Here is a 64,833-nt window from a genome sequence, read left to right as displayed (position 1 = left end):
CACATGCTTGTAAATCCGTACTGAGGGAGGATTTTCCTCTTTCTGGGAGTGTTGGCATGTGTCACGTGCCAACTCCCTGCCTGGGAGTGACTGGGCTCTTTGGGGTGATGGAGAGCCAGACCTGGCCCCAGGGCCTTGGTCCTAAGTGGACATTTAGCATTTTTTCTTTTATTCCCAGAGAGCCACGGGCTTGTGAGCACATGAGGGTGGTGACCCAGGCAACTGTCCAGCCTGGCATCAGACTTTGGAGCTTGCTCTTTCACCCCTAGGAAATGTTAATTAGCTGTGGCCTTGCAAAATTCTTAATAGAAGTTGGAGAGTGAAAACTTGGAGAGCAGCACAGACTTGCTCTCATCCTTCTTTTTGGCTTGATTCTGTCATGCTCTTAAAGGTTTGAGAGCCACAAATCTCCTACCATGAACAATGTGAATTTTGTATCCACTTCAACTTTTCTCCTGTTCCTCACCTGTAGGTCAAGTGAAAAATATTATTATTTTGTTTAATGCAAACAAATGTATGTTCAGGATGGAGCTGGACCAAAATGTCACTTTATATATAAATATATATCTATGTGATTTATTTAACACAGTGTAGTGTAAAATGTGTATTAGAAAAAGCATAATTTTAGAGAAATACCTTAAAGACTTGCCCTCAAAAATACTTCAGCACTTGGTGTGTTTCATGTGGAAATGGCTGAGCTGTTCCTGCTCTGTGGAGCACTGAGCTGATGGTCGTGATCTCCATCTTGGGCTCTCTATTTACCAGTGCTCCTTTATTTTTATTTATTTGCCATTTCTTGGGAATATTTATTTGCTGATTTTTGTTAGGGTGGGAGAAAACACGTGAGTAACTGGTAGGAACTGCTGGAATGACTTTGTTTAAAGTTGTAGACAACCATAAAGATAAATTTCACACGCAAAGGAAAGATCAAGTAGGGACAGCAACATTTTTATGTCTGTTTTCCTTGCCCACCAATAAATGTTTTAACTGATGCTCATGACCTCATTAATTTTTGTAAAGTCAGGAAAAAAGAGAATGAGATACTGAGGGAATTTCCTCCAGAGCTTTATTGTTTGGTCTTCAAGCAATTAAACAGGTGCAGAGATGTTTCCAAATCACGGCAATCTCCTGGTTTGGCCGTTAGCAGACTTTGCTTCCTTGATTGTGATTTAATTTATGGATTCAGTTAAAGCATCAGCATTTTTATTGAAAAGGAAAAGCTTTGAAGGAGGCTGTTGGTTGCAGAGATTTGTGCTCCACGTTGCTCCCCTCACCCCTTTCCTGCTCAGCTCTAGGAGCAGAGCTGGCTCTTTAGGAAAAGGTCCTCCCAGTTTTCTCCACTTGCCTTCAGGTCCAGCATCAGCTTGGATTTCAAAGTTTAGAAAATGGAGAAATGCTCCAATTCAAGTCAGAGCAAAGAAATTCACTTTACTCTCTCTAATTGAATCCAAATGCAGAGCCAAATTATTTCCACCCGAAGGAAGGAATGTGGTGCAGAGCTGAGGAAGGATGAGGGAACATTCCCTCCTGCTGCCCTGTGGACAGCCCTAACCCCCCAGCACTGATTTAAGAGCTGGAGTGTGCTAGAGCCTGGTACCAAACAAACTCCTCACAGAAATTTGATTTTGGGGAGGAATCTCCCGTGAGGGTGGGCAGGCCCTGGCACAGGTGCCCAGAGCAGCTGTGGCTGTCTCTGGATCCCTGGCAGTGCCCAAGGCCAGGTTGGACAGGGCTTGGAGCAGCCTGGGATGGTGGAGCACGCTGGATTGTATTCCTGCAATACAGCAGGAAGCTGTCTTGTATTTACGTGTGAGAATATGAGCCTAAAGCCTGACCAGTGATAAACCAGCACCAGGAATTAGTCATAGACTTGTTTGAGAAATTACAGCCAACTAGGAAATAGCAACAACCAAAAAAAAAAGTTTATTTCTAGGTAAGTGAATCATATTGATCCTCTCTGCCTGCGTGTAAGAACTTTATCACCTGCAAAATTTCCCAAAAGTATGGATTTATCCCGCAGGGATCAGGAAGGAGCCTGCAGCCCCCCTGCCAGGGAGTGGGTGAGATGTCTCAGTTCAGATCCATCCAGAGCTGTTGAGATGTGTGCAGAGCAGTCTGAAGTGCAGGACAGCACGAGGCACTGCCTTGCTCAAATCCGGGCATCTACACCCGACACTGAGTTTGTTCTTTTAAAGTTGGGGCCATTTTAATGTGTGGATCCTCTTGCTGATTAAAATGAGAATCCATGAGTAATGGTGATGGCAGGGAGAAAACCAAATTATTTCTGCAGGTTGGTTTAGGTGGCCCTGCTTGTGTCGTGCTCCAATCTATCTCCTCCTTCCCAGACCCAGCCCGAGCATCCCTGGAATCTGTTCATCCATTCTGAGGATAAAAATTGGGGGTTCCTATTGTGCTCTTGAAAAACAAAATCTTCAGTGAGCAGCTCCTGTTCCTCTTGGCTTTGCAAAAGGAGAGTGGCCCCTGATTTGGGGTGATTCCTTTTTTTTCCAGAGGGAGGTCAAAGGAATTCAACAGGAAGTCTCCTTCAGTGGAAGAGGTTTTCCTCAGGTAACAGTTGCTATGTTTGGACTCATTTAGAATCAAACATAAATGAAAGAACAGTTCCTTCCACATTGCTCTTCTCCCCCCAGGCTTTTGAGTGAAGATTGGGCCTGATTTTCCCTGGTTTCTGAAGGGGCCAAAGTACACGAGTTGCTGTCTTTGCTCTGAAATACAAGTGAACTTTTAGCCACAGCTCCTGGTGCTGGTGGAATCCCCCGGAGAGATAAGGCTTTGCATACTCTGCTCCTCGATGGCCGTGGGGAATGAGGAAAGGGAAAGAGTGGGATGAGCATCTCTGACTAATCTGGAGGGAACACAGCGGTCTTGTCTCCGATCAATTTACTATATTTAGCATGATGTAAGAACAGATTTTCCCCAAGTGAAAACACTATTTCTCCATGTTCGCTGGTGCTTGCTGCGCTTGCTGTTGGCTGTGCCGGTGTTGCTGGGATTTTCTCCCACCAGATTTCGGAATGTGTAGGGCAGGCTGAGCACTGCAGAGCCTCAAACCCCCTTGGAAACTCCACCCTGCTTTTCCTCTGCCTTCACATCTCATCCCTGGGTCACAGCACGTCCGCGAAGCGCTGGCCTCATGCCATGCACTCATCAAACACCACTTATTCCTCAGAAAATCACTCAGGGAACCTCCTTGAAGCAGCTCAAGTTACATTCTCACCCTTGCTGGAAGATTCCTTCTTGAATCACGCTTTTGTATTTTGCATAACCTTAGAAAAACATGTCACTTTATGAAAGAACTATGAAATTATTTCAACAAGCATTTGGTAAACAAGAGCCCGTCCGCTGTGCGTGCCCCGGGCGGCGAGCAAAGCTCCTGAGATGAGCAGAGCTCTCCCTGGGCTGAGGCCATCCCAAGGGCTTTGCAAAGGAAGCGACGCCTTGGCAGTGAGGTTTGAGGGAGTTTGATGCGATGCTGTGATTTTGCATCCTGAAATAAAGCTGCCTGTGAGGAGTGAGTGAAGAGGGATGTGCAGCTTGGGAAGCTCCTGTGATGGAGTGGGAAAGGGCTGAGCTGCTCCCTGGGCTCAAAGGGTTCCTGAATTGGGTCTGCCACAGAGAAATGCTTTAGTGCCTGCAGCAGCTGCTGGAATTGGGATGAAATGAAATACTTTCTTCTGGATTAGTTACTGCAAAATCTCTCATCCCAGCCTGTGTGAAAGTTCAACTGCTCCCTTTGTTCATGAGGTGAAGGAGACTTTTGTCAACTCCAGTGTCTGGGTTTTCATTATTCTTTTTAAATAAAGGTCTGTTTCTCTATTTATTAAAAGTCTAAAACCTCTTTGTACTTTTAAAATCGGCTTTTAGCATCTGGGCTTTTCATTAAAGGTGCTGATAGGTCGTGTGTCATCACAGGTGACCTTCAAGAACAGTAAAGGGCAGGTTTTGATCCTGAAGGTGAGCAAGGGAAAGATGAAGCTTTTCCCCCAGCTTTGTTCCAGGCCCCCTTGGCTGTGCCCACAGCTCCTCTCTGTATCTCTTTCCCGCAGCTGCAGTGTCCTGAGGGTGGTTTGAGGACTTTTCCTCTCTTTGCCTTTCCTGTGCTGGCCATAGAAGGAGAAATCCCTGATGCAGAGTTAGCCACAAGGGGCACAGGTCCCTCAGCAGTTCAGACACGACCTGTGTGTGTGGGAAAGATGTTCAGACCACAGCTGCTCCCCTCCAAGCACTTGGGACCAGGCTGTTTCTTGCTGGACCTGGAAAATGGCTCAGGAGGAGCTGGAGAGGAGCTGCCTTTGGCTGGCCCCGAGCATCTGTGCACTCAGATTCTGCTTCTCCTGAAGTTACTCCTCATCCACACTGGAAAAGCAGAGCATCAGTGTTTATTTGTCATGGAAGGGAGGCTGATCTTGGGATGGAAATACTCAGTGGGACAGCCCTGGTGACTGTGGAGCCTTCCTGCAGCCTCTGGGCGACTTTTGTCTTCCTAGCCGTGGGCAGTCTGGGGCAGGCAGCCTGGTGTTACTCCCTGTGACAGTGCCTTAGTCACCTGCTGTGACACAAATGTGTTTCTGTCTGCAGAGGAGCTGTTTGTGGCAGGAGTGATGCTCCCTGAGTAGCAGAGCTGCACCTTGGTGGGGTGCAGGAGGCTCTCTTGGAGCACACTGCAAAATTATGGCAGTCATTGGGCAAAATCCGTGTTTCCTGCATCTTGGCAAAGCTGGCCAGGGCAATCCCACATATTGCCTGTTAATTTATGATCTCTTTGGTACCTTGTAAAACAACTAAAGGAAAATTAACCTGTGCCCTCAGAGCTGTGTAAATAAATACCGATGATGAAACAGCAGTGTTCAGTAATTCTTGCTGAGTAGCTCTTTTTCTGGGCAGACCCCTCCTCCCCTGCCATTAATTATTACCCATGAGGCGGCCCTGATTTATGACAGGAGGACATGGAAACTGTAGAAGACACAAAATAAACTTGACAATGCTGGAAAAACAATGTTTGTCTTGTTTTTTATAGGCGAGTCCAAATGCATCCAGCAGAGAAGCGGAGTCATGGCCTCTGCTGGTGGGTAACCCATCCTTGCCGACAGGAATGGCCCCGGCGTGGCCAGGAATTGTGGAGAGCTTCGAGGAGCACCGTGCCCATCCAAGGGCCATCTGGCCCGGCCTCCTTCCAGTTTCATAGGCGGTGTCACCGCAGACGTGACGTGGCTCCTGAGGTCATTCTGGAGCAGACAGTTTCGTGACATCACACTTGACACCGCCAGGGCACCGATACTGCTGTGACACTGCAGAGCTGGAGCTGAGCCCTCCAGGTGACTCCAGAGGTGCTGGTGTCTCGGAGGAGGGCCAGGCTTTTCCCCTCCCTCCCTGCACCTCAATTCTGTGTCACAGAGCCCTTCACTTCCACAAAACATTTTTTCAATAACCAGTTATTGAGTTTTGAGCACTTTTGCTCATATTTGGTTTTATATAACACCACCATCACTAGCAATCTCCCAGTCAGTCCAATCTTTTCCAGAAGATCAGCTCTCCAAGCTGCAGGGCTGCTCCTTCTGCCTCGGGTGACTTGGAAACCCCTGTGTAGCTTCAGCTTCCTGTTGTAACATTCCATTAGATGTGTTCCACACCCCGCTTTCTGCTTGAATTCCCTGAGAATGATGAAACACAGCAAAACCAAGGCTGTTTCCTCCTCTTCTGGTTTTTCTGGCATCCTCAGATCAAGGTGCTCTCTGAGTCCCCCCGGCTGTCTCCTCATCCTGCAGCTCCTCCAAGGCCTTCCTTGTCCTTGGCTTTTCCCAGTCAGGATAAAAATGTTTAAACCTTTACGTTCTTGGAAATACATTGTGGTTTGTGTTTGCTCTGAGACAGGAAACCAAGCCAAGGTGCTTCACTGGGAGTCTTGCTCCCAGATATTTCCAAGAGCCATTTAACAGAGCCATGTGAGGCTGAGCTTGGCCCGGGCTTGGCTGCCAAGGAGAAGCCAAGGAGTGCAGGTTTGAGGACATGGAGTCAGCAAAGGGTTTTGACACCTTAGAGACTGGAACTTTCTAAATAAATCTGCTGGATGAAGTGATTTCCTCTCACTCCATAAAATCCTCACTCTTTGATCTGGGGAGATTTACCAGCACATGGTTTGGCTGGAGGATTTTTAACAGAGGATGGAGGGTCTGATTCCAGGGCTGTGGAGGGCAGGGAGCTGCTCAACATCCCTTTTCCACAGGCCAGCTCCTGTGCAGCTTCCTGAGCCAGGAAATGCCTTGGAGATGCTGTGGGAGAGAGTTTCTCTCCAAAATCCACACTAAACCAAAGAGCTCTTTGGATAACTTTTCCTTTTTAATGCAGGACAGCTATCCAGCAGCAATAAATCCAGCTGCAATAAACCTGCTTTCTTTGTCTCCAGAAACTGCTGCCCTGCTGTGTGGGAGCAGCCTCCCTTGCTCCTGGATCACAAACCAAGACCCTCCTGACTGTGTTTTCCAGAAGGAATCTGGTTTGGCTCCCTGTTCCAGTTCTGGGGTTTTTTTTTTGGTAGATGAAAAATCACCTGCAGTCATTGCTGAGGGTTTGAGGCACCAGGCGTAGCTGGGAAATGAAAGGGAGGCACGGCTGCCTCTCTCAGTTTGGGTTCCAATAATGATAATGATAATTACAGTGATAATGGTTCAATTGAGGCTTTATCAAAGAAGAGGTGCTTTGATCACACGGTGCCCATCAGCCCTGAGGTTCAGGGAGAGGACAGGCTGGCCAAGGCTGGAATTATCTCTCGTGCTGTGCCTCTGGGCAGTGGAGCTGCTGCTTAGGAAGAGCTGCTGGCTGCCCTGGGGTGGTGTGGACACCTGGCTGGACGCAGGGCAGAGCACTCAGAGCTGAGTTTCTATCACCTGTTTACACCTGAGGAGCTTTCAGTCCTTTAGTTTCATCCTGGGGATGTGTCTGTTCATTACATCAGTATCTCAATGGAGATATTGATAAAACTGTCAGAAATCTATTTAAAGTAACTCGGCAAGTAGGACAAAGCAGGGAAAAAATATTTGCAACAAATATTACTCACGTTTAATGGTGCCTGATCTGTGTTTTACAGCCCATGGTCTAAATTAGTCTTTGGGGCTGGAGTGAGCTCAGCCCGAGCTGCAGATCCGTGTGACCAGCCATAAAAACCTCACCTGTGTCCCGGAAACACCTCGGGGCAGGTGCTGCAGCCCCTGTGACCTACTCTAACCCAGCGCTGGCAAACAGCCCCGCTCCCTTCCCTTCCTTCCCGGCACTGCTTAGTGAGGATGTGATAAAAGAGTGTGTTTTCCCTCCTCGGCTACCTGAACTATGTCCCGCCTGCACCGGCAGCATTTGCATGTTAAAAGCGAGGGGAAAGGTGAGAGGCACGCGGCAGTTTGGCAAATCCCGGAATTTTTGCCCGGGCGCTGGGCGGAGGAGGAAGCTCGGGAACACCTCTGCCCTGCCTCCTGCTCCAGGATATTTAAACTCGGCGGTCGGGCTGGAGCTGCATCTCTGCTCCCTGCAGCTCCCATCCCTCCAGCTCACATTCCTCCAGCTCTCATCCCTCCAGATCTCATCCCTCCCTCTCACATCCCTCCAGATCTCATCCCTCCCTCTCACATCCCTCCAGCTCCCATCCCTCCAACTCCCATCCCTCCAGCTCCCATCCCTCTGGCTCCCTGCGAAGGAGGAGCAGCAGCCGTGGGGAAGATGAGCTGCATCAGGTATCCCGTGGATGTGAAGGCTGTCGGCTTCATGCAGTGCAGAAAACAGAAGGTATTTTACTTTTTTTTTTTTTTGCTTTGTTTTCTTCCTTAAATATAATTTACAAATTGGGAGACTAGAGGATTTTGAGTTACTCTTCCAGGGATATGTTTGCTTATTCCCCATAATATTGGGATTGGAGGTCTAGGATAAGGGGACTTGTTTTTTAATGAGCTTAATATCTTGGGGTTTGCCCTCTTTTTGTCACAGCACCATAAAATGCTCCTGGTTTCAGCAATGATTACCCATTTGGGACTAGGAAATTAAAAACATATTTTTGTAGGTTTAATGTTTTATTTAATTTTTTAATGTGACATTAAAAGCCTTAACTAAACCACGGCCAATGCTGATTGTCTGGAAGCATCCAAAACTGAACATTGTGATTAAACTGCTTTTCTTTTCCCTTTTCTTTTCCCAGAACTACATGATGTTTGTGTCCTGGTCAGATCAGAACAACATTCTCATTTACAGGACATTTGAAGACTTTAAGAAATTCCATGTAAGTGAATTTTCCGTTCCTGAAATGTCAAGGTTCCTGTCCTGGGGAGGGGAAGGAGCCCGGCCATGCGTCAGCTGTGAGGAATCACTGTTCTCTCCTTCTCCTTGCTTTTAGAAAGAGCTGAAGAGAAAATTCCCCACTGAGAGTGGGTCACTGAGGAGTTTACCCAGGTTTAAAGGTAAGGACAAATCTCTGATGGACCAACAAACCCGAGAGTGACCAGGGACAGCCATAACCTGTGAGAGACTGCAGTCTCTGGGCCTGACCTTCCTCTGGAACAGATCAGGGGCTCACTCCTGCTCCTGCCGTGGCACCGCTGGGTCACATCAGCTTGTTTGGGTCTGGTCCAGCCTTTAAATGACCCAGAAAGGCTTTTTTAGTAGATAGCTGCACTTGGCAAATTAATGCTACACCTCAAATATTGACCCAGAGCTTCTTGAAACTTTACATGTGAAAAAAGGAGAAATTTTAGATGTTAAAAATCCTATCAGGAACTGTTAGAAATGACAGAGAGGCAGGGACAGTGACTTTGTACAGTTTGGGCTTGGGCAGGAAGGGTGGTGGTTGAGGGCACCCCGGTGTCCAGGGAAAAGGTGCTGCTCCCAGGGATCCAGATCCACTGCTCTCCTATCCCAACTGTGCCCTTGTTATTTTGAAGGAATAACTATGCAGCAGAGGAAAGGTGGGAAGCTGAACAGGTGCCTGGAGATCCTGAAACTGCTGGAAACATATTCCCAGGAGCTGCTGAAAACAGATGTGAAGATTGCCCGGGGTGAAGAGGTGAACCAGTTTTTCAAGGCACAGACTCAAGACCTCGATCCCTCCTTCCCTGAAAACAGGTATGAAATATGAGTTGTGGTTTTTTTTGTTTGTTTATGGAACAGAAATGTTATGGGATATGGATAGAAGGGAAACACCAGTTACACTCCAGGGCAGTTCAGCTGGGTGCCTTTAATTCTGTTTCTTATGCCTGAAGCTTTTCTCAGCCTACTGCAGAAACGATTTTACCAAAATCAATACTAAACTCAACCTTCCACGCGAGTTTTTGACACGCACCTTCACTTTCCAGTGTTGTGATCATGCCATCAGTATTCAGAAGGGAGAAGAGCCCCCAGCCCCTCTCCATCACCCTCCCCCAGGCGTCGCAGAGCCACCGCTGCATCGAGGCCTTTGAAACCAAAGACACGAAGAACAAACCCTTCACGGTGGCTCAGAAGGAGATTGTGGAAGTGCTCATCAAGGACATGACTGGTAGGTTTGGGAGGATTCAGTGTTGGGGTGGATGGGCAGATGGATTCATAGCCAGGCAAATGCTGAGCTGGTGTCAGGGGTTCGGCTGTTTGCAGTTGTGTGCTTACCTGGGGGGACAGTGAATGTCCCTCCTGTCTCTTGTGTCCCCTACCTATGGATTATTGTCATGTCTTGACTTGCAGGCTGTTAAAATCTGGCTATCTTTGCTCTTTGTAGGCTGGTGGCTGGTGGAAAATGCAGACAAGCAGATAGCCTGGTTCCCAGCCTCGTACCTGGAAGAGCTTGATGCCTGTGAGGACACCCAGAATGCCTTCAGCTCAGACGAGGAGGGTAAGTGTTCCTCCTTCACAACATGAGTTCCACGAACCCCACTACTTCACCCAGTGCCTGGAGTCCCTGCCTGGACCTCTGACTCTTCTGTGGGTCATGGAACCATGGAGGGGTTTGGATTGCAAGAGAGCTTAAAGCCCATCCGCTTCCAACCCCAACACCTCCCGCTGTCCCAGGCTGCCCAAGCCCTGTCCAACCTGGCCTGGGACACTGCCAGGAATCCAGGGGCAGCCACGGCTTCTCTGGGCAACCTCTTCCAGGGCCTCCACGCCCTTTTTGTAAAAAAACTTCTTTATATTCAACTTAAATGGATCAGACTGTGGTCCCTGAGCAAACCAGTCACTCTCAGGGACAGTTGCCCTGCAGCTGGGCTGGTCTCTCACAGGGATCAGAGCATTTTCTCCACAAGGCAAATCCAACCTCTCCCTCTCTCTGCAGGCAGCCTGTACTTTGTGGTGCAGGCCTACGAGGCTCAGAAGGCAGACGAGCTCTCCCTGAACCAGGGGGTGGTCGTGGAGGTGCTCAGGACATCCCACAACGGCTGGTGGCTGATCCGGTGAGGAGGCTTTCCCAAAGCCCTGGCTCCCCGAGGGAGCTGCTTGCTGTTCCCCCCGTGTGGGATGCACAGAGCCCCCTGGGCCGGATGTCCTCGGCTGGGGATGCTTTCCCTGTCCTCACACCCCGTGTACAGCACGCACCTGCTCCCCAAGTGCTCCCTCCCCTTGGCCCGAGGTGCTGGGAGGGTTTTCTCAGTGTTCTTTCCATCCCTGCCCTCAGGTACAACGGCCGCACCGGCTACATGCCCTCGCTGTGCCTCCGGCCCTACCAGAACCCTCACCACAAGCTGCAGACCATCCTGAGCTGCGGCCTGTACGCCTGCACCCCGAGCCTCGGCTCCCGGCCGGGGCACGGCAGCTCTCCCAGCAGCAGAGCCCCCTCTCTGCCCCGGGCCAGCTCCACCCCGGAGCTGGATTTGGGCTCGGACAGCTCCTCGCTGAGCTCGGGCAGCAGCAGCAGCGCCGGGGACGCCCGGCTGTCCTGGAAACCCGACTTGTCGCGGTCCCTGCCCGAGGTGGAGCCGGCCAGGAGCTCCGCTGGCCCGAGCCGCGGGCTGGCCACGCAGGGCAGCAAATCCCCGCAGCTCGGTGCCAGCGACAGGAACGACTCCGGCTTCGTGGAGTCCTCCGCGGCCGAGCTGCCCCTCGCCGAGCCCGAGCTGGCCGCGGGTGTCCCCAAGGTGCCAGCCCGTCCCTCAGCCCAGGAGATCCTGCAGCGCTGCAGCACCGTCACCAAGCGCGCCCTGCAGCAGCCGGCTCCCCGGCCGGCCCTCCCGGGCCCCAGCCAGCACTAGTGGCCCTGGGCAGGGGACACGAGGACAGCCCTGACACCCCGCTCGCTGGAGTCCCCTGGGAGCCGTGGGCAGTGGCTCTGGAGTGTCATGGCTTGGGACTGTCCCTTCCCGAGGGACACACACACATCCATCACCTCTGGAGTGTCATGGCTTGGGACTGTCCCTTCCCGAGGGACACACACACATCCATCACCTCTGGAGTGTCACAGCTTGGGACTGTCCCTTCCCGAGGGTCACACACACACATCCATCACCTCTGGAGTGTCATGGCTTGGGACTGTCCCTTCCCGAGGGACACACACACATCCATCACCTCTGGAGTGTCATGGCTTGGGACTGTCCCTTCCCGAGGGACACACACACACATCCATCACCTCCCTGGGCTGCTGCAGCTTCCCCAGGGGCCAGGGAGTTACTGGGCCAGCGCCGAGTGGGGTCACAGGCAGCAGCTCCAGAGCTGGAGGTCACTCGCAGCTCCCCGAGGCAGTACAGCCGGGATGAGCTGGCACAGCCAGGGCCACCAGGGAGGGCACAGGAGTGGCACCAGAGTGCCTCAGTGCCCCCTGGCACCCTGAGCTAGCCACGGGCCTGGGGAGGGACAGGATGGGGCACCTGTGTGGTGGCACTTACTGAACCCCTCCATTTATAGATTTTTTTTAAACTTTTTGACTTTTGGTGTCGGTTTGGGGGTTTTTTTATGGATAAGTGGAGAGGCCATGAAATACAGGGATGGGCTGGATCTGCTGAATGGTTGTGAGAATAAAAAAAACCTGCTGGGGAGGAACCCCATCTCTGCTCCCTCCAGCCATGGCCGTGCAGGCACAGGAACACAAGCAGGGGAGCCACAGCTTGTGTCCCACCTGGGGATGGGAACAGAGGTCACCTTTGTGGACAAAGCATTCCTCGCTCCAGGGGACTGGCTAGTTACTGAAACTCACAGTTCTAATCCTCAACTCATTTGCTAGAAATGAGTTAGAAAAAGAGTTAGAGGAAAATTAAAACTTTTCTCTACACTGATGGCTTTCACTGTACTTACTCTCCCACGTATCTTTTTAATATTTTTATAAAGAACTTGTGAGGTGTTTGTGTTGTTTGAATTTTATACATTTTTGTCTATGAAATAAAATACGTGTAAGTACCTCTGAAGCCTGCTTGTGTTTTGTGCTGTAAAAATGTGCTATTTGGGGAATTTGAATTGTGCTTCTCTTCCTCCCAGGTGCTAAATTTTGGGTGGGCACAGGTGAGACCCCTGCCTTGGTCCAGCCTGCCTTGCGCAGGCAAGATGCCATGAACCCTTTAAATCCCAACTGCTTGTTGGACTTCTGCCTTTTTTTAATCCCAAACTACCTGCTGTTTGTGAGTCTGAAAACTCAGGCTGTGAAAACACAAACCCCAGCTTGGCCCAAGAAATGACCTTTTCCTTTCATTCATCCCTGAGGAGACTGGATGTTAGACTTGGTTTAGAAATGAAAACATTTATTATAAAATACAGGAACTAAAAATCCTGGTGGGAAAGAGTCCTTCGGAAAGAGCAGTGGGCGGGAGGGAGGGGGTCACAGAGTCCCCTGGTCCTGCTGGGCCACGTCTGCCAGCCTCATGTTGTGCCACATGAACTCGATGAAGGTGGAGGCCTGCAGCAGGCGGCTCAGCCGCTGGAAGTGGCGCTCTGCAAGGAGGGCAGGGCTCAGGCCACAGGGGAGGCACCAGAACCCAGCCCTCGGCTGTGGAGCCAGGCTGGGAGAGCTGGGAATGCCCAGCCTGGAGAGGGGAACACTCCAGGGAGACCTCCAGGGCCTGAAGGGGCTCCAGCGGAGCTGCAGAGGGACTGGGGACAAGGCAGGGAGGGACAGGACACAGGGAATGGCTCCCACTGCCAGAGGGCAGGGATAGGTGGGATATTGGGAACTGGGAATTGTTCCCCGGGCACAGAGTGCCCAGAGCAGCTGGGGCTGCCCCTGGATCCCTGGCAGTGCCCAAAGCCAGGACATTGAGGCTTGGGATGGGGATCCCACCCTGGGATGGTGGAAGGCGTCCCTGCCTTGGATTGCCTGAGCTGCCCCTTCCACCCCAAACCATTCCAGGATCCCTGATCCAAGCCAGCCCCTCCAGGCCTGTCCCCACAGCGCCTCACCCGTGTAGGGCAGCAGGGACTCCACGGCAGATTTAATTCCTGAGAACTGCAGGAGGGTGTCGGGTGCCTCGTGCTTCAGGAGCGTCTCCATGATGGCCTGGGCCTCGTGGCAGTTCCTGGAGTTGGTGTTCCACGTCACCAGGAACGCCAGCACGGCCTCTGTGGGGGAAGGAAGCCTGGCCAGGCTGGCACACAGCAGAGCCCGCACTGGAAAACATCCCTGGGTCCCACTGTCACCATCGGATTGTTATGAAAATCCTTTGCTAGCATTTTTCTCCTATTCTGGCTGAGAAGCCTCAGAAGGAAATGTAAGCAATAACTATGTGATGGCTGTGGAATGTGGTCTGGAGGTTGTTCACCAACAGGTTCATCTTGGATTGGTCCCTGGGAGGTGTTTCTAATTAATAACCAATCAAGGATGCAGCTGGCTCAGACTCTCTGACAGTCACGGGTTTTTGTTATTCATTCCTTTCTATTCCTGTCCAGCCTTCTCATGAATCCTTTCTCTCTGTTCTTTTAGTATAGTTTCAGTGTGGCACTTCTAATATAATACATATCATAATATAATAAACCAGCCTTCTGAAACATGGAGTCCAGATTCTCATCTCTTCCCTCGTCCTGGGACCCCTCCAACACAGCCACATCCCACAGAGCTTCAGGTCCCACACAGGGACACTCCCCATCCCTGGAAGTGCCCAAGGCCAGGTCCTGGTCTAGTGGAAGGTGCCCCTGCCCATGGCAGAGGGTGGAACTGGACAATCTGCCAACCCAAACCATTCCAGGACTGCAGGATTCTAATTTCAGGTGACAGGACCAGCCTCTGACCCGAAAGCTTTCAGCACAAACCTTTCTGATCCTTGCGGAGCCGGACGATGTTCTCTTCCAGGTGCCTCCTCCCCTCAGGCTCCCTGAGGATGGCTGCAGAGAGAAACGACAGCAGGGACACCTGGCTGATGGCACTCCGGGAACACTCAGCCTTCCAGACTAATTACTGGACTTTGTAGCCTTGAACTAGCTGGAAGAGGCGGCCAGGGAAGGAGAGAGGGCAGGAAATGCCTTCAGAGCACACTCTGGACTCACCCTTGACCACGGTCAACACCGTGTGCGGCCGGTCCAGGGAGATGGCCAGGCCCAGAGCTTTGAGGTACCTTTTCTCATGGAGGAGGTTAGAAAGCTCTTGCTCTCTGGAAAACAAATCAGGGGTGACAGTGAGACCCGTCTTTGGGTGCTGAAAAAACCAAAACTACAGAAAAAGCAGCAGATTTGGTGATAACAGTTAAGAAGATTGTGGTGCTCATCAATAAATGCCCTCCCTCCATATTGGGATGAGGTGGAGCTGGATGGCTCCAGGTGTGGACAGTTCCACTGCACCGTTTGTCTTTCACAGCTCATCGTGGCACAAGATCAACTCACTTCATAATCTGCTCCTCCTGTTTAGCCTGTGCTTCTTTCTCCTCAATTTCAGTCACATCCTATTAAAAAAACAGGTTAAAACTTTATCAAATCCTGCTTTAAAAGAGGAGGGTTTTGATTTAGCCATCAAGTGATGTGGAGATTAGGGTCTGCAGCAAAATCTTGGGGTTGAGTAATTTAAATGTTAAATCCAGCAATTTCCAACTTCCCTCCAAAGCTCCAGTGTTGGGGCCCGTTTGCTACTCTGGGGAAATACAGGATGGCCAAACAATACCCCCAAACCCCCAGGTCAGCCTTGCTGACCTGATTTCAAACTGCAGACAAGGAGAACACGTGAAAAACAAGCCACTGAGAGCCTGAGCTCTCCAACTACCCTGATTATTAACCCGGGGGGAACCAGCCCCTGCTGTACCTGCCACAGGGTGATGCAGGAGTCACTGGAGGCTGTCACGACCATGTCATCTTTCTTGTTGGAGTGAAGGCCCCAGATTTTATCCTCATGACCATCTAATGTTTTCACACACTCGTTTGTTTTAATTGTCCAGAGTTTTAAGAGACCGTCAGATCCACTTTTGGGAGAGAAACACAACAGGAAGAATCACTGCACAGATCCATTCTTGCTCCGTCCCACCTCAAATATCAGATGGACTTGAATGAATTGAACAAATATCCCAATTCCTTCCGAACAGGAGCAGAGTTAACCAGAAATGTGCAGGGCAAGATGCACCCTTAGCTTTGCCTACTGAGTTTGTCCCAACGCAGCAATGCCACAGCAGCCACGTGGAACCCACGGGACACCTGGAGAGGAGGAAGATTAAATAACCTCTACAGAAAGCCTGGCCTAAACACGGCATCTTCCTATAAAGCTGTCCAAAGGCTCTTTGGACACAAGAGTGTTTCCTCTTGGTGCTGCTGATGAGCTCAGATATTCCCTTAACCCTGCACTCGGGCACAAACCTGCTGAGCAGCTGAGCCCCTCGGCTCACAAAGATGATCTTCAGCACTGAGGCATCGTGGCCTTCAAAGGTCTGCAAAACACAAAGGAAGCTCAGCAGTGCCAGCCTCTGGAGAGACCCCAGAGGATCCCGTTTACTCACAAAGCCCCAGGGAATAAACTCCACGTTTTGGAAGGATCCCCAAGGAACCCCAAGGTTTTGCCCAGGGAAGAGGCAAAGCTCTCATCACCTTCAGACAGCTGAAGTCCCGAAGTCCCCAAAGCTTCAGGGTCCCATCAGCCGAGGAGGTGGCCAGGACCTGGTCCACAGGGGAGAACTGCACACACCAGATGCCACGCTTGTGCCCAGAGAAAACCCCCAGCAGGGAGCAGTCGGAGCAGGACCAGAGCTTGACCAGCCGGTCCTGCGAGCCCGTGGCCAGCAGCTTGTCATTGGGGGACACTGCCACGCTGTTGATGTCCTGGGGAAGCCACAAGAGGAGGAGGAAGGGGGTCAGGCCTCGGCTCTGGCCGTGGGACAGGGACAGACGGAGGCTGCAGCGCAGGAGGGAGGCTGAAGCACTGAAAGGCCAGGGGGAGCTGTACCTTGTCATGGCCCCGCTCAGTGACCCTGGCATGGAGGGGCTCTGGACTGGAGATCAAGGCTGCCTTGGCTTTGGAAGTGAGGGATTCCGGGATGTTCCAGATCTTGATGGTGCAGTCCTGGCTGCTGGTCACTACAAAGCTTTCCTTCAGCCTGAGGGCAATGAAACCGTCAAGGGCAGGGAAACAATTCCGTGTGCAAAAGTGGATCCATGGCTTTCCAAGCTCTTTCCTTTCACAGGGATTCCCCCAACTCTGAGAGTCCCCAGGGCCAGGCTGCACAGGGGAAGTGTCCCTGCTCATGGCAGGGGGTGGCACTGGATGACATCTGAGGCCCCTTCCAACCCAAACCACCCCATGGTCCCCTCACACTCGGGCCCAGGAGAAGCTGGGAGCAGGGATGAGAAGCAGCACACCTGGGAGGGGGACAGCACCCACCAGGACATTCCCCTCCCTCCCTCCCTCCCTGGCCCAGCGTGTGTTACCTGGAGCAGGCGACGGCGCCCACGCCGTGGGCATGGCCCAGGCCCTGGGCCACACAGGTGACCCTGCCAGCCCTGCCCATGCGCCACACCCGCAGGCTCCTGTCCTGGGGGGACACAGAAACGCCTCAGTTCCCTGGGGAGTCAGCAGCTCCCTGTGCATTCTGCACATCCCTGAACCTTTCAGCACATCCCTGAGCCCGACTGGTCTCTGCTGTTCCAGCCTGAACCTTCGTCTCTGCCACAGCAGGGTCAGCCCCACGCGGGGCTCCAGCATGGAGGTTAATTTCTGGTTCTCTCAGAGCTTGGGTTTTGGGTCTGTCAGGGCTCCTGGCACCTTTTCCCTCATCCATCTCACACTAACAACCTTTCTGAACTCTACACCAGACCAGGATGTTTGGAGAAGGACACATCTCCTTCAGGCCAATAAAACACAACTTTTCCCAGGGACAGTGCTCAAGAGGGATAGTGGGAGAACCTGTGTGGGGCATGAGCAGACAGGCACTGTACGAACAAAAAGCCCTTCCTGGAGTTCCAAAAGGAACATAATGTTGCCCACGGGGATCACTGGGAATGAAGAGATTCGTTACATGGAGAGCAGTGACACACCTTGGCACAGGTGACAAACAGCAGGCCTTTCCTGAAGACATCCAAAGCCAGGATTGTTTCTAAACAGAAGAAATAAAAGCTGGTGGGTGCAGAGCAATGCTGAGATGGGACAACAGAAAGGGCTGAGTTAATGAGCCCAGTGCTTAATGAGCCCAGTTAATGAGGCAGGGGACAGGTCTGGGACACGGCTGGTCCCTAAGGACTGAGCCTGTCACACAGCTGCACCTTCAGCTCCAGTTTAAACTGATCTCACTGCCAGGGACAGGGACAAAGGGACACATCCTCTCCCCACACAAACTCCCCCAGAGCTGCAGGAGAAGCTGGATAAAGGAAGAGCTGCCCAGGTGCCCCCAGGCAGTGCTGTCACCCACCTGTGTGGCCGTACAGGATCTGGCAGTGGGACGTTGCCAGCTCAAACACTTTCAGCTGGGGGCTGTTGGTGGCCACAACGATGTGAGAGTCGCCAGGGCCCAGGAACTTCACGTCCAGCACCTCCTCGTTGTATCCTGCGAGCTGCAAGGGAAACAGCCCAAGAGGGAAAGGGCAGCTGAAGGAGAGGGGGCAGTGACTGGTTCTCATTTCATTCTGGGTGTAATTTCTACACGCAGGAGGCATTTCTGGCTAAGCCTGCTCTGCCTTCTCCTTCCTGTGCTGGTCTCTGGGCGACATTCCCCCAAACCAGTGGAATCCTCTGGCCCCAAGGAACAATCCCAGATCAGGCCGGAGCCGAGGGCGCCCTTGGAGCCTCCTCCAGCAGCAGAGCTGCTCCTGGAGCACGGGCAAAGGGACAGGGAGGCTCAGGGCTGTCACCTGCTTCCTGAGCTGGAGGCTCTGAGCATCATAGAAGAGGATGTTGTGCTCCACGGACACGGTGAGGATCTCGTTCCTGGCGGGCACAAACTGGCACTGGGAGAGGCTGCGCTCGCTGGGCTCCTCCCGCAGCGCGAAGGGCACGGCCTGGCTGTGCACACAGGCGCCCATGGCCGCGTCCCACACCCTCAGGAGGCCTGGGAACACAGGAGAGAACGTGGCAGAGCCACCGCGTCACGCAGTGCACCTCCAGGGCTCATCCAAACCACAGCGGGAAGAGCCACGCAGCTCCGAGGCGAGGTGGGCAGGATGAGTGGCTGGAAAAGCCTCGAGGTTTTGCTTCTTCTCTCAAACTCATCGAGTTTGAAGATAGAGATAAATGTGTTTGCTGCTCTCCACCCCAGGCTCAAGCCACATGGAGAACACACAGCCCAGGAACAGCAGCAGTGAAGTGACTGAGGTGCCACCCTCCGGGCTCCAAATGTGGCACTCACCTTTGCTGCCAGCTGTGACAAAGTGCAGCCCTTGCTTCTTCACACCCAGCTGAGAGAAATCTCCCTCCTCAGGCAACAGCACAGCGGCTTCCACGGTCTGCAAGAGTCAGAGAGGCACAGAGCCAGAGCTGAAAACCCCCGGGAAGGGGGAAAACCTGACTGCACAACACACAGACCCTACAGAGGGAGACCATGGCCTGGAAACTCCAGAGGGGCTCAAAGGAAGAGCCAAAAGGCAGCTTCACCTCGTAGACAGGGATGGTTCGTTTGCTCTGCCTGGTCTCCAGGTCCCACACCATGCAGATCTTGTCACGGCCAGAGCTGCAGATGAAAAGCTCAGTTTTAGTGCTCAACCTGTTCAGCTCGGCTCCGGGTGCAAACCTGGCAGTGCGGGAGCTCAACACCTCTCTGGAGAGGCCAAGGGAGAGAGAGCAGCAGCATTCCCCGTGCCAGCAGAGCATAGTCCCAGGAACACGGGCAGCTGGACGGGGCTGGGAGCACCCTGGCACAGTGGAAGGTGTCCCTGCCATGGCAGGGGTGGCACTGGATGGGCTTTAAGGTCCCTCCCAACCCAAACCATTCCAGGATTCCAAAGCACACCCGCTGGGCACTGGCACCACCCCCTCCCCTCCCAGCAGAGCCCGCCCAGACCCTGCAGGAGGTGAACGGGTGGAGGTCCAAGCCCTGCCAGGAGGTACCTGAGCAGGCTGTTCCCAGCTGCAAAGGCCAGCGAGGTGACAGCACTGAAGTGTCCCTCCAGCACTGCCACACACTTGCTGGAGCTCAGGTCCCAGATGCGGATCTTGTAATCGATGCAGGAGGAGAAGAGCTGCAGGCGGGAGGCGTCGGGGTGGAACTCCACCAGGCTGGGCAGGAGCAGAGGGACAGCACAGGAATGAACCCCCCAGCCCTGAAATCATGCACGTCCCACAGCGGGACAGGCTGGGCGTGCTCAGAGCACCCCGGCCTGGCGGGAGGCGCCCCTGCCCAACAATTCTGTGACTCCACGAGAATTCTTGACCCAGCTGTTTCATCCCTGGGCAGAGTCAGCCATAACCCTGCTCTCAAGGAGCAGGAGGAGCCCAGAAGCTGCTGGGAACGGAGCTTCCTGTGGCATCGACTCCAGAATTGCACCCCAATCCCAACCCCAGCCAGGAGTGACCAGCAGGACTGCTCCTTACTGCACCACTCCAGAGGATCCTTTCAGGTTGTGCGTGCAGTAGTGTCTGACCATATCCCAGACCTTGATGGTGCTGTCACAGCCACCTGGGAAGAGAGGGACAGCGGGGCCTGAGCTCTGGAGGAGAGAGCCGTGGCAGCTCCAGCACAAAGCCCGGCCGGACACGGCTCTGGGCTCCGAACCTCTGCTGGCCCTGCCCTGGAGGCTCCCCGGGAGCTGTGCCAGGGGGGGCTCGTACCTGTGGCCAGCAGGGTGGCCGTGGGGTCGAAGGCCATGGTGGCCACGGGCGCGGTGTGCACGGCTCGCCAGGTGCGCTCACACCTGGGCTCCCTCCAGCGCCAGCGGCGCAGCAGCAGCGCCCGGCTGCCTGTCACCAGCACCTGGGGACACGGGGACACAGGGGACAGCCTGAACCAGGGCCAGCAGCAGCGCCCAGCTGCCTGTCACCAGCACCTGGGGACACGGGGACAGCCTGAACCAGGGCCAGCAGCAGCGCCCGGCTGCCTGTCACCAGCACCTGGGGACACGGGGACAGGGGACAGCCTGAGCACAGGCTGGGTTTGGGCTCCTGTCAGTGCCACACAGCACAGGGAGCTGCTGGGGAGCTCAGGCTCTGGGCAGGGGTGCGAGCCCCAGGAGTGAGTGTGAGCCCCTGAGAAGGCTTGCAGGGCTCTCAGGAAGCACACAGGGTGTGAAATGGAACCGTGGAATATCCCCAGCTGGAAGGGATGCTCGAGGATCACCAAGTCCCAGCCCTAACCCTACAGGGACCCCCCAAAATTCCCCCCATTCCTGGCTCAGCCTGTCCCAGGCTGCTCACGGCCCCCAGCACAAACCCACCTCGTCATCAGGGCTCAGCACGAATGCCGTGACATCCTCTTCCTCATCCTGGCAAAGGAAATCCCACAGTTGGACCACCCTGCAGGGATCTCCGAGCTCCCTTCTCCGAGGGCTCTGGTGACGCCGAGCACAGCTCGGGACCACCCAAACCCCGCGCCTGGGCCCGTTCCCACCCTCCCTGCACTCCTCGCTCCTGGGAGCTTTGTATCCACAGGGAGAAACCCTCCGGGCGCCCCGCAAGCCGCTCGGGAGGGGCCGGTGGCGGTCACCTGCTGGAGGCTGTGCAGCAGCGCTCCCGTCTCCACATCCAGGACGTTGACTTTGCTCCCGCAGGGGCAGAACATGAACTTCCCATCCCGGCTAATCTGGACACAGGGATCGGGAGCGTTAGAGCCAGGAGGCGCGGCATTCCCAGCGTCCCTGCAGAGCCGGCATTACCTGGATTCGCCCTCCTTTGTAGAACGGCTCGATCTTCCGCGTCGCGGCGTAGCTGCAAGGGAAAGAGACGCGCCGAGAGGCCCCGTTAAAGCGAAGCGGCAGCGACCCGGGGGCTCCGGTCGCTCGGCCCGGCCTCTCGCAGCCCCAGCCCGGTCCCGCCGCTCCCTCACTTGCTCTTGAAGCGCACAGTGGCGGCGGCGGCGTTGGCCGGGTCCGGCTCGGTGTCCGCCATGGCCGCGGGCCACGTGCTTCCGGCCGCCACTTCCGGGAAGTGAGGGAGCACTTCCGCCGCCTCCAGTGACGTAAGCGAGGCGCGCCACCGGCGCCACGCGGGGAGCGGCTCCGGGGAACGGCCGGGAGCTCCCGGTGCCGCCGGGAAAGCGGCCGCGGCCGCCCCGAGCGGCTCCCGCGCTGCCTTCTCCGCCTTCCGGAGCGCCCTGCAGCGCAACCGCCCCTCCCCGCCCCCGGGAAGCGCGAAGAGCTCCCTGAGCGGAACTTTCGACAATCAGAAAGAAGAGACGCTCCGTGTTTTAAGCACTAAATTTTTTATTGCACATCAAAATACGAAACCGAATGGTTCCCAGCTGTGGCTGCCGCGTCGCCGTCCGTCACGGCAGCGCCGTGCTCTTCTCAGCTCCTCCGGGGACGGGATCGCGGTGAAGCGCCAGCCTAGCCCAGCCCAGCCCGGGCGGCTCCCGGCGGCCGGAACGGCACCTGGCAAAGGAACAGAACTCAGAACCGGCCCCGCGGCCCCGGTGCGGCACCCGCCGGGCACGGCGCTTATGGGAACATGGGTTTCATTCCCCACACACAGCCGTGGGCAATAAGCTTAATGTTCCCGATGCTCTGGGCGCCGTTATCTCACCCGGGGCCACAGCAGACCCCGAATGATTTTCAGACCGCGCCGGGCGCTCCCGCGGCCCCCGGAGCTCCTTCCCGGGACGCTCCCTGCTCCCCAACCGGCCTCGGGCAGCACCGTAGCCGTTCCCCAGCAGAGCTCCCAGAGGCTGGGGGCGCAGGGAAGGAGGGAATGCGGCCATGCCTCCCGCAGCTCCCGCAGCTCCTCACCTGAGGCCGCCCCGCCGCGCTCTGCGCGCTGCGCCCGTGCGCGCCCCTGGAGCCCCGCAGCCGCGCCGGCCCCGCGCTCTGTATAACTCATCACAAACCGTCCGTCCCGGGCCGCGGGTATTCCTCATCCAGCGCGCGGGGCCGGCGCGGCTCTCCCGAAGCGCCCGCGCTCTGTATAACTCATCACAAACCGTCCGTCCCGGCCCGCGGGTATTCCTCATCCAGCGCGCGGGGCCGGCGCGGCTCTCGCGAGATGCCCGCGCGGTATAAATAGCACGCGGCGCAACAGCGCGGCCTTCTACGCTGAGGGATCACGTAAGTATGGCGGGAGCGGCGGCGGCGCCGGGCGGCCCGTCCGGCACCATCCGGCTCCATCCGCGCCCGCCGCCCGCCCGCCTGACGTCCCGCTTTGTTGCAGCAAATGGCGGACGACGCCGGTGCTGCGGGAGGAGCGGGAGCGGCCCGCGGGGGCTTCCGCGGTGGATTCGGGACCGGGCTGCGGGGCCGCGGGCGCGGCCGCGGGAGGGGCCGCGGGAGAGGCCGCGGGGCCCGCGGAGGTAAAGCCGAGGATAAGGAGGTGAGCGGGGAGCGGGGAGCGGGACGGGGGCGCTGCCAGGCCCCGGGATGGGGCAGCCGAGCCGGGTCCCGGCGGTGATGGCCCCTGGTGACTCTCGCCCGTGGATCTCTCTGGCAGTGGATTCCTGTCACCAAACTCGGTCGCCTGGTCAAGGATATGAAGATCAAGTCTCTTGAGGAGATTTATCTCTTCTCGCTTCCCATCAAGGTGAGGTGCTGTGGACACGGAAGTGGTGTCGGGGAGATGCTCTAAGGGGCAGAGGCAGGCAGGGAGAGCAGGGGGTGTTCACCTGGGGAAGGGAAGGCTCCGGGGACACCTCAGAGCCTAAAGGGGCTCCAGGAGAGCTGGAGACGGACCTGGAATGGGATATTGGGAAGGAATTGTTCGCGGCAGAGATGGTGAGGCCCTGGCACAGATTCCCAGAGCAGCTGTGGCTGCCCCTGGATCCCTGGAATGTCCAAGGCCAGGCTGAATGGGGCTTGGATTAGCTGACCTTCGGGTCCCTGTCAACCCAAACCATCCCAGGGTTCCGTGGTTTCTGTGTGCTCAGCGCTGACTCTTGCAGGAGTCGGAGATCATCGATTTCTTCCTGGGCTCCTCGCTGAAGGATGAGGTGCTGAAGATCATGCCTGTGCAGAAACAGACCCGTGCTGGGCAGCGCACCAGGTTCAAGGTAATTCCCTTCTTCTGGATCTCCTGCTCACAGCTTCCTTCTTGCATGTTTAGAGTCATTTTGATCACCCCAGATCTCTTTTACTGTCACATTTAGTAAATAAGTATTTTGTTGTGAGGACCATTAGTAGGTTGTTAAATGTATTAACATCAAAGCATCAGAGATGTGTGCAGGTGTTTCTTGAAGCAGCACTGGCCCAAAAGCTGGGCTGCAAAACTTTTCAAACTTCTTTGTAAGAAAACTTTCCTGCCCCTGCAGAATTCAGTTGTTCCTGCACAGCAGCGTTGGGTTTTCAGGGAGAAGGTTTGGGTACAAGCAGGGAGGGCTGTTGTGAAATCGTGGGGAGCTGTGACCGGGGTGAGGCTGCAGCAGGGGGTCGAATCCCAGAGCCTGGCTGTTGTGCCTGAAGGATGAGCTCTGAGGGGAAGAGCGGGTTTTGAGAGCCGCGAGTAAGGTTTGGGGTGAGCCGTGAGTTCTGCTGAGCACACACCACCCTGGCACCACCCAAGACAACTCCTCTTGTGCCGCAGGCGTTCGTGGCCATCGGGGACTACAACGGCCACGTGGGGCTGGGGGTGAAGTGCTCCAAGGAGGTGGCCACGGCCATCCGCGGGGCCATCATCCTGGCCAAGCTGTCCATCGTGCCCGTGCGGCGCGGCTACTGGGGCAACAAGATCGGCAAGCCGCACACGGTGCCCTGCAAGGTGAGCGTGGCCCTGCCGCTGCTCGGGGCTGTCACCCCTCGTGTGAGCGTGCCCCTGGCCTGGCGCTGCTCGGGGCTGTCACCCCTCGTGTGAGCGTGCCCCGGCCTGGCCCTGGCGCTGCTCGGGGCTGTGCTCCGGGCTGTGACCCCTCTGTCCCCGCAGGTCACCGGGCGCTGCGGCTCCGTGCTGGTGCGCCTGATCCCGGCCCCCCGCGGCACCGGGATCGTGTCCGCCCCTGTCCCCAAGAAGCTGCTGATGATGGCTGGCATCGATGACTGCTACACGTCAGCACGGGGCTGCACGGCCACCCTCGGCAACTTCGGTGAGCTCTGCAGCTGCCGCAGGGCACGGGGACGCGTCTGTCACTGCTGGGGCGCGGTGGCTCGGTGGCAGTGAAGCAGAGGCACGGCTCGTGCTGCCGCAGGCTCTGTCGGAGCTGGTGACAGAAGCGTGGCCTTTGCAGCCCCGAGCACTCCTGGTCTCCCAATCTGCGCGATTGCACCTGTGTGCCGTGGTGTAATCGTCGTAACTGGAGAGAGAGAGCAACCTGAGCTTTGTGGGTTCAGCAGGGACGCCCTCCCTGGTCTCCCTGCTCCTTGCAAAATTCCACATTTTCCTAACTGGGGGATATTGGATCAGCGGGCTGGTTCCGCAGCCGTTGACGGGCACCGTGTGACAGTGTGTGACATCTCTCTGCAGCTAAAGCCACCTTCGATGCCATCTCCAAAACCTACAGCTACCTGACTCCTGACCTCTGGAAAGAGACTGTCTTCACCAAGTCTCCCTACCAGGTAAGAGCATCTTGGTAACTTATAGCTCAAACCTTCCTGCCCCTGAAATTCAGATTTCTGTCCCCAAAGGTTTGGTAGCTGTGGAGTTGGGCCACCCCAGTGCCACGAGGGAGGGGCGTGGTGCTGAGGGGCTGGAGGGAATAAGGAATTACCCCTGGTGTTTCTTGCAGGAGTTCACTGATCATCTGGCCAAGACCCACACCAGAGTGTCGGTGCAGAGGACCCAGGCAGCCGCCGTGGCCACCACCTGAGGGCTTTTGTAGGACAATAAAGTGATCAGAGAACCAGGAATCCGTGCTTGGTGTGACGGGGGTGGGCGCTGGGTTAAACCGCAGAATGGGGTGGGTTGGAAAGGACTGGAAGCTCATCCAGTTCCAGCTCCTGCCGTGGGACACCTTCCACTGAACAGCGCTGCTCCAGGTCTGTGCAGCCTGGCCTTGGGCACTTCACTCAGAGCCAGGCCAGGGCAGCACAGAGTGTTCTGGAGGCTCACGGGGGAGAGGAAAAGCTCCAGAGGGCAAACCCCAACAGTGCCTGCAGCTGAGGGCTCACAGGGCTCTTCAAAGAACAAATCCAGAGCCCAACTGTACAGATGTCTGTTTATTGTGGAGGCCAGGGAAGCAACAAGCACTGCGATACTGGCACCGTGGAGGGAGGAACTGCTGTAGCTCTACTGATTTTCCTGTGCTGCTTTCCTCTCCTCCATCATCCTGTGCTTCTGCTTCATCAGGCATGTCCGTGCATTGCCATGGTAACCCAGATCGCCGTCTGGAAAAGAAAATGCCTGAGCAGAGCATCCCACGAGCACGCTGAGTGTGGGATGAGGGTTCAGAGCCCTTCCCTGGGCTTGGAGCCCTGGCCCTGTGTGCTGCAGCCACACTCACATCTGTCCTGGTAGGCCTTGGTGACCTGTGCCAGCAGCTCCATCTCCTTGGCACAGTTCTGGAACTGGTTGGGCCCTTCCCTCTGCTTGCACGCAGCCATCCTCTCCCGGACTATCTCCACGATTTCCTGATCCACCATCCTGCGGGAACCAGCAGACAGAACAGCTGAACCGAGGGGTGAGGACCCCCTGTGGAATGGCAGCTCTGGGATTCTCAGCGTGCTGCTCCCTAATGCCACCGTGCCCAGATGTGCTGCAGGGACAGCAGGACACTGACGTGTAATGGGGTGGGCTGGAGCTGCTGCCCCAGCATCCACCAAAATGCTGCTGGTCCCAGAGCTGTGTGCCCTGCTGTGACCTGGCCTGGGGACAGTGCAGGGGCAGCCATACCTGTCCCTCCTCCACTGAGCCTCGGCCTCGTAGTAGCACAGGTAGTCACCCTCCAGGCACTGGCTCAGGTCGGGCACGCGGCGGAACTTCTGGTGGTAGTAGTAGAACTTGTTCTTGTTCTGCCACTGCTCGATCCAGCCTGCAGGGACAGCCCGGTCACACACCTGGCTCAGCTGGCACTGCCCGGTGCCACCTTCCCCGGCAGCAGCAGCGGGGCCACACTGAGTCCAGCTGATGCCCTGCTCTGTGTCTGCCCCTCCGTGCTGTGTGCCATGTCCTGTGTCACTGTGTCCCTGTATCACACCCTGCGCTCTCCCAGTGTCCCAGCTGTGTCCTGATGTTCCTGTATCTGTCACAGTGTCCATGCTGTGTCTCATGTCCCTGTCCCACTACCAATACTGCATTCTTGTCTGTCCCATGTTCCCATGTCTGTGCAGTGTCCCATGTCCCTGTGTCCATGCTGTGCTCTACTGTGTGTCCCCTGTCCATGTCTGCCCGTGTCCATGTTGTGTTTCGTGTCCCTGTGTCTGTCCCTCTGTCCACGCCGTGCATTTGTGTCCCATGTCCCTGCTGAGTTTTTGTCAATGTCCCATGTCCCTGTGTCCATGCTGTGTTCTACTGTTTCCCCGTCCATGTCTGCCCGTGTCTATGTTGTATCTCTATCTCATGTCCCTATGTCCCTGCTGAGTTCTTGTCAATGTCCCTGTGTCCATACTGTGTTCTACTGTGTGTCCCCTGTCCATGTCTGCCCGCATCCATGTTGTGTTTCATGTCCCTGTGTCTGTCCCTCTGTCCACGCCATGCATTTGTGTCCCACGTCCCTATGTCCCTGCTTTCTTGTCAATGTCCCATGTCCCTATGTCCCCGCTGAGTTCTTGTCAATGTCCCATGCCCCTGTGTCGCTGCTGTATTCTACTGCATGTCCCCTGTCCATGCTGTGTTTCGTGTCCCTGTGCCTGTCCCTCTGTCCACGCCGTGTATTTGTCTGTGTCCCGCGTCCATGCTGTGTTCTTGTCAATGTCCCTGTGTCCCAGTGTCCTGTCCCTCTGCCCCTGCTGTTCCCGTCAGGAGCAGTGTCCCTGTGTCCTTGCGCGTGCCCTTTCCCTGTCCAGGTGCCCGTGCCCAGGTGCCTTTGCCCCGTGCCCCGCTGTCCCCATCCCGGTGTCCCCGTGTCCCCGCGCCGCTGCTCGGCTCCCCCGGGGCGGGGGCCGAGGCTGGGGGGGAGGATGCCTCGTCCGCCGCTACCTCGGATGAAGCTGACGGGCGCGTCGAGGACATAGTTGAAGGCGGTCTGGAAGTAGTCGACGGGATTGGGCACCGACGTGGTCCTCTCGGAGACGGGGGTGCGGGTCGGCGGCACCTTGTACGCCTCCCAGTCGTGATCCTCCGGCATGGCGGCGGCGGGCAGAGATGGCGGCGACCCTGAGGGGCGGGAGCGCGGCCACGGCAATATGGCGGCGACCCTGAGGAGCCGGGCGCGGCAATATGGCGGCGGCCCCGGGGCACGCCGGGAGTTGTAGTGCGCGTGTCCCTCCTCCGTGAGGGGAGCCCCGAACCCCGGCACGGGGCGGGCCGGCAGAGCCCACAGCGTGTCCCCACTGTCCCCATCCCTGCTCACAAGGCCACCCCCACTGTCCCCATCCCTGCTCACAGGGACTGTCCCCATCCCTGCTCACAGGGCCACCCCGACTGTCTCCCTCCCTGCTCACAGGGACTGTCCCCATCCCTGCTCATAGGGCCACCCCGACTGTCCCCATCCCTGCCCACAGCACCATCCCGACTGTCCCCATCCCTGCTCCCAGTGACTGTCCCCATCCCTGCTCACAGGGCCATCCTGACTGTCCCCCTCCCTGCTCACAGGGACTGTCCCCATCCCTGCTCACAGGGCCACCCCGACTGTCCCCATCCCTGCCCACAGCACCATCCCGACTGTCCCCATTCCTGCTCCCAGTGACTGTCCCCATCCCTGCTCACAGGGCCATCCTGACTGTCCCCATCCCTGCACACAGGGACTGTCCCCATCCCTGCTCCCAGGGACTGTCCCCATCCCTGCTCACAGGGACTGTCCCCATCCCTGCTCACAGGGCCATCCCGCAGCACATGGCGCAGGGCTGGGAGCAGATGGCTTTGGGATGTCCCCGGGGAGGGAGACTGCACACCCTCTGTGGGATCTGTGCTCCAGATGAAGTTCTGCCTCGTGTCCCGGTGGAGCTGCCTGGGTTCGGTTCCTGCCCGTGGTTCTGGTGCCATTGTCACTGGGTCCCTGCTCTGCCCCTCCCTGCACACAGGGACACGCGGGCTGAGGGCTCCTCTCAGCCATGGAAGGTGTCCCGGCCCATGGCAGGAGTTGGTGATTTTTAAGGTCCCTTCCAATCCAGACTGCTCTGTGACTCTGAGATGTATTGTCTCAATCTCTTTTCCAGCCAGGATCACAATCCTGGGCTGACAGAGAGATTCTCAGCCTGTGCTGGGGGTACCTGGCGCAGGTGTTCACAGCCCTGGGTGTGTGGTACCCCTTTTGGAAACTGCCCTAATTCAGGAAACTGCCCCAATTCCTGCCATTCACACCAGACTTGTTCGGGAGGGAGAAGCGTAAACTGAGCCAGCAGCAGCTGACCTTTACCACACCACAACTGTCGAGTCCAACCTGCCAGGAATGAAATGAATATCGCAGCGGGTGAAGCGAGCGGCTAAATTTGTGTCTTCAGACCCATACCCATCTTAAGTATTAATCTGGGGAGGCATTTCCTGACAGCCTCTCTCTGCTGCTGCCCCGGCCTGAAGACGTCCCATGGTTGGTACAGCTCTGCTGGAGCCGCTTGTGTGCGAGGGTCGGCGAGCAGGGCTGGGTTATGCTCCTGCTGCTGCCACAGGAATGGGGTCAGAATCCTCAGAGTTCCATCAGGCTGGAAAAGGAGCTTGGTGGAAAGCACAGCCGGGCGCTGGGACTGATCTGAGCTAGGAAGGAGCTGCAGTGGGCGCAGGACTAACCCTTCACTGCTTGTGGTTGAGGTCTATGTATTTATCTCTTCTCAGCTGGCTTTCAAGGTGCCTTTAGAAGCTGTGCATGTTCCTGTTGCCATTCCTCTGGGCATCCTTTCCCCTGTTTTCCCAGTCCTTGGCTGTGCTTGTTTTGTGCCATTTGCCTTGATGACATGAAGCCCAGGAATTCCAAGCAAGCCTTTTTGGTGCTACAGGATACAAAATAAATTATTACCATTAAGAGCACAGAAGGACAGACCTAGTAAAGAATGAATTTCCCCTTCAATGTCCTTCAGAAGAAGCTGGAGGAAGGAGATCATGTTAAGTTTTTTATTTAAGTGGCATCATTTGTCTAGAAATTGACTAAATTCACACGTACAAAGAGTACATTTAGAATGGCTATCAGGAAGAAATCCTTTCCCTGTGAGGTGGTGAGACCCTGGTGCAGGGTGCCCAGAGCAGCTGTGGCTGCCCCTGGATCCCTGGCAGTGCCCAAGGCCAGGCTGGATGGGGATTGGAGCAGCCCGGGACAGTGGAACATGTCCCTGCCATGGCAGAGGTGGCACTGGATGGGCTTTAAGGTCCCTTCCACCCCAAACCATTCCAGGATTCTGTGCCATTTTTTCATGTCCGTGACAGAAGTTTGAACAAAACCCTGCCCTGTTAGGACTCAGTGAAGAGCCCAGAACCTCTGTGGCATTCCCATCTGAAAAGGGGGATTTTTTGTTGTGTTTTTGTCGTGTTTCCCTTCTCCCCACTTCCCGGGGAGCTGGGAGTGCAGCCTCCCTTTGTGGTTCCCCTCCGCAGTCCCACCGCAAGTTCTCCGCTCCCAGGCACGGCCACCTGGGCTTCCTGCCCCACAAGCGGAGCCGCCGGCACCGAGGCAAGGTGAAGGCCTGGCCCAAGGATGACCCCAGCAAGCCAGTCCACCTGACAGCTTTCCTGGGCTACAAGGCTGGAATGACCCACACCGTGCGGGAGGTGCACCGGCCCGGGCTCAGTAAGGCTTGGCTGCAGCGGGAGGGAAAGGGGATAATGGGCTCCTTGGGAAAAGATCTTTATGGAAAAGGGTGGTGGAGCCCACGGTTGTGGGTTAAATCCTGGCTGTCCACATCTTGGATGGTCAAAGGGCAGCTCAGCATGGGCTGAGTGTGGCACTCTGCACACTGGGATGCTGAGTGGTGGTTTGGGAGGTGGGGAGGCAGGGGCTGGCTGAGACCAAACATGACCTCGCTCCCAGCACTCTCTGTGACAGCAGGAATCCTCCCGGGAATGATCCCAGAGGGTGGCAGGCACCATTTCCCTTTGCTGCCTTGCAGAGGTCTCCAAGCGGGAGGAGGTGGAGGCCGTGACCATCATCGAGACGCCCCCGATGGTGGTGGTGGGGGTCGTGGGCTACATCGAGACAGCAGGAATCCTCCAGGGAATGATCCCAGAGGGTGCCAGGCACCATTTCCCTTTGCTGCCTTGCAGAGGTCTCCAAGCGGGAGGAGGTGGAGGCCGTGACCATCATCGAGACGCCCCCGATGGTGGTGGTGGGGGTCGTGGGCTACATCGAGACACCCAAGGGCTTGAGGAACTTCAAGACTGTTTTTGCTGAGCACATCAGCGATGAGTGCCGGCGGCGCTTCTACAAGAACTGGTACGGGCTCCCAAAAAGGGTCATCGAACACTGGCGCTGCCCAGGGAGGTGGTGGAGGTGTCCAGGGCACTCCTGGATGTGGCACTCAGTGCCCCGGGCTGGGGGACAAGCTGGGGATCAGTCACAGGTTGGACTGGATTATCTGGGGGGGCTTTTCCAACCTCAGTGACCCTGGCATTCCCAAAGCGGGGGTTTCCTGGGGGGCTGCCTGCGAGGGATCTCTGGCAGGAATTCCACAGGCTCTCCGGGATGCCCAAACAGCTCAGCTCCTGTGGAGTGAAGCCGCTGCCTATTTAGTCATGCACAGGGACACTGCAGAAAGCCCGATGCTGGGGAGCAGCGTTTGCATATGTAAATTTATTCTAATAGCCGAACCAAGTTCGCTCTCTCCGCAATATCATATGGCAGGTTCCTTTTCCCTCGTGTCGCTCGGGCTCCTCGGCTCCCCAGTTAACCAGAATCCTTGAGCCGGACTGAAACCAGATTTGCCAGGGGGAAAATTGATGCAGAATGTGGCCCCTGGCCCTCGTAAATATCAACACCCCTCAGCAGAGAGGGAAGTGGGAACACGAATTTCCACGCTGTTGGAATTGTGTCTCCTGAAACAGCGCCATGGAGACCCACCCACCACACGCCTCTGATCCCTGTTTTCTCCTGCCAGCCCTTTTCACGGCTCATCCCTCTTCCCACCCGAAGCCCTTGGCAGGCAGGTGAAGCTCAGGTACCCGCAGGTAGCAGGGAAGTGCCTGTGTGATTTCCTGGCTGCAGGAATCTCCTGTAAGCGCCATGGAGACGCACCCACCCCAAGCCTCTGATCCCTGCTTTCCCTGCCTCTGATTTTGCGCCTCTTTTGATGGCGCTGAGTCAGTCAGTGGGAGACAACTGCATTCCTCATGCAGAAAGGTTTGAATTACCCTTGAACAAGCCCTTTTCACGGCTCATTATCCACCTCCCTCTTCCCACCTCGAGGTCCTGACAGTCAGGTGAGGCTCAGGTATCCACAGGTTCCTTGTGCCTCCGAGGAGGTGGCTGTCAAGGTGACCTGTCCCCTGTCTGCACTGTCACAAGCCCTTTATCAGCTCTGATGGCTGTCAAACCGCTTCTGTCCTTAGGCACAAGAGCAAGAAGAAGGCGTTCACCAAGTACTGCAAAAAATGGCAGGATGAGGCTGGGAAAAGGCAGCTGGAGAAGGATTTTGCAGCCATGAAGAAGTACTGCAAGGTCATCCGTGTCATTATGCACACACAGGTCAGAGCCTCCCCCTGGCATGGGCAGGAGGCTCGGGGGCTTCCTCAGCTCTGAAGGGCCTGGAAATGGGATCGGGGGGGTTTCGGTGGGGTCACAGGGGCCGAGAGAGCAGAGGGTGTGAGATGGTGATGGGAGGTGCTGGCTGACCTTTGCAGCTGCCTCCTGACCTCCCAGTGCCCTCCCAGAGCTCCTGCTCCAGGGCTGCCATGGGGGCTGTGGTTTGGGATCACTGGGGAGCCCCCACATCCTCATGGGAGCCCACACACCCCGTGGAGGAGAGCAGGAGGAGGGCAGAGCCTGGGCAGGTCCTGAATCCTGTGTCAGCAAGGGACCTCGGGCCTCATGATCACCTCAAATTAGCAACTGGTGTCAAATGTTTTGGGCAAAAATAACCCCAGGGGCAGGCACGGTTTTGCCAGATGCTGATTGCTGGATACACGCGGGGCCCCTTTGAATGCTGATCCCTGGAGTTAAGGGCTGCTTTGGGGTCTGGGGGAGAGCTAAGTTGGCTCAAGGCCAGATGGGGTCTCTGGGCTCAAGGACACGGAGTTGGCTCCATAAAATCCCAGCTATAAAGAGCTGCTGGCCCAGGGCTGCTATGAAAGGGGGTGGCTGTGGCAGAGAGGTGAAGCAGTGGCTGTGCTCACCCCTGTGAGGGACCCAGCCCTGCTGCACCCTCCTGTCTGTGGGGCCAGGGGCCACATGCCACCCTAAAAGCACTGTGTGCTGCAGATGAGGCTGCTCCCGCTGAGGCAGAAGAAGGCCCACATCATGGAGATCCAGCTGAACGGGGGCACAGTGGCTGAGAAGGTCGACTGGGTGCGGGAGAGGCTGGAGAAGCAGATCTCTGTGCACAGTGTCTTCAGCCAGAACGAGATGATCGATGTCATCGGCGTGACCAAGGGCCACGGCATGAAAGGTGCAGGGCTTTGGGGCTGTCCTTCTCACATGGCTCTGCCCATCAGGTGGTTTTGGGGTAGGAGAGTGTTAACCACACTGAGAACCCCTAAATTTTGTAGAGGGAGTAGCAAAAAGCCTCAGGATCTGAAGCATGACATCCAGTTCTGTTGTGGCTGGGCTCAGATTCCTTAATCTCAGGGATTCCAGCAAGGGAAAAGTTCAGCAGGGGCACCTCTGATGTACATACACAGGAGCTGACAAGGTAACTTCTGGAGCAAAGATTCTCCCTGAGTTTAAGGCCAGTGAAGGCGTCCTCCCAGGAGGCTCAGAGGCACTGTCAGTACAGAAAGCAGCCAGGTCTAATGGGATGTGTCCCTGCAGGGCTTGGGGCTGGATGCTCTTTATGGTCCCTTCCAACCCAAAGCAGTCTGTGATGGTGTGAATGTCTCACAAACCCCACACGTGCAGGGGTGTGGGTGTCCCTAGGTGTGTGCATGGGACACCTCCCGGTCTGATCAGAGCCCTGGAAGTGAGAGCAGCTCCTGATCTCCTCCCAGCACGGCCTCCTCTGAGAACTGCAGGAGAGCCACGGGACTGTCCCTCAGGGAATGTCCCTCAGGAGAGCCACGGGACTGTCCCTCAGGAGAGTGGTGGGACTGTCCCTCAGGGAATGTCCCTCAGGAGAGCCACGGGACTGTCCCTCAGGAGAGTGGTGGGACTGTCCCTCAGGGAATGTCCTTCAGGAGAGTGGTGGGACTGTCCCTCAGGGAATGTCCCTCAGGAGAGCCACGGGACTGTCCCTCAGGGAATGTCCCTCAGGAGAGCCACGGGACTGTCCCTCAGGGAATGTCCCTCAGGAGAGCCACGGGACTGTCCCTCAGGAGAGTGGTGGGACTGTCCCTCAGGGAATGTCCCTCAGGAGAGCCACGGGACTGTCCTTGCCCAGCCCCAGCCCTCCCTGCTGACCCTGCCCTCTGTTCCCACGCTCCCAGGGGTGACCAGCCGCTGGCACACCAAGAAGCTGCCCAGGAAGACACACAAGGGCCTGCGGAAGGTGGCCTGCATCGGGGCCTGGCACCCGGCCCGCGTGGGCTACTCCATCGCCCGGGCTGGCCAGAAGGGCTACCACCACCGCACCGAGATCAACAAGAAGGTATGGCCCAGGGGGGCTCCCTCAGGCCTGCCATCCTGCCACCATCCTCCTCCCCACGGTGCCCTCAGCTCCCTGCATCCTCCTGGATGTTTCCCTGGACATCTCCATGTCTTTGCCGGTGCTTTTCCGCTGCTCGAGGGCACAGCGTGGTGAAAGCCCTGTGATTCTGTGGGGGATTGTGGCACCCTGTGAAGCTCCTCAGCGAGGAGCAGGAGAGCTTCCATCTCCACTGCCCGTGTGTTCCAGATTTACCGCATTGGCCACGGGATCCACGTGGAGGACGGCAAAGTGGTGAGGAACAACGCCTCGACGCACTACGATATCACCGAGAAGACCATCACGCCTCTGGTGAGGGCTGAGGGGTGACAGGGCTGTGACCCCCCTGACCTTCACAGCCAGCTCTCCTGCCCACCAACCCCTCTGCTCTCCCCACAGGGTGGTTTCCCTCACTACGGGGAGGTCAACAACGACTTCCTCATGCTGAAGGGCTGCGTGGTGGGCACCAGGAAGCGTGTGCTCACCCTGCGCAAGGTGAGAGCACCGGGCTGGGACGGGCTGCAGCTCCCCAGGAACACATTCCCCACCTGGAGAACCCTCCAAGTGCTGGGCAGGGACACTGGGCGGGTCCTTGGTGCAGTGTTTGGCAGGTGGATGGAGCTGGAGAGCTTCAGAGCTCTGAGGGCTGCGGTTCATTTCGGAAATGAAACCTTGGGTTGTCACAGAAAGGTGATTGGGCTTTGGGATGGGCTGCCCAGGGATGGGGTGGTGGGGTCCCTGGTGTTCAGGGACAGACTGGATGTGGCACTCAGTGCCATGGCCTGGGTGACAAGGTGGTGTCAGGTCATAGGTTGGACTTGGTGACCTCAGAGGTCTTTTCCAGCCTGGTTGATTCTGTGATTCTGTGAAATGCTGAGCAAAGAGCAGCTCTGCAAGCTCTCCACCACCCGAGCACCAGGGTGTTGCTCTGAGAACACAGATTTTTGAGGAGACATTTGTTTAGAGGATATTCCAACCCTGCCTCCATGAGACCAGCTGTCCTGACGTTCCGTGACCATTCTCCTGATGTTGTGGCTGCTCTCTCCCAGTCCCTCCTGGTGCACACCAGCCGCCGGGCCCACGAAGCCATCGAGCTCAAATTCATTGACACCACTTCCAAATTCGGCCACGGCCGCTTCCAGACAGCTCAGGAGAAGAGAGCTTTCATGGTGAGTTCCTCGGGCTGCCTCCAGCTCCTCGGGGGGCCACAGCAACTGACTGACTCCAAACGAGCATCTTCCAGGTGTCCATGGGCGGGGAGGTGGAACTGGATGAGTTTTATGTCCCTTCTGACCCAGACCATCCCAGGATTCTATGATTCCATGATTCTGTGGTCTGTTTCTTGATACAACAACAGCCAAGGAAATGTTTGAGACTCTCTTGCCTAAAGGCAGCCATGGATTCAGCTCACACAGCAGAAATGATGCTAAGGAAGGACAGGATGGTTGTGTGAGTGATCCAAGACAACTCAACCAGCAAATAAAAGACCATATGGGCAACCAGTTCCCATTCACCATGGGAAGTTTTAAACAAGCAGTTAACTTGGCAGGCACTGTCTTGGCCATATGGTGCCTTTCACTCGGAATTGTGCACTGCTTTGATTTGTTTGGAATGATTTATGGCTTTAATGTTCTCAGAGGAAAAAAAAGTTTGGGTCAAATTCAGATGCAAATTTGTGGTGCTTTTGTCAGAAGCTTTCAAGAAGGCCAAGCAGTGTAGTTTTCTTAAATCCAGGGCAAAAAAATTATATAATTAAATAATCCAAACACAGCAGTTTCCTGAACAGTTTTGCAGCCTTCACCAGGCTGGTGTGAGTCTGAGTCTGAAGCGGAGGAAGCACTGAGTAAACCAGGAGAGGGAGAAGGAGAAGGGAAAGAAACAACTGCCTGTGTCCCAGGCAGACGTAAACTGGGCCTGGATCTGGCCTGTCAGCCAGAAATGCCATGTGAAGCTGCCTAAGCCTCCTTACTGCTGGCAGGGGGATTGGTTAGGCACTGCCTTTGCAGAGCTCTTTGGAGGTTAAGCTGATTTCCTCCAGCTCAGTGTCAGGAGCCTGTTGTGTCACTGCCAGCCCTGAGCTGCTGTGACGAGGAGCTTGGTGACAGGAGGAGATTTGACCTGGGTGCAGCTCTTTTCTTTGCCATTTTCCCCCATGGATTCTGTGATAAAGCATCACATTTGTCTGGAAGTTGAGGGTCATAAGTAATTCCTGCCACCTGCTCCCATAGGATTGATTTGCTGTGGGATAACCCCATTTCTCAGCTGCTGGCCCAAGCTGCCTGTCTGGTTGCCACAGCCCCGACACAGCCAGGCAGGCCAGGTCTGTGTGTCCCTAAATCCAAACTCTCCTCTCTGCTCTCTTCCAGGGCCCTCAGAAGAAACATTTGGTGAAGGAGAAGCCAGGTGTGCAGGAAGAGCTCTGAGGACAGAGATCCAAGGCTGCCTGGCCGGGCACTTGCAATAAAGGGGCTCCGAGCCATGCCTGCTCCTCTCTCCTTCTGGAGAGCTCTCTTGCCTGTTCTCAGGCTCCTCAGCAGGTGGGGATGGGAAAAGTGGCATTTGGGACTGGCCCACATGGACAGGGACTAACTGGGACAGCCAAGTGCCTGCTCTACCCTTTCCTTTGCCCAGTGAATTTTTCCCACTCACCCAAATCACCACCGAGTCTCCCCTCCCTCACCCAGCAGAGAGCAGAGCATGTTCCAGCACTTCTGCCCCAGTTTCCACTGGGAACACTGGGCCAGCCCATGACCTGCTGTGCCCAGCTCCCTGCTGTCCCCTCAGTGCCTCTCCCACACACCTCCAGCACTGCTTTGCCAAGCTGAAGGTGCAACCCGGGGGCTTCTCCCTGCTCAAAGCTCCCTGATCCCGGCTGGAGCCCTGGCAGAGGTGGGAATCTGTGCACAACAGGAGGGCTGCTAGGCAGGGCTGGGCAGCGATGGATTTATTCACCTGGGACCCTTCCCACCCGTGCTGTCCTCGCAGCCCAGCTGCCTGCGGGGAGGGGAGCGCCCCGGAGCTGGGGATTTTGGATCAGCCATGACCCCAACTCCTCCAGGTGTCCTGCACCCTCTTTGGAACCAGACAGTGGGAAGCCCAGCCCTCCACTGTCCAGAGCTGCCTGCTTGACCAGGAGTCCTGGAGCGTGGCCGTGGGATTCCTGGCTCTCCAGCAGCCTGGCTGTGCCCTGTGTGCTTGCAGGATTTGAGGAGGCTCATCTGCAGAAGCAGAGCGTGAGGATGAATCCAGGCACGGCCCTGGGTGCAGGCAGCGGCCAGGCCCCGGCCGTCCCGTGTCCCAGCGAGGTCCCTGAGCTCTGGGCAGTGTCCCTGCCCCTGGGGTTGTGCTTCAGAGCCTCCTGTCCCCCTTGGCTGGCGGGTCCTGGGGCAGTCCCATGGCGGGTGGCCAAGGATCCAGGCCGGAGCGCATGATGGGAATGATGAGATCGTCCATGTTTGGCATCACCAAAATCTTCTACAAAGAGGAATCCAGAATAACAAATCAGTGGGTTTGAACAGCACGGGGACACTGCCTGGAGGTGGCCCGGCAGGAGCTACGTGGGGCTATGAACTGGAGTTCTGGGCTCCCACCCCCACAGCAGCAGCCCCAGGAGGGTCCCAGCTCTGGATATCAGGGTGGGGACAAGCAGGGACAGTTTTTCTTTGCCCTGGCCACCTCTATGGCTGCAGGGGTGGTCACAGCAGAGGGGAGGGACCAGCATTTTGAAACCATCCAGATGGGTGGCTTTTGGGGGACCCTAAGTATCTGTGGGGACATTTCTGCTCTTTGAGCAGAGGTGAGAGGCTGAACATGAACCCTTGGCAAGGTAAATCTCCCAAACATCCCAAACCAGGACGGACAGGTGGATTCAGCCCTTCTGGGGGGTGTCTGCCTGGGACTGCCTGACACCCCAAACCCTCCCTGCTTGGGGCAGGGCTGCAAATGATGGGAGGAAATCCCTTTTCCTCAACCCTTGAGCTCCTTATTTGGGTTCTGTGTCTTCACTGCTCCAAGCTGGCCAGACCAGACCAGGTGCTGGCTTTTTGCAGAAACAACTGGCCCGAACTGAGCTGACTGTCCCCGATGGCAGCAATGCCCAAGCCTCAGCAGGGTTTGCTGAGCCCCTGAACAGCAGCCCAGGCACCTGGAACTCGTGCTTCAGCTTCTTCTCGATCCACTCGGTGACATGCAGGAATGTCACCTCCCGCTCGCCCAGCTTGGGGCGCACCTTCAGCTCCAGCTGCGGGGGCGCTCGGAAGCTGTACCTGCGAGGGGAAAGGAGACAGGCAGGAAGCATCAGCTGCCCAAGACGTGGCACACAGCCACTGCTGGCTTCTGGGGAGGAGGTGACAGCTCAGGGTGCCCAGATCTGTGCTGGCCTGGGTGCAGACTCAGAGGTGTGTGAGCCCCTTTGGGGAAGGCTGTTGGGGCCAGGATGAGCCCAAAGCCCTGGGGCTGGCTCCTGGCGGGGAGCAGGGGGAGCTGGCAGCAGGGTGTGCCTGTGGGGGAAGGAGAGCTGGTACCAGACGCGGTCGGTGGGTGGCGGGGGGATGTTCACGGCCAGGGTTCCCGCCAGCTCCTGCACCTCCACCGTCAGCAGCAGCGGCGTGTTGGACACCTCCTCCATCTTCTTCTTGATGAACTCGTTCTCCGTGGCCTTCTGGAAGTACTTGGACTTGGCGATCTTATCCACGAAGCGCAGGATCTTCCTGCTCGTGCTGTTCCCGCTGACGTGCCTGAAACAGGAGGGGCCCCAGCTCAGCCCTGCTGGGTTTGGGGGTCCCCCAGCCCTCTGCCACAGCACCCTAAAGGGACAGAGTCCCCTCTGGAAGCTGCCAGGGTGTGCTGTGTGTGTCCTGCCGGGGACACCGTCCCCATGCCCCCGTGCTGATGTGACACCGTGCGTCCCCAGCCCCTCCCCGTGCCCCCCGTGGCACAGACCCCCAGCACCCCCGTACCCCTCGGTGCCAGGCGGGGGGAGCCGCTCCCCCGGGGCTCCCACGGGCTCTGCGCTGGCGGCATCTTCCTCGTCGGAGGAGCCGGCGCTGGACGACTCGGCGTCGCTGTCTGCCAGCAGGATCAGCCGTGGCCTGGCCCTGCGAGCCCCAGAGATCACGGGCTGCCCTGGGACAGCAGCCTCGCCTCACTGGGGCAGGAGGAGCAGCAGGAGCCCGTCCCTGGGCAGATCCTTACCCCTCTCTGCCTGCCTCTGCAGGGCCGCTCTCCTCGGCAGAGCTCTCCTTCCCCAGCTTGCTGAGGTTCATCTTTGTCTCCAGCGTCATCTGCAAGGAGCCGCTGTAGGTGACCTCCATGTCCACCCAGAGCCCTGCCAGGGAGAGGGACAGGGCTTGATCAGGTCAGCAGCACAGGGGTCAGAGCTGCTTGTGCACTGCCAAGCCCTCACAGCTCTGGGGACCGGGCTGGCAGCTCTGTAAAGCCATCCTGGAGCCAGCCCTTGTCCCTCTGTGGGGCTCTTACCTCGCTCATTGATGGCGGGGTTGGAGGCACTGAGCACTGAGGGGATGGATGTGCCCATGTCCAGCTCCGTCAGCGTCAGCTCGTTCATGAAGTAGGGGAGCTGATGGAGGGAAACCCCCGTGGGGGACAGTCACCACTCGCCGTGGGGCCTTGGGAACAGGGCTCCCCTGAGTGATGCTCCTGCCTCTCACCTTGATCTTGCTCAGCTTCTTCTGGATCTTGTTGGACACCTGCTCTGCCCAGTATGGCTCCCGCAGGAAGTCCCAGAAGATGCGTCCCACCAGCGCGTTCATCCAGGCCATGCTGGCCGTGTCCTCGTGGGGGGGGACAGCAGCCACCAGCCCCTGCAGCGAGGTGGCCCTGTGAGCAGTGGCACCTGCTGTCCTGTGCTCCCTGCCCCAGGGCCTGGCTGCTCAAACAAACCGCCCCCTGGAAGTGCTTCTGTGCAGAGTCCACCAGCCTCCAGCCCCGCTCCCTCTGCTGGGTTTGTCCCTCTCACCTTTGTGGGCGTGGGGCTGCCCAGAGCTCCGTGAGAGGGGCTCCTCTCTGGGCTGGCTGCCCCCTGTGCCGGCACGAATCGGGCCATGTAGGTGCTGTAGTCCAGGTAAATCTCCTCGGTGCTGCCCGACACATCCCTGGAGGGATCCGTGGACGGGATGTCCTCAGCGCTGCCCCCGCTGCTGCTGCCGCTGCTCTGCGGAGCCCATCCCGTGCCTGGGGACGCGGAACCACAGAATCACTGAGCTTGGAAAACCCCTCTAATGTCATCAATCCAGCCACTCCCCAGCGCTGCCCAGGCCAGCACCAACCCGTGTCCCCGAGTGCCACATCCACACGGCTTTAACTCCCTCCGGGCATGGGCACTCCACCCCAGCCCCGGGCCTGGACAGCCCTTTCGGTGAAAGAATTGTTCCTGATATCCAGTCTGTTGGGTCGGGATGGCATCAGGGGTGACACGATGCCTGTCCATGACGCCAGTGACGTGCCACCCACCCTGTGCTGGCCAGCTGAACCCTCTTGGCTACGCTTGGGGCTCCTCCACGTCCCTCCACGCTCATTGCTGCCCACCAAGGCACTGTGCTCCTGGATCAGCCCTGGCCCAGAGCAGAGGCCGTGCTGGCTGCCCCTCACCTGCCCCGGTGTCACCGTGGCTGCTGGCTGTCCCACGGGAGGCTTGCACGAGGTGCTGGTACCACTCCTCCTTCTCCCGCCCCGTCCGCCCAAACAGGTACAGGCACCTGTCCCTGCTGTCCCCCGGGATGTCCTGCCCGGCCACCGGCACCTTCCTGCTCCCCTCCTCCCCCTGCAGCTCCGCGTCCCGCTCCTCGCTGCCCTCTCCCTCCGCCGCCTCGGGCAGCAGCACGCAGATGGGGTATTTCTTGTTCCACGTCCGCTTTCGGGCCAGCCTGGGGGGGCACAGGAAGACCTGCGGCACCGACAGCGGGGTGAGGCCGGGCCGGGCGCGGGGGGTCCCTTTGGGGGCTCCCGGGGGCCTCCGGGCTCACCTTGGCGTCGGTCAGGTCGTAGCAGCGGTGGCTGACGAAGACGGCGTCCAGGATCTCCTCCTCGAAGGCGGCTCGGCGCGGGATGTTGCTCTTGGGGTAGGACAGCTTGAGGGTGGCCCCGTCCAGCACGGCGAGCACCGAGTGCGTGAGCGACGGGTGGAAAAGCTCGGGGTCGTACACGTGCAGCTGGTTCATCCAGCCCTGGAAAACGGGGAGGAGGGAGCCGGCTGCTTCCATCACCAGGGACACCTGCAGCCTCCCATCCCGGACTGTCGCCATGGAATTCTAGGAAAATCCTTTTGCCAGGATTTCCTTCTCCTGAGAAGCTGAGGAGCCTCAGGAAAGAAATGTAACCAAGAACTCTCTGCTGCTGATGCATCGTTGCAACACATGCATCTGGGATTGGCCCATGGGAGGTGTTTCTAATTAATAACCAATCAAGGATGCAGCTCTGTCAGACTCTCTGAGAGTCACAGCCTTTGTTATTCATTCCTTTCTATTCCTGCCCAGCCTTCTGACGAATCCTTTCTCTCTGTTCTTTTAGTATAGCTTCAATACAGCATTTTAATAGAATATATATCATAATATAACACGTCAGCGTTCTGAAACATGGACTCAAGATTCTCATCTCTTCCCTCATCCCGGGACGCCTGCAAATCTCACAACACCGGACCCACCCCTCTCCTACCTGCAGGCGGGGGGGTTCCCGCGGCTCCCCGGGGAGCAGCTTGGGGCGCAGGCGGCCCCACGGTCCCCGAGCGGCCGGAGGAGCGCTGGGCACGAGGAGGAGGATGGCGAGGAAGCCCAGCAGCAGCCCGCAGAGCAGCCCCACGCAGAGCCCGGCGGCGTAGGGCGGCAGCGGCAGCACCAGGTAGCCGTAGGCGAGCAGGGCGACGCCGGCGAGCGCCCGGCCCGGCACGGAGCCCCCGGCCCGCGCCGGCGGCGGCTCCTCGGGCGGCGGGAGCGGCGGTTCCGCGTCTCCCCGCGCCACCTCCAGCACCTGGATCACGTCCCCGTAGGAGCGGATCTCGTAGCGGCAGTTCAGCGCGGGCTCCCAGGGCGTCCAGTCCCGCGGCCGGCGGCTCCCGGCGCCGCGGCTCCCCCCGGGGCTGCCCCCCGGCTCCCTGGGCCGGCCCGCGGGGCTGTCCTCGGCCATCAGGCGGCTCAGGCGGCTCAGGGGCTCCTGCACGGCCTCCGACAGCCGCCTCCTCGTGTCCTCCAGCCTGGCGTCGCGCAGCCGGAGCAGCGCGGCTCGGCTCTCCGACGGCGACACGCTGGGCGACGACGGAGCCGTGCGCGACTTGGCGGGGCTCAGCCGGGGCTGGGGGGCCCGCGGGAGCTCGGCCAGCAGCATCCCCCCGGGCTGGGGCGAGGGGGGACGCTTCGTGTCCCCGTCCGCCGCGGCAAGGAGCCCGCAGCCGTCCCGCCCGGAGCCGCCTGCGTCCGTCGGTCCCTCGATGTCCCCACGCCGAGGTGAGCCCGGGCACGGTGCCAGCGCTGGAGAGGCGTCTGCTGCCACCGCAGCCTGGTCTGCCATGGCTCGCATCGCCGGCGGCGCTGCCGAGGGGCAGGGAAGAGGCCGTCAGAGCTGGAAGGGCTCCGTGTCACCGCGGGGCACAGGACACCCCTGCTCTGCTCCTGCCTCCCCATGGGCATCGCCCGGGGGCATCTCCCGGGCCCTCAGTCCGGGCTGGGCGCCTGCCAGCCTGTTTTGGGATGGCTCGTGGGGTTTTGGGATGCTAGTGGGGTTTAGGGATGGCTCGTGGGGTTTTGGGATGGCTCATGGGGTTTTGGGATGCTTGTGGGGTGAGCTCAATGGCTGCGTGTGGGAACCCGCTTGTCCGAGGAGGATAAACCCCAGCCAGGCAATTAGCCACGGAGCTGCCAGCCAGGGCTGCAGCCAAGCAGGGGGATTTTCCACACCAGGATATTCCTGTGCTCCCAGTGCCAGCCCTGGGATGCCAGGCCAGTGGGCAGGACTCCCTGACTCCTCTGAAAGTTTGTGTTTTGGCCTCTGCTTCGAGCACTGGATCCAAAATGGAGCCAGCCCAAGCTGCGGCCCTAGTGCCCAGTCAGCAATCTCTGGCTTTACTGGGGGTGCAGAGAACAAAAGTTTCTCTAACACGAAGTTTCCATTGTCCTGAGGGGGTCCGTGGCCTCAAGGAAGTGCCGTCCTGTCCCCAGCGGCCACCAGCACCCCTCCCTGCTGCTCTCCTGCCCCAGCCAGGGCTGCCCCGCTCTGAGCCGTGTCCCCGCCGTGATTTGGGGAGGGAGAAGGGATCCGCAGGACGGGCTCTGCAGGGCCCCCGCGGTGCTGAGTCAGCTCCCAGCGGGTCCCTGGGGTGCTCGGCCCCTCCCTGTCCCCTTCCCCTCACAGCAGCCCTGCAGCAGCAGCAGGAATGCATCCCAGGGACCCTGGGGCTGCCTCCCGCTCCTGCCGCGCCGCCCTGGATCTTCAGAGCTCCTCGGTGCCAGGAATTAATCACAGCCTGCGCCGCAGCTGCCTCCAGCCCCCTTTATATAATCTCAGCTCTCGCTTGGCTTCTCCTTTGCAGGAGCCACCCCAGACCATCCACGGGTGATGGTCCCGGTGGGCCCAGCCCCCGGCAGAGAGCCTGGCTGCTGCTGGTGGCTCTGCTGGCACCAAAACAGCCAAACGAGCAGTGAGCGGGGGAAATGAGCAGTGGGGCTGGGCCGGAGAGGGGACCCGCTCCAGGGGAAGTGTCCTTGTCCATGGCAGGGGTGGCCTTTAAGGTCCCTTCCATCCCAAAGCGTTCCATGGTTCTGTGATTCCGAGGGATCCCTCCCCTGACAGGGCCCTGTCCGCCTGCCACCCAGCACTGCAGCCCCCTGCCCCTCACCGTGCAGGGCTCCCAGTGGCTCTGTCACAGCCACTCCCAGTATGCCCAGTATGCCCAGTGTGCCCAGTGCTGCCCAGCACCCTGGCTGTTCCTACCAGAACACCCCTGGGCTGGTCCTTGGAGGCTCCTGGCCGGTCCCTGCTCCGTGTCCCTGCCAGGTCAGGGGGACAGTGTCTCCCCAGCGCTGGCCTGGGTGCTCCTTGTGCTCCTCTCCACCGTGCCCAGCTCTCCGTTCCCACTGCTCCCGTACTCGTGGGTTTTAAAAGCTAAAAAAAAAAAAGAAAAAAAAAAAAAAAAGAAGTCTGTTTCCTGAGAGACCATTAGCACGGTGGAAGACAGAGATAATAATAGCCTGGGTTTGTATGGAAGTTCTCCTCTGGCAGGGAGGGTGAGTACAGAGGGGGCTACGCTGCTGCTGCTGCTGCTGCACCTTTGGGGAGGGAGGGGCAGCAGGACAGACCCTGCTGGGTGTCCTGGCCGGACCAGCAGCGCCCCAGAGGGAGGGGCAGCAGGACAGACCCTGCTGGGTGTCCTGGCCGGACCAGCAGCGCCCCAGAGGGAGGTGCAGCCCCGGGGGAGGCTCCAGAGAGCCAGCACTGAGTGCGGAGGTGGCCCAGCACTGACCCCCTCCCAGCCTGCAGCTCGTCCCCAGGCTGTGGCCCTGCGGGACTGGGGGGATCTTTGTGCTCTTTGCAGGATAAATTGGACATGAAGGTCCTTGCAAGCATGGGGGCAGCTGGGTGAGCTCGGTGGGGACGATGGTGGCTTTGGAGGTGCCAGCAAACAGCTCCCAGGGGTGATCCCACCCCTTTCCAGGACATCCCTGAGAGGGACTGGGGCCAAGTGGGATGTCTGCTGAGGAGCAGGGCTTGGGACACCCAGCCCAGGACGGTCACATCTGTGCAGGGCAGGGACACAGGACCCCTCATGACAGTGTCCCCCCTCGCTGTGTGTGGGCACACCAAGGCCATGACCATCAGCGAGCCTATCCCTGGATTTCAGCTCCAAAATTCCGCTCCTTGCTGCCAGCTTTGGCTCAAATTCAGGGCCTGACACGACACGACGGAGACAAGCTGTGACCCAGCTTGGGCTGGTTGTCCTGGAGCACCTCCCCCTAAAACATTCCCTCGCTTGGCCAAGGCAGCAGAGGTGGCACGGCACAGCCTGGCACGGTGGCAGCCCCCGGGCGGGCACCGCCTGCCCGGTGTTTGCTTCGGTTGTAGGATCAGGGAGTTAATTGAAATATCAACTTCATTAACTTCCCTCAGTCCTCCGTGGTTAATTAGGGTGGCAGTGGCGCTGCTGGCAGGGACGTGGCACCACAGCAGAGCTTTCCCCACCCAGCCAAAGGAGCTGGAAATCCCTCTCTAATTATCTGCACAAAGCGCCGTGGCAGAGCCCGGCTGTGACGCTGTCCCTGGAGCATTCCGCATTATCCCGGGATCAGGGACACTGGGGGGGCTTTGAGGGAATTCTGCGGGCTCAGATGTAACTTTGGCCAGCGGGGCTGGGCAGTGTGGGATCCCAGCTCCATCCTCTGCCCCCGGTTCCCCATCACACCGCTGCTTCTCGGGGGTTTTACTGCTGGATACCGGAGCGGGTTTTGCGCTGCTGGGGGAGCAAGGAGCCGGGTGGGCTTTGGAGTGCCGGAGAGCCAGGCAGCCCCAGGAGCCGCTCCCAAAGCCTCTCCAGCTCGTCTACCTGAGCTGCGTGGCCCCTGCAGCTCACTCAGGCGCGGGGAAGGATCCAGGCACTCCCCACATCCACCCCGTTCCCGCCGGCCCAGCCTCGCCGCAGGAATTGCAGGGAGCAGCAGTCACCCGCTGGATGATGCTGCCGAGAGCTTCTGGCAGCCGCAGCTCCTTCCACCGCCTGCAGATCCACCCCGCCGGGGTGCGCGGGGCCCTATTTGGAGCTTCCCCTGACATCCCGCTGCTCTGATCTCGGTGGATCTTACGGGAGGCGCTTTCAAAGCAGCGCATCCCCCTCTTCCCTCCTCCCTCCCGTGCGGAGCCCCTTCCTCCCCCTGCCCGGGCTGCTGCCGGCAGCCGTCAAGCCCCGGGGCTGCGGCGGGAGCTCAGCCCGCCCGGGATGAGCCTGACCTCATTCAAAGCGGCAGCGTCCGGAGGGCAGCGGCCCCACGCCGGGCTCCCGGGCAGCTCGGGGCATTTGGGAGCGGGGATCCATCCGAGCGCGGCTGCGGCCGCAGGGCCAGGCCAGCACAGCCGGACCCCGCGATTTGTCCCAAAGGCACCGAGATTTTTTTTTCCTCTTGCACCAAGGAAGGCGCCGCTCGCAGCAGAGCCTAAGCCCGGGGACTCGCCCGAGAGGTTTTGGATAAACTACCCGAGCAGGGATTTGTGGCGCTGATCTCTGCAAGGAGAAGGGAGCTGCAGCAGCTCAGCCCCTTTGGAACCTGCCCAGGTTCACCTTCAAAGCCCTCGCCTTGCCACATGCCGGGCTGTCACCTCCCTCCTCCTCCTCCCCGGGACCCCCCGCGCCCACGACGGGCCCCGGTGAGACCCCGCATCCCCCGGGGCGACCCCGCTCTGCGCCCCCGGGCCGGGGTGGTCCCTGCTGTGCCCCCACCCATCCCCGGAGCCCGGGAGCGCCTCAGGGACCCCCGGTGCCCACCGCCCCCAGCCCTGCTGGGGAAACCGCGGCTGCCCGGCCCCGCCGCCCGGCCCGGGGCCCCGCAGCGCCGGTACCTGCGGCAGGCGGGGCGGCCCGGGGAGCCGGGAAGGGTCGGTCGGTCCCGGTGGAGGAGAAGGACGAGCAATGCCGGGGAATCGGAGCGGTCCCAGCGCCGGGGGAGGATAACGGGGGGGCCAGTCCCGGTGCCGGGGGCACCGGACCTTGTGCCGGGGAAGAAGAGCCGGTGCCGGTGTCAGTGACGGTGCCGGTGCCAGTGAGGCCGGTCGGTCCCGGTGCCGGGATCCAAGGACCGATGCCGGATAGCAGCGCCGGAGCGGTGCCGGTTCCGGTGGCGGTACCGGCGGCTCCGTGGCGGTGCCGCTGCCGGTTGCAGATGCCCAGAGCCGGGCTGGCGCCCGCCCCGCTCCCACCGGCGGTGCCGGAGCATCCGCAGCCCCGAGCCGGCTCCGCGCTCCGCCCCGCGCCCCCCCGGGCCCCCGCCGGGGCTGCCCTCGCTCCGCCGCCGCCACCGGGAGACCGCGCGGGGGCTGCGGGCCGGGGTTCCGGGGGGTGGGGATGAAAGGGGGTTCAGAGCGGGGTTCCCCCGGTACCGGGACCGCCCCGGTACCGCCCGGCCCGCAGCGCCTTCTGCGGGCGGCGAGGCGGGGCCGCGGGGGAGGGACCGGGGAGGGACACGGGAGGGACGGGGAGGGACATGGGAGGGACACGGGAGGGACCGGGGAGGGACACAGAGGGACACGGGAGGGACCGGGGAGGGACAGGGGAGGGACACGGGAGGGACAAGGGAGGGACACGGGAGGGACACGGGAGGGACCGGGAGGGACCGGGAGGGACACGGAGGGACAGGGGAGGGACCGGGGAGGGACAGGGGAGGGACACGGGCGTGGCCCGGTGGATGGGCGGGACGGGGGGGGTGGCCTGGCGAGGGGAGGGACAGGGGGTGGCCCGGAGAGGGGCGGGACACGGGGGGCGCGGCCGGGCCAGCGGAACAGAACGGAACGGAACGGAGCGGAACGGAACGGAGCGGAACGGAACGGAGCGGGCCGGGCGGCGGGCGCAGCCATGTCCTTCTGCTCCTTCCTGGGGGGAGAGGTGTTCAAGGACCACTTCCAGCCGGGTGAGGGGGGCTCCCCGCGGCCTCAGGGGGTGCGGCCGGGGGGTCCCCAGCGGGGCGGGCAGGGGGTGTCCCCCGGCAAGGCGGAACCCCCCGGGTGAGCGGTTGAGGGGGGTTTAGGGGGGTTCCCTTCTGCGGAGGGAAAGGAGGGGTCCCCCCTCATGGTGCTTGTTGGGGTCCTCCCGATGGGGAGGGGGGTCCCGATAGGAACTCGGGGGTTCCGTCCCTTGTGGGGATCCTGCCCTGCGGGAACCCCTATGGGGAGTGGGGGTCGTGCCCTTCCACCCCCTGCTGGCCCTGGGGGTTCCCCTGGGTGTCCTGGGGTTGCCCTGGGGGTGTCCTGTGGTTGCCCTGGGGGTGTCCTGGGGTTCCCTGGGGGTGCCCTGGGGGTGCCCTGGGGTTCCCTGGGGGTGTCCTGGGGGTGTCCTGGGGTTCCCTGGGGTTCCCTGGGGGTTCCCTGGGGGTGTCCTGGGGTTCCCTGGGGGTGCCCTGGGCTCCGGCAGCCGCAGCTGGCAGGCAGAGTCCCGCGGGTGTCCCGTGTCCCCGCGCTGACGTGTCCCCGCGCTGTCCCCTGCCGTGCCCCCTCCCCGCAGGGATTTACGTGTGTGCCAAGTGTGGCCATGAGCTGTTCTCCAGCCGCGCCAAGTACGAGCACTCGTCGCCGTGGCCCGCGTTCACCGAGACCCTGCGCGGGGACAGCGTGGCCAAGCGCGAGGAGCGCCCGGGGGCGTTGAAGGTGAGCACCCCCGAACCCCTGGGGTGTAAGAAAACACCCCCGGGCCGGGTGTCCGTGAGCCCCTGGACAGCCAGACTGCTGCCAACCCCTCCCCTGGGCTTCTGCAGGTGACCTGTGGCAAGTGTGGCAACGGGCTGGGCCACGAGTTCCTCAACGATGGGCCCAGGAGGGGCCAGTCCCGCTTCTGAATATTCAGCAGCTCGCTGAAGTTCGTCCCGAAAGGTACCGGCGGTGGCTTGGCCCTGTCCCAGCCCGGGGAGTGGTTTTTGGGCACGCTGAGAGTGCTGCACTGCTCGCAGCAGGGTTCTGCCTGTGCTGATAAGGGCAGGGAGCTGCTCCTGGGATAAATCCAGCTCACTCTGCTCAGCTCGAGGCTCCCTGAGCTCAGCTGGGGCTCCTGGCTCTGACCAGCACCCAGGGGCTCCCTGGCTTTGAGGGGTGGCTGAGTTTGGGGGGTTTCCCTGGGGGGCAGAGCGAGGACAGGGAGCCTCTGTGCTGGCACTGGGGGGCTCGCTGGGCACTCCCTGGGGAAGTCGTCAAGGAAAGTTGTTGAGGAAAGGCCTCAGCACGGCCAGGAGCTGCTGGCCTGCTGGTCAGGCTGTGATGGTGGGGATGCTGTGTAACAAAGCCCCCAAAGAAAAAGGGCTGCTGGTTCAAACACGAGCCCTGATTGCTCCTCCCCCGTTTTTAGGTAAAGCTGACCTGAAGGAGAAATAAGTGAGCTGCTGCACCTGCCACTGCCCTGGGCTAATCCTGCCTTCACTCCTTGGGATGCACTGACCTGCCAAGGGGACCCACAGCAGGAGCAGCCCCAAGGAGGCTCCTGGTCCGAGTTTCCCCCTGATTTCCCTGTCACGGTTTCCCCTTGATTTCCCTGTCAAGGTTTTATTCCCTGATTTCCCTGTCAAGGTTTTATTCCCTGATTTCCCTGTCATTTTTCCCTGTTGCAGTTCCCCTTGATTTCTCTGTCACGGTTCCTCCTGATTTCCCTTTCACAGTTCTCTCCTGGTTTCCCCATCCCAGTTCCTCCCTGGTTTCCCTATCCCAGTTCCCCCTGGTTTCCCCATCCCAGTTCCCCTGGTGTCCCTATCCCAGTTCTCTCCCGGTTCCCCTATCCTGGTTTCCCTATCCCAGTTCCCCTGGTGTCCCTGTCCCAGTTCCTCCCTGGTGTCCCTATCCCAGTTCTCTCCCGGTTTCCCTGTCCTGGTGTCCCCATCCCAGTTCCCCCTGGTTTCCCTGTCCTGGTGTCCCCATCCCAGTTCCCCCGGTGTCCCTGGCCCGGATCCTCCTGGGGCTGTTCCAGCTCCGTGCCAGCAGCTGCTGTGCCGTGCTGAGCCCCTGGCAGGCTTTGCTGCTGACAGTGTCCAGAGCCCGGGCAGGCTCTGCTGCAGTCCCGGGAGCTCTGCTGCAGTCCTGGGAGCTCTGCTGACCCTTCCAGGGAGCTCTGCTGCCATCCCGGGAGCTCTGCTGCAGTCCCGGGAGCTCTGCTGGCCCTTCCAGGGACTGAGGCAGGATTAGCTGGGCTCAGGCCCGGGGTTAATCCCTGGAGCTATTCTGGGATCATGCTATGAAGTGCCCTATATAAACCCTTCCGGGGTGCTGGGGCAGGGATGTTTTATGGTCCCTCTGGGCAGCATCCAGGTGTTTTCCCCCCCGGCCACCCCCCACGCTGCAGGGACGGCTCCACAGCGGCGCCCCGGGCTCTGCCCTGGCCTTACACCCGGCTCAGCACTGTGCAATCAGTTCCAGGGGCACTCGGGGTCCCGCTGGCCCTGCCCCGTGGGAGGGAGGCTGGAATTGGCACCGCTCAGCCTCTGGGAATCGTGGCTGTGGCCTCGGTGCTCCCAGGGGCTGCCACGCTCGTTCTCCTGAATCCAGTGCCTCGTTCCTGGCCTTCCTTCCCAAATCCTTCCCCGCAGTGATACAGCAGGATCTTTAACGAGGGAGGAGGCTCTTGCTGGCCTGTGGGGTTCAGGGGGGCTGCGCTGCCGGGGCAGCTGCGCTCGGGAACACCTTGGGGCTTTTTCTCTCCTCGTGTTCTCCCTCAATCCCACAGATCCAGGGGCACCAGGGGAGGTTTGCCTCCCCAGCTCATTCCCTGGAGCTCACTGCTGGTCCCCATGCTGAAATAAAGCACTGATTCACTGTGTTGGAGTGTTGAACACGCTGGAATGGTGTCCCAGCTCCCTGGGGAGCCTGGGGGGTGGGGGGCGTGTGCTTTCACCTGGAATCTCTTCCCATTTCCCCAGGGCTGCCATTGGAAAGGGGGTTGGGGCATTCCCAGAGCCAGCGCTCCACTGGGAAGGTTTCATTCCACTCCACTTAGCACTTTTCCCCAAATGCAGCCACTTTGAGCTTGGTCCAAGGCTGTTCTTGGTACTTCCTGGGCTCTCGGGATGTTCTGGGCGCAGGGAACTCAGTTTCTCTCCAGAACTTCTCTGCTCAAAGCTGTCTGCAGGACTGGAAGCCACAACCCTCAGTCTCACACAGGATCTCCACCCCCTTGCAGCTGGATCCCGGATCCCAGAGCCTGGAGGCTTGAGCTGGGCTTTGCTAGGCTCCAGTTCCTGCTCCGAGGGGGTGAAGTCCCCTGTGGAGCTCAGGAGCCAGTGCCAGCTCTCCTCCCATTGCCCTCACCTCGGGTCAACCTGCAGCTCTAATTATTCACCAGGCTCCAGTCTGAAAGTCCAATCTGCCTTGTCACGGATTGATTAATCCTTGGGTTTCAGGCATTGAGGGGAAATCCTTCCCTGGCAGGGTGGGCAGCCCTGGCACAGGTGCCCAGAGCAGCTGGGGCTGCCCCTGGATCCCTGGCAGTGCCCAAGGCCAGACTGGGCTTGGAGCACCTGGGACAGTGGAAGGTGTCCCTGCCATGGCAGGGGTGGCACTGGGTGGGCTTTGAGGTCCTTCCAGCCCAACCCATTCCAGGATTCTCCAGGTCAGGTGACGTCCCCGTGAGCCCTGGGAGTGTGGAAGGAAGGGATTTTTGGAGTGGTTCCCCCTGAGAAGCTGCAATGGAAGGAAACCTTGGGAGTGCCAGCGGTGAGGAGACAGCAGAGCTTCCTCCCCATCATGGGATCCAGGGATCCAGCTGGGATTGCTCCATCCCATCCCTGCCCAGCAGGCCGTGCCAGGGATCCAGCCGGGATTCCAGCATCCCATCCCTGCCCAGCAGCCCGGGCCAGGGATCCAGCCGGGATTGCTCCATCCCATCCCTGCCCAGCAGCCCAGGCCAGGGATCCAGCCAGGATTCCAGCATCCCATCCCTGCCCAGCACCCCAGGCCAGGGATCCAGCTGGGATTCCTGCTTCCTATCCCTGCCCAGCAGCCCGTGCCAGGGATCCAGCCGGGATTCCAGCATCCCTGCCCTGCCCTGCCCAGCAGATCCAGCCGGGATTCCGAACCGCTGCCTTGCAGTTTGTGGATGCGGGCACGGGAGGGTGCAAGTGCCTTTCCCAACCCTTGCAGGGAGGGAAGGGAAGGAGGAGGATGCTCCTGAGGGATTCCCTGCATCCACTCCTGCAGCAACAAGGAAATATCCCCGGAGCCAACCCCCCCGGGGATGCTTTAAATAGCGGTGGGGCATATTCATGGAAATCTGGCTGGAGATGGGATTTTAGCAGGAATATTGAAGATCTGAGAGTGGAGAGCTCCAGGCAGCGCCTAGCTGAGGATTCAGGATGCAATCCCGTACGGGGGATCCCACCCCATTATCCCATCCCATTATCCCATGGATCCCATCCCACCCCATTATCCCATCCCATCCTATGGATCCCATTCTATTATCCCATCCATCCCATCCATCCCATCCATCCCATCCATCCCATCCATCCCATCCCATCCCATCCCATCCCATCCCATTATCCCATGGATCCCATCCCACCCCATTATCCCATCCCATTATCCCATGGATCCCATCCCACCCCATTATCCCATCCCATCCTATGGATCCCATTCTATTATCCCATCCATCCCATCCATCCCATCCCATCCCATTATCCCATTATCCGATCCCATGGATCCCACCCCATTATCCCATCCCATCCTATGGATCCCATTCTATTATACCATCCATCCCATCCCATCTCATCCCATCTCATCCCATCCCATCCCATCCCATCCCATCCCATCCCATCCCATCCCATCCCATCCCATCCCATCCCATCCCATCCCATTATCCCTTCCCATGGATCCCACCCCATTATCCCATCCCATCCCATGGATCCCATTCCATTATCCCATCCCATCCCATCCCATAGATCCCATCCCATGGATCCCATCCCGTCCCATCCCATTATCCCACCCCATCCCATCCCATTATCCCATTATCCCATGATCCCCTCCCATGATCCCCTCCCATCCCGAGCACGCTCAGCCCTGGGCACACACGCGCTCCCTCCCTCTCCCCGGGGCTCTCGGGATTCTGCTTCCCCCCCGCTCGCTCCACTCCCGGCCATTCCCTGCGCCCTGCCCCTGCTTTAATTATCCCGCTAATGACCGCCCTGCCCTAACGAGAGCCTTTCCTCAGCCGGGAGCGGCCGCCCCAGCCCGGCTTGAGCGACACAAATTCAATTACGTTTCCAGGCCGACGCAAACTTCCCCGATTGTTCAAGAAATCGCTCATTTCCTCCCCCGTAGCCTCCGGCTGACCTCCCTTTGGAGTTCTGGCGGTTTTTCCCCCCGCACGGGACCTGCCCCTGACCCTCGGGATGGCTCCGGAGCATCCAGAGCCCGCCAGGATTCCGATTAATTCTCCAGTAACGAGACGAGCCCCACAGAAATGATGTTATCCGAGGAAAAGGCAAATGACCTGGAGGCACTCGGAAGCTCCAATTACCGCCGCTCCTCGGAGCCAGGGCCTGGCTGCTCCTGCTCCTGCTGCACCCCTGGAATTCCCAGTCCCGTGCCCAGCATCGCAGGGATGGCTCCTTTCATACTTCTGGGATTTTATTGAATTTTATCCTCTGATCCACGGTTTTTCCCCGCTCCAAAAGGCCAAGGCCCCGAAGCAGCACTTCTGGGGGGTTCCACATCCCTTTGGACGGGAGCAGAGCCCGCTTTGGGATGCTCTGGCACCGTCATTCCCAGCAGAATTCCTTCATGCCAGGCTGTGCCAGCTCCCATCCCCTTGGTGGCCTTTGGCACGAGTTTGCCTCAAAGGGATTCTCTGGCTTCTTTTGGGGCTGTGAAAATGCAGGTGTTGTGTTAATTACAGGAAAAAAGGGGGATGGAAATTTAAAAAAAGCCCAAAAATCATGATTTCCTGGTGACACGGGGCTGGCAGGAGGAGAGGAGCCTCCCATCGCCTCACCTGGCCCCAGCACCTGCAGCTGGACGGGAGGCAGGGTTTATTCCGGCTCCATCCCCCGTCCCAGCCCCACCTCTGCCGGCACCGACCCTTCCCAGCTTCGGTCAATCCCGCTGAACCTCCCGGAGCCGCGAGGTGGGGGAATTGTTTGGGGTTTGTGGCGTGTGTTAATTAGCGAGATAACGACTGCAGACACCCCGAGCGGGTCTGAGCACGCCGGAAAAAATGTTTAGCCCGAGGAAAATTTTAATCCTTTTTTTTTTCCTTTTTTTTACCCTTCCCTGGCTGTCGAGATGTGACTTTTGAAGGCAATTAGTGAGGGTTTAGCTGGTAATCAGTCATACTCAGACACTTGCTTTGGGGGCTTATCTCCTGCTCCCAAGTGAGCATCGCCTGGAATGACGAGCTTCATTTTTGATGTGGGAAACGCCTGTCCCAGGTGGGAAACGCCTGTCCCAGGTGGGAAATGCCTGTCCCAGGCGTGTTCCTGTGCTCAGCACCGCCTGCACAGGGCAGCACGCGCGAGCTCTGGGTGGGATCATGGCAAAACTTTTCCGTGGAAAAGATTTTGAAGCCCTGGAAGTGGCTGAGTGGAGTCTGCAGCCCTGGAGGGGTTTGAGAACATGTGGATGTGGCCCTTGAGGGCGTGGTGACCTCGGTGGTGTTGCTGGTTGGACTTGACGAGCTCAAAGCTCCTTTCCAACCGTAACAATTCCATGATTCCATGCCTGGAGAGCCGTGTCCAGCACAGGCTCCCTCCCCATCCCAAGACATCCCAGGTTTTTGAGGGTGGCTTCCTTGTGGGTGTCCCAGGAGCAGCCTGAGGTGGCACTGCCCCCCCCCCTCCCCGTGCCAGGGGACAGAGCCAGCACGGGAATGTCACAGCTCCAGCCTGGAGCTGGTGACCCCAAACCTCACCACCCCGTGCCCTGGAAGGGCTCAGCAGGGAGGACTGTAGAGATTCTCAGTTCAGTCGAAGAAAGAGCAGAGATCATTTTTAATTAAAACAATCATTATCTCTCTTTTTGTAATTGTTTATAGATATGATTTTTTAGAGTGTGTTATTCATCATTCACTAACAGCGTGAGAAGTTCTTACTCTGAGTCTAACCAAGTCTCAGTTTAGTGAGGTGCATTATAAAAACACGTGTTACTCTCTATTAAATGTTTTTTATTCACCTTCTGAAGACTGAAGTCTTTCTTTCCATCCCTAAAAGCCACAGAGGATGCTCCAGGCTGTGCCAGCATCAGCCTGGCCCTGGGAGTGCTGGGTCAGGCTTGTGCCAGCACCAGTCCAGCCCTGCCAGTATGAATCCAGACTTGAGAGCAGCATCCCAGCCCTGTGAGCAGCATCCCAGCCCTGCCAGCAGCATCCCATCCCTGCCAGCACCATCCCAGCCCTGTGAGCACCATCCCAGCCCTGTGAGCAGCATCCCAGCCCTGCCAGCAGCATCCCAGCCCTGCCAGCAGCATCCCAGCCCTCTGAGCACCATCCCAGCCCTCTGAGCATCACCCCAGCCCTGCGAGCACCATCCCAGCCCTGTGAGCACCATCCCAGCCCTGTGAGCACCATCCCAGCCCTGTGAGCACCATCCCAGCCCTGCCAGCACCATCCCAGCCCTGCGAGCAGCACCCCAGCCCTGTGAGCACCATCCCATCCCTGCCAGCACCATCCCAGCCCTGTGAGCACCATCCCAGCCCTGCCAGCAGCATCCCAGCCCTGCGAGCACCATCCCAGCCCTGCCAGCACCATCCCATCCCTGCCAGCACCATCCCATCCCTGTGAGCACCATCCCAGCCCTGTGAGCACCATCCCAGCCCTGTGAGCACCATCCCAGCCCTGTGAGCAGCATCCCAGCCCTGCCAGCACCATCCCAGCCCTGCCAGCACCATCCCAGCCCTGCCAGCACCATCCCAGCCCTGTGAGCACCATCCCAGCCCTGCGAGCACCATCCCAGCCCTGTGAGCACCACCCCAGCCCTGTGAGCACCATCCCAGCCCTGCCAGCACCATCCCAGCCCTGCGAGCACCATCCCAGCCCTGTGAGCACCATCCCAGCCCTGCCAGCACCATCCCAGCCCTGCCAGCACCATCCCAGCCCTGTGAGCACCATCCCAGCCCTGTGAGCACCATCCCAGCCCTGCGAGCACCATCCCAGCCCTGTGAGCACCATCCCAGCCCTGCCAGCACTGCTCCAGCCCCTCATCAGCACCATCCGAGCCCCGGGAGCATCCAGGCAGCCCGAGGCTGCTCCCGAGGCCACCCCGGTGTGCCACCACCCCAAAGCCCCTCGGCGGAGGGCGATGCCCGCCGGGGCTCTCTCCCCACGCGGCGCTCGTTCCAACGATCCACCCGGCCGTCTGCGGGAATGATTTGTTGCTTGTAAAGCCGCCGTGATTAACTACAGTTTAGCCTCCTGGTTTCATGTCTTATCATGTTTCATCTCGCACAAAAGACATTTACAGCCTATTTTCGACTTCAAAGCGAATGTTTCTCGCGTGACCGTCAGGGCAGGCAGATATTTAAGCAGAACCTGCGCGGTATTAGTGTCTCTTGAAGTTCCCTGCTGAGTGAGGATGGATGGCTGCCCCGACAGGCAGCTTTTTCCTATTGTTTTATGCACCAGTGATTAATATTTCATGTTCCCACTGTTGCACATTTGCTGGCTGGCACTGGCCTGCCCTGACAGTGCTCTCTTCGTGTCTTACACGTCCAGCTTTTGTGCTCTTGGATTCGGGGAGCGCGATCTTGGCAGGCTCCTCTGGGTTTATTGGAGCCTCCTGCCCGAATTTTTTGAATCAAGTTTATCGTGACGACCTTAGGGAGGGTGGTGCGCTCTCCTTCCCCACCCACACCTCTGTCCTGTCCCTCGTGGAGCCCTTGGCTGCCCCAGATTTTAGGGGGTGCTGTGCTGCCAGGGGATGGGAACGGCACCAGGGAACGGATCCTGCAGCAGCCAGAGGGTGAGGCTGGGTCCTGTCCTGCAGGGATGCGGGGCGGGGACTGGGCTGAGAAGCTGCTGCCATCCCTGGTGCCACCCCCTGTGACACTGCTGTCACCCTGAGTGCTGCCCCCTCAGCCTGCCTCTGCAGCCCAGCTCCAGAGGGAGCCTTTGCACGGGATCCGCCGCCCCTTCCACACCAGAATTCCCAAAACCCCCTCGGAATCCCCAGCCAGCCTCGGCGGGGCGGATGGAAGCAGCCCAGGACCCAACTGCTCTGCTCGGGAGCCCCGCTGGAGTGTGCCAGAACGGTGAACGAGAATAACCCGGGGACCCGAGGGCAGGCTCTGCTTCTCCTCCAGCCTGCAGTTCATCTGATTCAATTAGCCTGAGCAGTAAATAGAGCCCGTTTTAATGTTTAAATTCAGATGCAGGGGCTGCTGTGGCTTGATCCTTTCGTTTCAGGAGCAGGGGAGCCGTGGGGAGCCTGCCGACAATCTCTGCAGAGCCCGCACTCGCTCTGGGGGCTCAGAGGTCACCTCCGAGCTATGTTTGGGACGAGGCGGGAGCTTCCCAGAGCACCTGGGAGGGTACAAGGATTTTAAAGTGCGTCGTTATTAGGTGGAAAATAAAGACTTGAAAGCCGCCGGGGAGGGAATAAGTGCTGGAGTTTATTCAAAGAGGAAAAGCTGCACTTGGGAGCGATGCTGGGGCCATGTGTCTGCAGGGCTGTGCTCATTCCTCCCAGATTATTTTAAATTTGAGCATCTTTTCTGCATCACAGTCTATCTTTATTCCCCTCTGACGTCTTGGGATTTTATGGCCGGGGCTGCTGCTGCCAGCTCTGCTGGAAATCAACCTCCTCCCCGCTTTGAACCCAACCTCGCAGCGTCCCACCCAGAGCTGGGCTGCACATCACTTAATCTGGGATTAATTCAAGCTGCTGGCCCCGCTGGGCGAAGCACCGAGGAGTGGCAGGGAGCGTGAGCCGGGCAGGAGCTGCTGCCGCTCTCTGTCCGTCCGTCCGTCCGTCTGTCCAGGGCTGGGGTGCCGGCCCCGCAGCTCCGCGCTGTCTGTAGGCCCGGGGCAGAGCTGGCTGCTGAGCTGCTTTCCCGGGAATCCCGGCGGGAAGGGGTTTGTGTGCCCAGGGGTGAGGGGGCTGCCGGAGCCGGGCACAGCCCCCAGACGGGGCAGGGGCGCTGCCAGGCTGTACCGTTTCACCCGGGGTTTGGAGCTGATCTGATGAGCTCTCAACACCCCAACACTACACCCCAAAATAGCTCAGCTTTCATTGGGAGGCATGAAAGGAGCAGGAGGCTGATGTGACAGCGTCAGGAGCAAAAAAGGTTTAATAAAGGCAAAATAACAAACTCAAAGCGATCCAGGTGCCACAGGCTTGTGCTCCTGGTAAAGACACCTCACAAAAGCCATTTGGTTTCTTTGTTCTGTCCTTTTCTACTCAATGGCCCAGGCGGGACCTTTTGGCTCATGGCCAATTAGCTGTCCCCAAACTCGAGGTGAAGTCCCCAAGGTCCTATCAGTGACTTTTCTACCTGATCACTGGGAGAAAGTTCTGGGCTCTTTCCTTTTTGGGGGACAGAGGAAGGTTCTGTCACTCTGTCCATAGGGGGCACATTCCTGCACCAGGCGGGCATTGAAGGGTGGCGAGGAGGGGTTGGGGTCTGCCAATTCCCGCCCAGGGGCGAGGGGGAGCGGGGCCAGACGGATCCTGCCCTCGACCGCAGCTGCTCACGTGTGTGAGCCGCGCAAGTATGTCAGGGATTTGTTTGATTTCTCCGTTTGAGGCCAGCGCCGCGTCCTGATCAAATCCGGGGCTTGGACCAAGGCTCGGGGAGGAGCTGAGCTCTCCTGGTAATCTAAGGCATCGTTTAAATCCCCGAATTTGGCTCAGATCGAACCCCTCTGTGGGTCGCTGGTGGGGCAGGGTTGTTTTCATCCAGGGCTGTGCAGGGGCTGAGTTTGTGCAGGGCGATGGGGAACGGGGGGGATATTTTGGATCCCAGGGAAGCGGGAGCATCCAAAGGGAGCTGCGAGCACCTGAGCCCGGCCTCGGCCAGGCTGGGAGTGCCTCCCGATGCCCCCCAGGCTGGGAGGGAGTGCCTCCCGATGCCCCCCAGGCTGGGAGGGAGTGCCTCCCGATGCTCCCCAGGCTGGGAGTGCCTCCCGATGCCCCCCAGGCTGGGAGGGAGTGCCTCCCGATGCTCCCCAGGCTGAGAGTGCCTCCCGAGGCCCCCCAGGCTGGGAGCGAGTGCCTCCCGATGCTCCCCAGGCTGAGAGTGCCTCCCGATGCTCCCCAGGCTGGGAGTGCCTCCCGATGCCCCCCAGGCTGGGAGCGAGTGCCTCCCGATGCTCCCCAGGCTGGGAGTGCCTCCCGATGCTCCCCAGGCTGTTCCCAGCCTTCTGGGGCACCGGGGTCCTGCTCCCCCTGCCCGGCTCTCCCGGGGACCCGCGGCCGAGCCGCGCTGCTGCTTCCCGGGACAGCTCTGCCCCAGCCCTGGGGGAAGCTCCGGAGCCTGCAAACCATAAAGCAGTCAGTAAAATTAGCGGCTAATTAGCGGCGGCCGCGGGGCGCCTCGCTCGGCGGCCCGGCTGCGCTCCCCAACGCGGAGCCGCCAGCTCGGAACTGCAAAATCAGGGCACGGCCATGGGAGCGCTGCTCCGAACGATGCGAGGAGATGGAAACACCTCCCAGCAGAGCCCTGCCGAGGCCGCGTCTGCCTGCGGGCGGCCACGGGGAGATGCGGGCTGGAACGGGGTCCGGCGTCGCCTGCCACCGAGTCTGTTGTGCCCCGCAGGACAGGGAGGGGATGGATCAGCAAATAACCAGCCAAAAAACCCCCAGGGAACAACAAATAACCCCCGGACACGGGTTACTGCTGGTGACCGCGCAGGGCTGGGGTTTTCCCTTCCCGCTGCTCCGAGCTCGCAGCCGCGGCGGGGCCCAGGACTGCAAAGCATTTGCTGCAGAATCCGAGGAATTTGGAGCGAAACCCCCAAAGAAATTAAGGACAGATGGGTTAGAGGGGGAAAAAAAGAAACCCGAATTCCTCCTGCCTGCCTGCCTGCCTCCAGGGCACTGCCTCGTCCCTGCCGCGGCTGTGCTGAGGGACGGACAGATGGATGGACGGACAGACGGATGGATGGATGGATGGATGGATGGATGATGGATGGACGGATGGATGGATGATGGATGGATTGACGGACGGACGGACGGATGGATGGACGGGCATCTTTCATGCCAGGCAAACACCGTGAGGACACCCGAACTGTGCCCAGGGGACGATGCTCCTGCAGCACCCCGGGCCATCCCCGCTCTGCCCAAGGCTGGCCCTGGTGGCCCCGGAGGGCTCGGGGCTCCCCTGGAGATCCCCGGTTCCGCCCCGCAGCGGAGCCGCTCCTCGAGCGCAGCAAAGCGAGGGACACGCGAGGAAAATGAACCTTTCCTCTTCCAACAACAGCTCCGGGGCCGGGCCGACCCCGGGGGCTGCCCGGGGTGGGAGCCCCATCCCCACCCCCGTGCTTATCGCCGAAATCACCGGGATCGGGAGCTTTCTGCCCGGGCTGGCGCTGGCAGAGTCACCCAACACCTGCGCGCTGACTTCAGCACCTCAAATATTTCTGATGCAATTGCTTTTCTTCCCCTCCTAAGGCACGCGCGATGTGTTCATGGGGAGAAACGAAGCAGAATTGCTCCTTTGTGTGCGATCGGCCGGGGGAAATCGCGGCAGCTCGGTTGCAAAACTGGAGCTGCGGGCGGGTTTGGGGTGGGACCCACTTGGGGTGGCCGGGAGAGGGAACCTCCGCTGGAGTTTGTGGGGTGGGAAATGGGCATCTCCTCCTCTCTGAGGGCCAGGGCTCGTTCCCGTGTGCCAGGCTGGGGGAACCCCCTCCAGACGAAGGCAGCGCGGGGCCGGGGCCGGGGCTGGCGGCTCCAGATGCGAACAATGAGGCCAGCGGGCCTTGGTTTCCTCTGCGGGGTAATTGGGCTGGAAGGCTGCGATGCTAATGACTCCACATCAAGCGCTCGCCTGCGCCCCATCCCCGGCCGGGGGCGGCGGCTGCGGCCCGCGGGGGCCCTGATGAATGTCCCCCAGATGTTCTCCCCCAGATGTTGTCCCTCCAGGGGAGGCCGGAGCCACACGTGCGCTGGTAACAACGCCGAAGATCTGAGGCTGGGAATGACCACGGGGATCTGGAGTTTCGGAGCGGGAGGAATTGAGGGGCGGATCCCGGTGCCGGGGCTGTGTGGGCAATCCCGGAGTTTTGGAACGCGAGGAATTGAGCCGGGGCAGATCCCGGAGTTTTGGAACGGGAGGAATTGTCCCGGGGCAGATCCCGGTGCAATCCCGGATTTTTGGAATGGGAGGAATTGACCCGGGGCAGATCCCGGTGCAATCCCGGATTTTTGGAACGGGAGGAATTGACCCCAGGCAGATCCCGGTGCAATCCCGGATTTTTTGAACAGGAGGAATTGTCCCGGGGCAGATCCCGGTGCAATCCCGGATTGCTGGAACGGGAGGAATTGTCCCAGGGCAGATCCCGGTGCCGGGGCTGTGTGGGCAATCCCGGCTTGCTGGAACGGGAGGAATTGCAGCCCGGGGCAGGGGAGCCGAGCGTGCCCCACGCCCTGCCGGCCCTGGAGCCCGTCCAGCCCGGCCCTGCCGCTGCTGCCATGTGCGCCGCAGACGATGAGCGACGAGCGGGGCCGGTCCCCGCCTGGGTGCGGCTCTGCGGCTGCACCGGCCCTGCCCGAGCTCCCGTTCCGCTCCTGGCCGCCAGGCAGAGCCGGGGTTTTGCTGAAAAGGGGGTGGTTTTCACCCAGAACGGGGGGGTGATGGCTCCAGCTGCATCCAGTGCTTGGGGAATGAGGCTCGCGGGGTCCTGGGCTGGTTTGGGTTGGGTTAAATCCCATCCAGCGCCACCCCTGCCATGGCAGGGACACCTTCCCCTGTCCCAGGCTGCTCCCAGCCCTGCCCAGCCTGGCCTGGGGCACTGCCAGGGACGAGGGCCCAGGGGGTGACACCGTCCCTGAATGGGGGGTGAAAGTTCAGGATTCTGGCCTGAAGTGGGAGTCTGATTCTGCTGCTTCTGCTGAAATTCAGGTTTTAACACATGGAACTCTGGAATCTGTGCTGTTGGCTGGGGCTGCAGCTGGCCAGGGATTGACCCAGTGCTGGCCTTTGTGTCCCTCTTCGACCCCACGTTTTTTCCTGTGTCCCGACCCCGCCAGCACCTGAAAGAAGGACACTGGGAGCCTCCTTTCTGCTTCTGATTCTGCTCAAATCCCCTTTCCCCCTCTCCATCCATCCGAGACGTTCTCCTTCAAACCTCACTTTGCGTTTCGCTGTGCCTGGCTCCGCTCCAGGTGTTCCAGTGCTCCATCCCACACCTTTCCCTCCCTTTGGCCACAGGGTGTTCCTGAACCCGAGCCAGGAGAGAGCTCACCTGTGCACGGAACTAGCGGGGGGCACGCCAGACCTCCCCGGGCTCATGAATGTGGCCATCTGCCCCTGGCAACAGGATTTTCATGGTAAACAAGGAAAACACCTCCCCTGCTCCCAAACGGGTTGAAAAAAAAAAAAGGAAAAGAAGAGGAAACTTGTAAATGATTTGCTTGGAAAAGCCATTTCCCACAGAGACTGGGCACGGCCACGGGGAGCTCGTGGCTGTGACTCAGGGAAGGAGGATGAGCCCCAGCTGCTCTCTGCTGGATTGGGAACAGCTCTGCGTGAGCCCTGCCTGCTTTGGGGACGGTTTGGGACAGGATTTGCAGCCCTGCCCTCCCAGGTGAGGAGCTGGGCCTGTCTTGGGGCACAGAGCCAATCCTGCCTCCCATCCTGGCTTCCCCACTGCAGTGCTGGGGGGAGCATCCTCACTCCAGGGGTGCTGCTGCACCCTCCAGGCTCCCCAGTCCCACCCTGGCACTGTCCCAGGGCCTCTGGCACAACCCCCAGCCCTGCACCGGGGAAATATGCCCCAGGGACACGGTTTTAGGCTAAAAAAGTGTGAATAAACCACGCAGTGACCCTGTTGGTAGCCTGGTGTGGGTGTGTTTTAAACAAGGAATCAGAGAATCAGGAATTCCCTGAGTGGTTTGGGCGGGAAGGGACCTTAAAGCCCATCCAGTGCCACCCCCTGCCGTGGGCAGGGACACCTTCCTCTGTCCCAGGGTGCTCCAAGCCGTGTCCAAGCTTGGATGTCACCTGCTGTGGCCAGGAGAGGTTCCCTGGAGCTGAGCTGGTGCCCCATGGCCCCACCCCAAATGGCATTATAGCTCTGGGCCTTGCAGGGCTGCGGGAGCAGGAGGAATTCCTGCACTCCCACCCCCTCTGCTGCGCTGCTCCAGCCCTCCCTGGGACGCTTCCAAGCTCGTTAGGGAGATGTCTGTTTGCTGTAATTAACCCTGAATGAGATCAGCAGCGAGCACAAATGGCATTAAGGCTCCAGGAGCCCCTGGGCCTGTGGGGAGCAGGTGAGGAGCTGCCAGGACAGCCCTGGCTGTCCCCGGAGGCTCCTGCTGCAGAGGGGTCACTGAGGGGCTGGGGAGGATGATGATGGTGAGCCCTGGCCCAGCAGGGACAGAGGTGGCTCCAGTGACTCCTCAGGGACTGAACCTCCTCAGCCCCGGGGCTCTGACATCCCCAGGGCCTTAGAGCCACTCTGGCATTCCCAATCCAGCTGTGGCCTGCAGCTGGACAGGCTGCAGGGCTCCCCTTTGGCTGCATCCCTCCCTCAGCCCCTGCAAGCACCGATCCTGCTCCGTGCCGGCCCCCGGCTGCTCCCAAAGGGAATTCTGCCCTGGAAATGCCCTTGCTGCTCCCCACCCCCAGCCAGGAGGAGCAGACCCCTCCGACTGCTCAGAGCTGCGTGCCCAGGGCCGGGTTACAGCGAGTTAAACGCACAAAAAAAGGCACTTTTGTGCCTCCTCCCGTCCCTGCAGTGTTTCCACTCGCGGGATGGTGTGAAATCTGTGCCACTCGCGTGTCCCCACCCAGGAGGGCACTGAGGGAACAGCTGCTCCCAGTTCGTGTCAGGTGGGCAATCAGGAGGGGGCTGGGACAGTGCCCGAGCCCCGGGGACGGGGTTTGCTCTGAGCTCTGCCTGCCCCAGTAAAAATTGCACATGTACGTAGGTTATTTTTTAAATTGAAGCTTAAAAAAACCCAAAAAACCCCCACCCCAGACCAGTGGGTTTTGGCTGCCTTATCCCCTTATTGGGATGATTTAAATCAAAAGCAGAACTTGGGGGGAGGCTCCTTTTGTGGCTGCAGCTGGGCGGGAGCCAGCCCTGGCTGTGCCCGGGGCTCCCCTGCTCCTGCAGGTCCCTGTCCCACGTTCCAGCGGGACAATAACACTCAGCTGCTGCTCCCACATCCTTCCTGGGCTGCTGGAGGTGCCCCAGCCAAAACCCTCCCTCCTGGGACACTGCTGCTTCCCGAGCCGGGGGAACGGCTTCGTCCTGTCCTCAAATCCAGGGAGCCGAGGTGACCGAAGCTGCCGGTGGGGACAGGGACAGCAGGTTGCTGCAGCTGGGGGGGTTTTGCTCCTGCACCCAGCACGGGGCTGTCTGCAGCTCCCCAGAATCCCTGTGCCCACGGGCAATTCTCTGCGCTCGAGTTTTGCAGAGCCATATTAAGAAAAATCTCGCCCTGGCGCTGCTGGCTCTCCTCCAGGCTGGAAATTGCATTCCCCTGCTTGAAATTCCTCCCGGAGTTTCAGATGGAGAATGTACAACTTCACTTTCCATCTTGAGCTGCTGTCACACATTTTAATAACAGGGGCTGGGCTCCACCCCAGCGGTGGCCGTGTGCCAGGGCTCTGCAGCCAGCCCCTTGGAGCTGCTGCTGGGGCTGGGGCTCAGCCCCCCAGCCCAGCCCAGCCTCCTGCAGCTAGGCTGGGCTTTGTGGCTTGCTTTTAATCCTTGCTGATGAGTTTTTGGGGTCCCCTTTGCCCCAGGTGAAGGGAACGGGGTGTGGAGGGGATCAGCTCCGTGTGCTGTGCTCGTGATCCCAGTGGGGAGAC

The 64,833-nt window shown here is 59.1% G+C and overlaps 7 protein-coding genes, 1 long non-coding RNA gene and 2 other non-coding genes across 10 annotated transcripts; 5 read left to right on the top strand and 5 right to left on the bottom strand.

Moving 5' to 3' along the window:
• Nucleotides 1-7,654: 7,654 nt before the first annotated feature.
• Nucleotides 7,655-11,331, top strand: NOXO1 (NADPH oxidase organizer 1). The gene is made up of 8 exons (XM_038151508.1): nt 7,655-7,794; nt 8,201-8,281; nt 8,396-8,459; nt 8,940-9,120; nt 9,351-9,532; nt 9,749-9,862; nt 10,301-10,418; nt 10,640-11,331. Exons 1-8 carry the CDS (start codon nt 7,729-7,731, stop codon nt 11,211-11,213), a joined length of 1,380 nt encoding a protein of 459 aa, XP_038007436.1. The 5' UTR covers nt 7,655-7,728; the 3' UTR covers nt 11,214-11,331.
• A 1,337-nt stretch (nt 11,332-12,668) lies between these two features.
• Nucleotides 12,669-21,408, bottom strand: TBL3 (transducin beta like 3). The gene is made up of 22 exons (XM_038151808.1): nt 21,318-21,408; nt 21,148-21,199; nt 20,979-21,074; nt 20,710-20,757; nt 20,108-20,249; nt 19,871-19,955; nt 19,388-19,555; nt 18,935-19,010; nt 18,690-18,786; nt 18,196-18,392; nt 17,757-17,898; nt 17,386-17,444; nt 16,780-16,883; nt 16,298-16,448; nt 15,943-16,173; nt 15,715-15,785; nt 15,170-15,326; nt 14,758-14,816; nt 14,425-14,528; nt 14,191-14,262; nt 13,345-13,503; nt 12,669-12,879 (listed from the first exon to the last, which is right to left on the bottom strand). Exons 1-22 carry the CDS (start codon nt 21,377-21,379, stop codon nt 12,767-12,769), a joined length of 2,445 nt encoding a protein of 814 aa, XP_038007736.1. The 5' UTR covers nt 21,380-21,408; the 3' UTR covers nt 12,669-12,766.
• Nucleotides 21,409-21,673: 265 nt separating this feature from the next.
• LOC119707137 lies at nt 21,674-22,343 on the bottom strand. The gene is made up of 2 exons (XR_005258692.1): nt 22,216-22,343; nt 21,674-21,861 (listed from the first exon to the last, which is right to left on the bottom strand). It is a non-coding gene; the product is annotated as an uncharacterized LOC119707137 (long non-coding RNA).
• On the bottom strand, nt 21,926-22,050 carry LOC119707235. Its single transcript, XR_005258718.1, has one exon. It is a non-coding gene; the product is annotated as a small nucleolar RNA ACA64 (small nucleolar RNA).
• Nucleotides 22,344-22,418: 75 nt separating the features above from the next.
• Nucleotides 22,419-25,251, top strand: RPS2 (ribosomal protein S2). Its single transcript, XM_038151674.1, has 8 exons — nt 22,419-22,530; nt 22,634-22,792; nt 22,910-22,999; nt 23,358-23,465; nt 23,996-24,169; nt 24,332-24,491; nt 24,869-24,960; nt 25,131-25,251. The coding sequence occupies exons 2-8, from the start codon at nt 22,637-22,639 to the stop codon at nt 25,209-25,211; spliced, it is 861 nt and encodes a 286-aa protein (XP_038007602.1). The 5' UTR covers nt 22,419-22,530; nt 22,634-22,636; the 3' UTR covers nt 25,212-25,251.
• LOC119707233 lies at nt 24,647-24,783 on the top strand. The gene has a single exon (XR_005258716.1). It is a non-coding gene; the product is annotated as a small nucleolar RNA SNORA64/SNORA10 family (small nucleolar RNA).
• Nucleotides 25,252-25,544: 293 nt separating the features above from the next.
• On the bottom strand, nt 25,545-27,695 carry NDUFB10 (NADH:ubiquinone oxidoreductase subunit B10). The gene is made up of 4 exons (XM_038151675.1): nt 27,479-27,695; nt 26,234-26,372; nt 25,845-25,984; nt 25,545-25,728 (listed from the first exon to the last, which is right to left on the bottom strand). Exons 1-4 carry the CDS (start codon nt 27,624-27,626, stop codon nt 25,631-25,633), a joined length of 525 nt encoding a protein of 174 aa, XP_038007603.1. The 5' UTR covers nt 27,627-27,695; the 3' UTR covers nt 25,545-25,630.
• A 1,198-nt stretch (nt 27,696-28,893) lies between these two features.
• Nucleotides 28,894-36,685, top strand: RPL3L (ribosomal protein L3 like). The gene is made up of 10 exons (XM_038151662.1): nt 28,894-29,027; nt 30,023-30,215; nt 30,689-30,857; nt 31,970-32,105; nt 32,838-33,024; nt 33,998-34,158; nt 34,405-34,506; nt 34,594-34,689; nt 35,244-35,363; nt 36,561-36,685. The coding sequence occupies exons 1-10, from the start codon at nt 29,025-29,027 to the stop codon at nt 36,615-36,617; spliced, it is 1,224 nt and encodes a 407-aa protein (XP_038007590.1). The 5' UTR covers nt 28,894-29,024; the 3' UTR covers nt 36,618-36,685.
• Nucleotides 36,686-37,123: 438 nt separating this feature from the next.
• On the bottom strand, nt 37,124-46,612 carry LOC119707126 (testis-expressed protein 2-like). The gene is given in 13 exon segments (XM_038151661.1): nt 37,124-37,668; nt 38,339-38,459; nt 38,718-38,930; nt 39,153-39,290; nt 39,388-39,520; nt 39,673-39,772; nt 39,864-40,063; nt 40,066-40,386; nt 40,804-41,098; nt 41,178-41,378; nt 41,866-42,734; nt 44,134-44,304; nt 46,141-46,612. Coding segments are annotated over 11 exon segments (2,706 nt in total). The 5' UTR covers nt 42,724-42,734; nt 44,134-44,304; nt 46,141-46,612; the 3' UTR covers nt 37,124-37,542.
• A 1,043-nt stretch (nt 46,613-47,655) lies between these two features.
• Nucleotides 47,656-49,945, top strand: MSRB1 (methionine sulfoxide reductase B1). Its single transcript, XM_038151238.1, has 4 exons — nt 47,656-47,810; nt 48,401-48,543; nt 48,651-48,765; nt 49,235-49,945. Exons 1-4 carry the CDS (start codon nt 47,756-47,758, stop codon nt 49,258-49,260), a joined length of 339 nt encoding a protein of 112 aa, XP_038007166.1. The 5' UTR covers nt 47,656-47,755; the 3' UTR covers nt 49,261-49,945.
• The last annotated feature ends 14,888 nt before the right edge of the window (nt 49,946-64,833 follow it).

The sequence above is a fragment of the Motacilla alba genome, chromosome 14 (assembly GCF_015832195.1).
Source record: "Motacilla alba alba isolate MOTALB_02 chromosome 14, Motacilla_alba_V1.0_pri, whole genome shotgun sequence".
NCBI classification, from domain to species: Eukaryota; Metazoa; Chordata; class Aves; order Passeriformes; family Motacillidae; genus Motacilla; species Motacilla alba.
This window is presented reverse-complemented; position numbering and strand designations above follow the sequence as displayed.

What these genes read in the sequence shown, in the direction of transcription:
- TBL3 (XM_038151808.1), bottom strand. Translation starts at nt 21,379, where the DNA reads ATGGCGGACACCGAGCCGGACCCGGCCAACGCCGCCGCCGCCACTGTG. An exon ending in GCCTCCAGCTCAGGAAGCAG is followed by an intron (nt 17,899 to 18,195) that starts GTGACAGCCCTG and finishes TTTCCCTTGCAG; the next exon opens with CTCGCAGGATACAACGAGGA. An exon ending in CTGAGCGGGGCCATGACAAG is followed by an intron (nt 16,174 to 16,297) that starts GTACAGCTCCCC and finishes TGGCTTCCCCAG; the next exon opens with GACATCAACAGCGTGGCAGT.
- NOXO1 (XM_038151508.1), top strand. Translation starts at nt 7,729, where the DNA reads ATGAGCTGCATCAGGTATCCCGTGGATGTGAAGGCTGTCGGCTTCATG. An exon ending in TGCAGTGCAGAAAACAGAAG is followed by an intron (nt 7,795 to 8,200) that starts GTATTTTACTTT and finishes TTCTTTTCCCAG; the next exon opens with AACTACATGATGTTTGTGTC. An exon ending in GCTCATCAAGGACATGACTG is followed by an intron (nt 9,533 to 9,748) that starts GTAGGTTTGGGA and finishes TGCTCTTTGTAG; the next exon opens with GCTGGTGGCTGGTGGAAAAT.
- NDUFB10 (XM_038151675.1), bottom strand. Translation starts at nt 27,626, where the DNA reads ATGCCGGAGGATCACGACTGGGAGGCGTACAAGGTGCCGCCGACCCGC. An exon ending in GCTCAGTGGAGGAGGGACAG is followed by an intron (nt 25,985 to 26,233) that starts GTATGGCTGCCC and finishes TGGTTCCCGCAG; the next exon opens with GATGGTGGATCAGGAAATCG. An exon ending in CAAGGCCTACCAGGACAGAT is followed by an intron (nt 25,729 to 25,844) that starts GTGAGTGTGGCT and finishes TTTCTTTTCCAG; the next exon opens with ACGGCGATCTGGGTTACCAT.
- RPS2 (XM_038151674.1), top strand. Translation starts at nt 22,637, where the DNA reads ATGGCGGACGACGCCGGTGCTGCGGGAGGAGCGGGAGCGGCCCGCGGG. An exon ending in CGCACACGGTGCCCTGCAAG is followed by an intron (nt 24,170 to 24,331) that starts GTGAGCGTGGCC and finishes CTGTCCCCGCAG; the next exon opens with GTCACCGGGCGCTGCGGCTC. An exon ending in GGCCACCCTCGGCAACTTCG is followed by an intron (nt 24,492 to 24,868) that starts GTGAGCTCTGCA and finishes ATCTCTCTGCAG; the next exon opens with CTAAAGCCACCTTCGATGCC.
- RPL3L (XM_038151662.1), top strand. An exon ending in GGTGCACCGGCCCGGGCTCA is followed by an intron (nt 30,216 to 30,688) that starts GTAAGGCTTGGC and finishes GCTGCCTTGCAG; the next exon opens with AGGTCTCCAAGCGGGAGGAG. An exon ending in AGAAGACCATCACGCCTCTG is followed by an intron (nt 34,507 to 34,593) that starts GTGAGGGCTGAG and finishes CTCTCCCCACAG; the next exon opens with GGTGGTTTCCCTCACTACGG.